General features: G+C 42.7%; 1 protein-coding gene across 2 annotated transcripts; it reads right to left on the bottom strand.

The window, feature by feature from the left end:
• Positions 1-30,744: 30,744 nt before the first annotated feature.
• ODAM (odontogenic, ameloblast associated) lies at positions 30,745-64,820 on the bottom strand. Of its 2 annotated transcripts, XM_029598131.1 has the most exons (12): positions 64,747-64,820; positions 60,396-60,466; positions 60,263-60,304; positions 58,500-58,559; positions 56,043-56,300; positions 53,978-54,025; positions 48,123-48,179; positions 39,270-39,311; positions 37,682-37,756; positions 35,939-36,100; positions 34,184-34,251; positions 30,745-31,096 (listed from the first exon to the last, which is right to left on the bottom strand). In XM_029598131.1, the coding sequence occupies exons 2-11, from the start codon at positions 60,447-60,449 to the stop codon at positions 34,222-34,224; spliced, it is 828 nt and encodes a 275-aa protein (XP_029453991.1). In that variant the 5' UTR covers positions 60,450-60,466; positions 64,747-64,820; the 3' UTR covers positions 30,745-31,096; positions 34,184-34,221. The 2 variants fall into 2 exon arrangements, with proteins under 2 accessions (XP_029453991.1, XP_029454001.1); XM_029598141.1 differs by lacking the exon at positions 48,123-48,179.
• Positions 64,821-72,089: the final 7,269 nt, after the last annotated feature.

Genomic DNA, 72,089 nt, shown 5'->3' with positions numbered 1-72,089 from the left:
GCTGAAAAAGTTTGCATAGTTTTGACTGAGGCCCTAGTGAACATCAACACAAATTTGATTCAATTTGAAAGAAGTCGAGTGTGGATGATTTTCTATATTGGTCTACTTGACATGGAATGACCCTATATAGACATCAGGCTGTCTCTTGGTATAGGACTTTAGCAGGATTTAACTATCAGGTAGCAGTCCAGAGCGCTAGAAAGCCCTTTCTTCTCTCTTTAACAGTTACTTTGTAGAGGCTTTAGAAAGGTATCTAAAGAATAGCTACCCCTTCAACCTCCCTCTCTCTAGGCAGCAAGCAAGACTTTTCAAGCTTCTAGTGCTGCTTACTTTATCTTATCTTTATCTTTATTAGGATTTATGAATCACCATGAATCGTCTATATCAGTATTCTGGGTAATGTACAAACAAAACAGTCACAAAATAATACAAATAAAGACAATCACAAAACAACTGATGTCTAGTCAAAAAAATTCACAGGGGTACCATAACAGTCCATAATCAAGAAAATGAATTATTCTAGCAAGTGTTCAAATTCCCAAAAAGGTTAATAGTAGGCTTGTTTAAATAGCCAAGTTTCAACAAAGTTTTGAAAGCCTTCACTCCATCTGCCAGGCGTAATGCCTCTGGAAAGGAGTTCCAGAGAGTAGGTGCTGCAACAGAGAAGGCACAGTCTCTAGTACTGCTTGGTCTAGCGTGGTGCAGAGATGGTACACACTACAGTCCTCTTTGTGATGATCACAATTGGCGAGTCAGACAATACATATGCAGCAAGGCATTGAACCATGGTGTGACTGAGGATGAGATCAATTTAAATACAGTAGCTGCCATCTTGTACTGGATGCATCCAGCAATTGGAATCCGATGAAGATCTATTAACACAGGTGTAATATGATCCCTTCTTTTTCACCTGAAATCAAATGAGCAGCTGTATTTAACAAAAGTTGTTGTAGTTTAATGCCCTAATTAGGAGAGTTTCTTCATCTGATGTTAATTACCTATCTTCTGTAGGCTTCATTGGATCACAGTGGGAAGGTTAGAAAATCTGACCTGGATTATTTTAGAGCCACAAACTTGCTTCCTGTTAAACAGTTCTTTCTCCTGGGGCCTGACTTCCCCTGGGAAGGGTTCAGGACTTCTGGGAAGAGGTCAAAAATATTAAAAGTGTTTTCTTCATTTTCAGTAAAGATCTATGTTTGGCATTTTGTTGGTCTTTGTGACTTTTTGGTAAGATTATTGGTGTGGGTGTCTGACTGCTGGGTGTGGGACCTACCCACACTGTGTACTAGTTAGGTCCCAACAATGTGCACGTGTAACTGATTAAGAGAAAGAGGAATCAATGGAGAACAAGGTGGCTGCCGAATGAGGTAGATGCGAAGGAGGCGCTCTTCGTTTCTGATACTCACTTACTCTACTTGTGCCATGGAATTATGCCACATACAAAGTGAAAGGATAAGGTAAGGGAGATTTCAACTTCATCTCCCTTACCAGAGACATTACAGCCTTGGATTTCGACATTGGACTTGTCGCCGGAAGAGAGGGCCACTGCAGACACTAAAGCAGAGCGGGAGTCGGCCCTGCTGGCCGAAGTAATATCCTTAAGCCCCGGCACTCTGTGTACTCCATCTCCACCCCAGCATTTGATGTCTTTACAAGATAAAGAGGAAAATGGTACGCATGATGTTAACATGTGGAAGCTTTGGACAAAAAGGGGATTCTAGCCCAGGTGAGGCCTACTCCCCCTTCAACATCCAGGGACTCTGGCAATTACCTGGGAATTAATACGGAGGGGTTGAGAGGTGGAATCCAGGCTATGGTGGGTGAAGAGGAGACCTGTGAGTTTTGTTGCTACCTTGAAATCTTCAGAGATTATTCTAGAATCACTGTGGACTGCAATTAAATCTTTGGAAAGCACAATAGTAAATTTGACAAAAATAACATTGGACTTAAACCAATGTTTCTCGAATATAGAAGGTTCAATCTCCATAAATAATACTAAGCTGGAGAATTTAGAAGCTCGGATGGTGAATTTGGAAACTTGGCAGCAAAAATTTGCATGAATGGATATAGTTAATGAAAAAAAGCTTGAAAGTATTGAAAACTCACTAAAATATCTAAACCTTAGGGGTAGATTTTCAAAGGGGTATGCGCGTAAGATACGCGCATACCCCCTGAAAACCTACCCCAAACCCCCCCTGCGTGCTCCGAGCCTATTTTGCATAGGCTCGGCGGCGAGCGCAAGCCCCGGGACGCGCGTAAGTCCCGGGACTTGCATGGGGGGTATGTCGGGGGGGGGGGGGGGGCGTATCGGGGGCGTGCCGGGAGTGAAATGCCGTTTCTGGGGGTGTCGCGAGAGACGCGACGTTTCGGGGGCGGTGCCGCAGGCGTGGTTTCAGCCCGGGGGCATTCCGGTGGCCGGAATGCCCAGCAGGCATAACTTTGCCGACAAAGGTGGGGGGGGGTTTAGATAGGGCCGGGGGGGGTGGGTTAGGTAGGGGAAGGGAAGTGAAGGAGCGGGGGTGTGGAAGGAAAGTTCCCTCCAAGGCCACTCCGATTTCAGAGCGGCCTTGGAGAGAACGGAGGCAGGCTGCGCGGCTCGGCGCGCGCAGGCTGCCAATTTTGGGCAGCCTTGCGCGTGCCGACCCCGGATTTTAATGGATACACGCGGCTACGCGCGTATCCATTAAAATCCAGCGTACTCTTGTTCGTGCCTGATGCGCGAACAAAAGTACGTGTGTGAGCAGATTTATAAAATCTGCCCCTAAGTATAGATCTAGTTGAAATTATAGTTTCCAGCGAAGATTAAATTACCTCCATCAGATTCAGAGACACCACTGCTGGCTTATTTCCACTAACATTATTTTGATTGATTTTTGAGGAAATGTAGTAAATCTTTGAAATAACAGGAAGTGCTTGCTGAAGTATTTTTAAGATCTGAGTAAGATATTCCTTAAACATGTCATAAGCAATTATCATTTTCGACTGAGGAAAATTAAGAACTCTAAGGGGTAGATTTTATAAATTTGCGCGAGCACGTACTTTTGTTCGCGCACCCGACCTGGTCCGGAGGCCTCGACCATGCCCCCGGGCCGGCACCACACCCCTGGTCCCACCCCAAACCGCCCCTGACCTCGGACACGCCCCAGACATGCCCCCTCCCCGCCCCTTTTACGAAGCCCCGGGACTTATGCTTGTCCCGGGGCTGTGCGCGCACCGGCAGCCTATGCAAAATAGGCGCGCCGGCGCGCGTAAATCCGGCCGGATTTACGCGCGCAGGGCTTTTAAAATCCGGCCCACAAAGTGTGAGGAAATTTTATGTGTGTTTGAGTCAGCACTGCTAATATGTGCCACTGCCTCCCTCTTTGTCCTGTTAGACATAGGGATACTTAATTATCATTTATTTTCTTGAGGCCACAGCTAGTATTAAGTGACACCAAGCTGGTGAGACAACACCTAGTATACACTTTAGTTTCCCTGTCCAGAAGACTTTATTGCATTAGTGTAGTTAGGAATCCTGTTTTTCCATTTATTTAAAGTACAGCTTATGAGAAGATCACACATTTTCATAAAAAGAGTTTCTGAAATAGAATCTGCCAGTGACTCTCAGCTAATCAAGCAGCAAATGCAAGCAGTGCCCCCTATCATCATCCCCCAGACTCATTGAAAGGACAAAGAACCAGCACACCCTAACACCAGTGTGTAGGGATGTGCAGAGCAAAAGTTTAAGTTCATATGTCCATATGTCCAAAGGGGGTCCCATTTGCGGTCAATATGGACATAAACAGAATTCAATGAGTTGAGTATATGTCCATATGTGCAAATAAAAATTTAAACCCCTCACCCTCCTTAATCCCCCCCCAAGACTTACCACAACTCCCTGGTGGTCCAGCGGGGTCAGGACGCCATTTCTGACCAACTTTGCAAGGAGCACGTGACGTCGGCGTCACGTTGGAGTGACGCGGCGTCACGTGATTCCCCGCGGGTTCGCGCCGAAACGCTCGTTTGGCCCAAAAGGAACTTTTGGCCAGCTTGGGGGGGCCTCCTGACACCCCCAAGCTGGCCAAAAGTTCCTTTTGGGCCGAACGAGGGTGCTGGAGGGAACTCGCGGGGAATCACGTGACGCCGCGTCACTGCGACGTGGCGCCGACGTCACGTGATTCCCCGCGGGGTCGCTTCTGGGATCCTCGTTCGGCCCAAAAGGAACTTTTGGCCAGCTTAGGGGGGCCTCCTGACCCCCCCAAGCTGGCCAAAAGTTCCTTTTGGGCCGAACGAGGATCCCGGAAGCGACCCCGCGGGGAATCACGTGACGTCGGCGTGACGCGGCGTCACGTGATTCCCCGTGAGTTCCCTCCGGCACCCTCGTTTGGCCCAAAAGGAACTTTTGGCCAGCTTGGGGGGCCTCCTGACCCCCCCAAGCTGGCCAAAAGTTCCTTTTGGGCCGAACGAGCGTTCCGGCGCGAACCCACGGGGAATCACGTGACGCCGCGTCACTCCGATGTGGCACTGACGTCACGTGCTCCTCGGAAAGGCTTTCAGAAATGGCGTCCTCACTCCTCGCTGGATCACCAGGGAGTTGTAAGTCTTTGGGGGGGGATTAAGGAAGGTGAGGGGTTTAAATTTTTATTTTGGATCAACAATCGCGATTTCCAACTTATTCAACATAGCTATGTTGAATAAGTTGGAAATCCGATCGTTTATGTCTTATCCCTTTTTTAAGTAAAAAAAAAAAATAAGTAGCGTTTTACATTTATGTTCAATAAGAATGCACACCCCTACCAGTGTGTCACACTCAAATTAGTCAAATAAGGACACAGATAAGTGTACATTGACTCCTCGGCCACCAGAAAATCTAGCTAGACCAACAGCCATTTATACCTACAGAGAGTTTAAAGAAAAGGAAAGGACAAACAAAAGGAAAGAATGAGAGAGAGAGAGAAAAAGAAGGAGATTAAAGAAACAAGATCAGATAGTGACAGAAAAAGTAAAAGGAGACAACAGGAGAAAAAGAGTCACAAATAGTAACTTACTGGAGCAACTTTCATCAGATGGTTCCTGTAACAACATCTGAAAAAGAGTTTACACAAAGAATCAGCTTCTTTAAACAACTATTAATTGAAATCTTCATCTTTTAAAATCATCACTGTTAAAGAAGAGAATTAACAGAGGACTAGGGGATAGTTATATTCAGAACCAGTTCTGTTATTTCCCAGAGCTAAGAAAAATAAGAAAGTGCTCTTACTAGTTAACATTTATATGAACATCTATTATACTGTTTTCTTTTTTAAGATATTCATTGAAGATACACATTGATAATTCTTGCTTGAAAATAAAATGAATCAGTTTTGAAAGTGTCTTGAATGCTCTAAGGGTTCCATCTGGTTCCATTTAAATTTTGCTTTTGTAATTTGGGTTCTGCCTTCCCCCTCTGCCCCTGAGGGATGTGCTGGGTGGGTTTTGCATCCATCTTTCCATTTTAAGGGAGACTCCGTTGGAAGGAGAATTCCCTTTCTGCCCTCCCCTTCTTGGTTTTCTTCATATGGTGACCCCTCTAATAACATCTGAAACCCCATTGTCATTATCGAACCTCAGCCACTGTAGCAGGAGGGTCACTATATTATGCCAAAAAGGGTGGGGGATTTGATTTTCATGTGCAGTGTTGGCGGCAGCAGCAGAAAGGTTGGTGGGGTTTCCAGGCCTTGTCAGGGAAAGTGGAAGATGATGTGCAGCAACAGTGATAGAAAGCCTGGTGAGGTTGCTTAGGCCTGCCAGAGGAGGCTGACCCACAGGACTGAATTAAACTGCTGACAGGGAGTCCAAGCACCATCAGCTGCAAAGGAGCCAGGTGGCCTGCGTCGCTGAAGACAGAGCCTAGCATGGAGGCCATGCCCTGGCAGCAGAAGATCAAGGAGATGTGAGGGATAGGTGAAAGCAGAGGGAAAGCAGTGAGAGTGAAGAAACAAGTGGTGGGTGAGAAAGAGAATGGAGAAGGGGTTGAGATAGTGAGATGGAAGGGAGGGGAGGAGGGAGAGGGGAAAGAAGTGAGAGGGAGAATAAGGAGAAGAGAGCGGGAGGAGAGGGAGAAGAAGGGGAAGAGAGAGAGTGAGAGGGGAAAAGAGTGGAAAAGAAGGAAGATGAGGGGTGAGAGAGGGAGGGAGGAGAGGAGAGAAAAAAGGAAATAAAACCAAGGATGGAGAGGAAGGAAAGAAGTGAGAAAGGCAGGAATGGGTAAACAGAGAGATGGGAGAGAGAAAGAGGAGGAAGGAGTGTATCACCCACCTTTTCATTTCAGGGAGCAAATTCAGGGGAAAGGGAAGGCAGGAGACAGAGTTCCCAGGGGTGTGGCAAGATTGACAATGTCTGAGAAATGTAAAATGATTAGCCCTCTTATTATCTGACAAACCTGTGGGAATCCTACCCCACCTACCCCCCCTTTCCCAGCATTTGAAATCATCGTAAGGGCCAGACAACACCCCTCTCCCCCTCCAGTGTTGGCCCTTTGTGATTTCAAATGTCCTATGTGGCCTTTCTTTGAAAGGTCTGGGGACCTCTGGATAGAGTATAAGAAAATACTGTGTCAGGAACCAGCTCCCATACTTTTCCCTAAGAGCAAAAGAAAATGTAAAATATATTTTTACTCCTGTAGGGTAGAATGGGAGCTATTCAGGAACATGGGAGTCTGACTGGATTGTGGATGGGGGGTGGGGGTGGGGGGAGGGATAAATTGCTAGTTGATAGCAGGGCAGGAATGGAGGTGGACCAGAGCCTGATAATGGAGATTTTAGGCAGTGTCCACCTCCTGCGTGCTGCACATATTCTTTTTTGGGAATCTTGGGAATATCTTCAGGAAAATTTCAAAACTTCCCAAACAGTATCCTCAAACTTGTATGATGCTGATATTTGGAAAATGCTACTCTTCAGCCACTATTTACGAAGTGGAGGCTCAAAACATTTGGGGAGGAGGTAAACTTGCTCCAAACGTGTCAAGGTTGTAACTTACATGTCATTGAATAACCTCTAATTGACCTCTGTGTAATCTATATCTTTTTTATTTTATTTCTGGTTTATGACTAACTTTGCAGTGTATTGGGAACCAAATCAATGCCTAAGCCTATTTCTTACAAGCCTAAATCAGATAAGCTTTTATGGCTTGCAGGGCTCTTTGCTATTGTTGATGTACAAATTACCCATCAGTTCTCAGCACGTCACTTAAGATGTGGAATTATATTGGATTTCTGTCACTGTCTGCTCTGCGCTCACGCCTCTTAGCTAATGCAGAATTATTGACTGTGCTATGTATATTGTGTAACTTTGTTCCCATCACCTTAAGAAAGTGATTTATTCAGGAAATATGTTCTATAACCCTTCCACTGCTCCCTAGAACGCAACGTCAAAGATTACATAGAAGCACACCCAACACAACCCAATGTGCAGGCAAATGTTCATGCATAACTTTACTTGTGTCAAAAGCTACAGTGTAAGTTCCATGTGTATTATTTGAGTATTTAAATTGTGCACGCACATTCAGAAGAGGGCCCTGTAAACTCTCCAGAATACCTTCTTTTGTCAACTAAATGTATGAACATTATGAACTTACACACACAGTTATAAGCGGATGAAAAATCCAATCAGTCATATTAGACTCTTACAGGCAGGTGATACTATCAGTTTTTTTTTTCCATCAGTTGCTGCTATCAGCCTACACTTGGCCCCTTTTTTGATACTTTTCACGTGTTCGCATAGTGAGAGAAAGTAAATGAGCATACTTGGGTAGCTTTTAAAACCCATTCTGCCTGTATCAGCCCAACATGTGCGTTTCTCCGGTTTGGGCAAGCAAAGTGCTAGTGTGTCACACACGAGATAAGCCATTCCATGATAAAAAAAAACTATCATGAGTTACGATTTTTAGCTACATGAAGCAGAATCTTGAAAATTTGCCTAAACATGCCCCTTTTTATTGCGGCCGGTAATGTGCCATATTCCTGCAATAAATATAGCAATTTGAAGAATCTAGGCCTAAGATCTTTACAAATGCTCGAGAACACCGCAGTTTCTATTCTGTCAGACACAAGAAAATATGATCACATAACACCTGTACTATGCCCATTATATTGGCTACCAATTCATTTTTGCATATATTAAAAAGTTCTGACATTAATCCACAAAGTCATTTCATATAAAGGTACTATTTGGTTTGACACAGCCCTTCATTTGTATGTATGACAGAGAACATTAAAATCAGCAAACAAAGGTCTATTAGTCGTTCCATCAATACATAGTGCTCATCTCAGTGAAGTTCAGGGCAATTTTGATAGTCGGCCCAAAGCTTTGGATTACCATGCCAGAATTACTAAGAACTCAAATAGACTTCAAGCCATTTAAGAAAGGCCTAAAAATGTGCCTCTTTACATCTGCATTTACGAATTGATTATCTCTTTGAGCTGTTACCTGCACTCTTTAATGTTTGTACAAATGTAATGTTATGTACATGCTGTGCATGTTTTTAACCTGTTATGTTAACCGTTCTATTGTGCAAGTATATACGGTAAATACTTGCAAATCAATAAATAAATATTTCACACATAAAATATGTGCTTGTGTGAAGCCCCTGCATTAAAAAATATATGCACACTGAAACATACATGTGTTCTTTCAGAGCAGAAAAATGCAGAGTTTTATAAACTGTGTTGCTCCTGCCATACATCACCACAACTAATTAGGGATGTGAATCGTGCATCTGACGATTGAAAATATCATACAAAATTGTTCGTGGGGTTCTCTTATCGTTTTGGGGGAGGGCGGGAAAAATGGCACACCAAAACAATCCCTAAACCCACCCCGACCCTTTAAAACTGATCCCTTACCTTCCCCCACCCTCCCGAACCCCCCCCCCCCCCAAAAAATGTTTTACAAGTATCTGGTGGTCCAGTGGGAGTCCTGGGAGTGATCTCCCACTCTCGGGCCATCGGCTGCCACTAATAAAAATGGCGCCGATGGCCCTTTGCCCTTACCATGTGACAGGGTATCCGTGCCATTGGCCGGCCTCTGTCACATGGTAGGAGTAATGGACGGCCGGCACCATCTTTAAAAATGGCAAGGCCCATCAAGGGATCAGTTTTAAAGGGTCGGGGTGGGTTTTTTTGTTTATTGGCTCGGGCGCAGCCGATAAACAAAAATGCGATCGGGCCGCACAAAAAAAATTAACGATGTGAATCGGAATTGGAACCAATTCCGGTTCCAATTCACATCTCTACCAGTAATTATCATTTCTGAAGTGCTGCTAAACACATGCAGTGCTTTACAGATACACATAACAGCTTGCAATCTAGTCAAGATAAACATGCATAACAAACAAGACTCTGTGGGATATGTATTTATTGTAGAAAAGTGCTTGGGGTTTAAAGCAGCTTGAAAAAGGTACGTTTTTAAACCAGATTTGAATATGGCAGACTCAGGAAGCCTTCTCCAGGCACACAGTTTATAATATATAGGCATAATTTTGTGTGCCCATACTTATATGTATATGTGTGACTTTCTGAATGGCGCGTCGCCGTCAGCGCGTCGCCAAAACCACGTGCCTAAGGGGCACGCGGCTTTGCCGGCTTCGCTGGAGAACGCCGGAGATCGCCGGAGCATAAGTGGAGGAGCCTCGAGGTCTCGAGGTAAAGCGAAAAATCTTCTTTTATTTATTTCTATACAGCAGCCATCGGAACCTGTCTAATATATAACTGTGTCTCCAAGGTTCCTAATTGACTTGTTGCTTTTTCTTTTTTCCTGCTTTTTCAAGAGCTGTGTTGCCCCTTCCTCATAGTGATGCCACATACTAAGAGGAAGGGGAAAATAATAACTTCAACACCAGTGGTTGATAGCAATCAACCCCGAATTCAGGATATTTTTGGAAGAACTATATCATTACCAGGTGCAGAAGTCGCTGGAGCTGAGGCTCAGGAGCAGGAACCCAACTCCCTGACTTGTGAAATATCATTAAGCCCTGGAGCTCCTTTAACACCTGAACCACCAACGGGAAGAGGAGGAGGTGAATTTACATTCGAGGATACCACCCAGACTTTGGTTTCTATATTATCTTCAGATAAGAGGGGAGTAGTGGGAATAGAATCCCCACAACAGACCCACGAGTCTCAGGTAGTGGTAAACCAAAATCAGGGAAGTAGTACCGTATTGGTGTCTAAGGTAAAAAAGATGGAAGGTGGACAGGGAGAAACGCTAGCTGATTTATCTGTTATTGTTCCCACAAAATTTACTATAGAAGAAACTGGTGGTATGATTCTCTCAATTCAAAAGTCCATTAATGACTTGACTAAGACAGTTCAACAAAGCTTAGATAATAATAAAACGTTGCAGATAAAAACTGAGAAGATAGAGAAATCAGTGATAAATTTAGAACATAAAATTGAAGAGGTAGAAAATGTTCAAGGGAACTTAATTAAATTAGAGAAACTTCAATCAAATGAAATTGAACAGATGGAAAATCAAATTAGAAGAGCTAATTTGAGAATTCTTAATTTTCCTAGGACTCATCTGTTGTCCCCTAGAGAATTATTTAAAAGTTATCTTTTAAAAGTATTGAAGTATGCGGAGAATACGCTTCCTATAATATCTAGGATATATTATATAACTCAAATAACAGAGGGTACAGATAGGCCAGATCAAACTCAAGGAAATTTAAATGAAGATACAAATTTGTTTGAGCTATTAGAAAAGTCATCAGATATGGAAATAAAAACCCGTGCTACTTTAATTGTGCAATGTGCAGATATCTCCCAAAGGGATTTAATACTTAGGTTATATTTCAGAAATCAAAATTCTCAGTTTCATGGGTTCCCAATAAGAATTTTCCCAGACGTTTCCTTAAGTACACAGTTGAGGAGGAAAGAATTTTTGACTATGAGAGAAAGGGTTATTCAAAAGGGAGCAAAATATGTATTGCGATTTCCTTGCAAATGTGTTTTGACATATCAAAATACGAGATACGTGTTTAATTATCCAGATCAGTTGCGAGCGTACCTAGATTCCTAATTCCATTATACCTTAGTAGTAAGGGAAGAAGTAATAAATATATAAGTTCTGACACAGTTTTGTTTTTTGGTAATTGCTGCAAAAAAAATCTGCTCTTTTTTTTCTTATTGGACAGGTTCTGTTATTTCTTTCTGTACCAGTCTTAGGTTTCACAGATAAATCAGTAAGTTGATTAGTAAACTAAATTCTTTATTTGAATATCTGTGTATTTATCTGTGTTTATCTTCTGGAATATTATATAAGTTTCAATAAAAATAAAATTTAAAAAAAAAAAGATTTTATAGATCTCAGTAATATCTCAACTCACCTGCCTTTTCTCCAAACTGAACAGAACAGCCCTAACTTCTTTAGTCTTTCCTCATAGGGGAGCCGTTCCATTCCCATTATCATTTTGGTCGCCCTTCTCTGTTCCTTTTCTAGTTCTGTTATATCTTTTTTCAGATGGGTCGATCAGAGCTGCACATAGTACACAAGATGTGGTCACTCTATCGATCAAAATGGCGCCGGCCGTACGTATGGCCAGCGCCATTTTGCATTACGGCAACATGATTCGAGTGCAGGAGGTCGTTCCTGGACCCCCGCTGGACTTTTGGCAAGTCTTGTGGGGGTCAGGAGGCCCCCCCAAGCTGGCCAAAAGTCCCTGGGGGTCCAGCGGGGGTCATGGAGTGATCTCCTACGCTCGCGACGTCGGGGGACAGGAACCAAAATGGCGCCGGCGCTACCTTTGCCCTGTCATATGACAGGGCAAAGGTAGTGCCGGCACCATTTCTATCAAATGCACCCATGGCCCAAGAGTGGAACATCACACAGGGACCACCCCACTGGACCCCAGGTAATTTAAGACATTTTGGGGGGATTCGGGAGGGTGGGGGATTTATTTTAAAGGGTCGGGGTGGGTTTTAGGGTTGTTTGAGTGAGCCGGTTTTCCCGCCCTCCCCCGATTTACGATTTACATGATATTTAAAAAAACAAAACTGCGGCGATCCGATTCCCTCCCCCCCCCAGCCAAAATCGATCGTTAAGACGATCGATCATACGATTCACATCTCTAATATCTAGCATAAAGTTATCCAGGTTAAATTATGCATGTAAATTTATCTGAGTATATTCAATAGCAGACTTAGGCCTGGATTCATCATTCTACCGCAGAATGATGAATCCAGCGAAAACGGGGGGCGGGCCTACAAAAGCCGGCAGCCTTCACACCACTGCGGTGTTTATGCTGCCGGCTTTCGCACCCAATAGCGCCACCGTGAAAGGTGGTGCTATTGAGCGCGTTACTGGCGACAATAACGTAGCGTACCTTATCACCGCCAGCGAAGACACCGCGGAATCTACCTCCTTGCCACCTCGACTCCTCCCCTCGCCATCCAACTCCACCCTGACTCCGCTCCTAGCATGCTATCGCATGCGATAAGCATTTGAAAATGACCCCCTTATTTGGATATCTCTGAATATCCAGATATAGTTACACACATAACTTTACCCATTAAAGTTACCAGCTGACCAGCTCTCTAAATATCAACCTCAAGTACTATAAGTAATTTAGGGTTTTTTTTGTTTTCAATTCATTATTTGAATATACCCAGTCAATGGACTTTTTAATATTATGATTTGGCTATAAAATGATATGCAATAGCACAGCAAATGAAAAAAACCTACAATTTATATCTGAAGAAGGCAATTTTATATGTCATTATCTACTTATATGCCTATTTCCCTGGGTAACTTAATATAGTAAAAAAAAACCCAAGAAAGGGCTAGTGAAAGAACTCAAATCTGCAAACTTCTTTCACTGAAATAGTTATATTAAAGAGAATATCTTGGATTCATATTATAATAATAATATGGAGGAGGAAAAGACCTCAGAGATCTGGCATACTGTGTCAGCCGACTTCAAAATGTTAGTGTTTTTCTAATCATCGGTCTAAAAACCTCCAATCAGCCAGTTTTTATTCAAATGTCAAAAAATGTTTTAATCAGTCCAAATGTTTTTTGATATTTTTCTAAATGAGATAAAAGAACTTATCTTGTAATGACAGTTCTTTCTGACGAGCCAGAAAAATCTCTGCAAAAGCTGCTGCCGACGTTGGCCAATCGTTTCGCCAGTAAGCTGCCTCAGGGCAGAAATCAAACTTTTTGCCGTTGATCCAAACCTTCTTCCAACAGGGAGCAATGCTCTCTGCCTCTAAAATAATAGTTTTTTGAGAGGAAGACCCATTCTACAGAATTTGAGAGACTGGCATTGTGGGGAGGTAGGCCCCCTATTATAATCTCAAAATAGTTATGAAGGTAATCGGCCTGTTCTTCTCTCCCACATTCTCTCTCAGCTTCCCTCTTGGTCCCTCCAATAAATCCAATCTGAGATGGTAGCAGGTTCTTTCTTTATCCCTTCCTGCTACAACTGGAGCAGCCACAGAACAATACATAAGCAAAAACAGAAATTCAAGTTAGAGTCCTCTCTGCATGTTTAGCGCTGGTCCTCAATTTTGGTGCTAGCAAATCCAGCTTTTTTCCCCATTTGCATCCTAGCTTGTCTGTTAGCCCTGAGCTGAAGTTCCCCCTTACCTTGCATCCCTTCTTGGTTGCCACTATGGCTTGAATGTACAAGGCATTTCTCTCTTTTAGGTTCCATTTTTTGGGCATGGCTTTCAGCCACTCTGATCCTCCTCTAGGCTGACCATGCTGACTGTTTTCAAAGTCTTCCCTTGGGTGGAGGTTAGAGCACACTATCTCCCTCTCTCAAGAGTTTTTCCACATACTCCCTCTGCCGACTCTCAGGTTTTTCTTGCTTTCTGTCCAACTTTATTCAGCATACTTTACCCCTGGGCTAGTTTTATTCAACCATATGTCTCTCTCCGCCTGACTCCTTTCTTGCTGATTTGCTTCAGTGTAGGGTATGAATACTCCATAATACTGACATAACTATTAATATCTGCCTTATTAATGCCATAAAAAATCTGTTTGGCCACTATAAAAAGGGACTTCAATACTGTGGCCTACTTAAAAATGTACTTTAGCTCCTGATCTTCCTTGATTCTCCTCTACCTTATCAATGTCCTTTTGTAGATGTGGTCTTCAGAGCCAAACAAGTAGTCAAGGTGGGATCTCACCAGAAGCCTGTACAGAGGTAACTTACTTCCCTCTTCCTACTTGTTATTCTGTAACTCTTTTTATACACCTTTGTATACAATTAACTTTTCCTTCTACTTTGTCATATTGTCTGGCTACAATAGCATAAGTCACACTAGGAACTGCAACAGAACCACCAAAAATTGTTCATATCTTCCTTTTCTGGAATACTTATAAATCATAAACATTTAATCTCATTAGAGTCATGGGTAATGATACTAAGCATAACCCTTTCCATCTGGCTTCTGGGCAATACAAGACGGCTTTTGTGATAGTGACTAATGGCCTCCTCATCTAAGGATTATGATTCACCCTCACGCCCAGATCTTAGAGATTAACGCAGCTGTGACTACAAAAAATGAACCACATCTAACCCACTCAGTTTAATCGTGACCCAGGTTAAAACTACATTGAATCACCAGTCCTTAAGAAGAGCACTATTTAATGGTATACCTTGAAAACCTGCTTTCCAAAAAAGGGCTCAGCACTTGATTTAAGGTACCTTAATTAGGAACCGTATTTAGGTTCCTATATTCAGTTGTTTAAGAAGGCTTAGCGTTACCTTAAAAGCTTTAACAGGTTTCGGGAGGACCTAAATTAAGTTGCCTTATTTAGGTACCCGAAAAACTGCCCGAACAGTATATCTCATTACATATAACCCACAACACCTTTCCATCTAAATTGGGATTAAATTTATTTGTAACAACCAGACCTCATATAATATACAGGAGAGTCTTCAAACAACTCATATAATTACTCTCACTAAGGAATTACCACATTTTGTATACTGTGGTTCTTCTGTTCTTTTAATCATCGGTCTTGGTTGTATTTTTTGAAAAATTCTTTTATATATAGTGAATGCCATTTATCTTTTATATTGAGTGACCAAAATGCTGGAGGAGTGATCAAATGCCCATTGAAACATGCTCAACGGACATTTGATCACTTCTCCAGCGTTTTGGTCACTCAATATAAAAGATAAGTGGCATTCACTATATATAAAAAAGTTTTTCAAAAAATACAACCAAGACCGATGATTAAAAGAACAGAAGAACCACAGTATACAAAATGTGGTAATTCTTTAGTGAGAGTAATTATATGAGTTGTTTGAAGACTCTCCTATATATTATATGAGGTCTGGTTGTTACAAATAAATTTAATACCAATTTAGAAGGAAAGATGTTGTGGGTTATATATATTATTTAGGTACCCAGCACTGAAGGTTAGCATTGAGCCCTTAAGCTCATTCTCCTGTCCTGGCCCTTTCTTTGGCCCCACATTTAAGGACCTTAAAATGCCTAAATTTAGGCATTGAGCCCTGGAAAAATGTTTATTCAAAGGGTTAGGTACCAAACTCTTAAAGTTAGTGGTCAATATTCAGATGGTTTGTCCGGCTAAGGCCTGGATTTATCAAAATGCACTATATATCGCCTGAAATAGGAAAAGGGGTGTGTTTTATGGTAATAGGCAGTTTATTGCAATTTGTGCTAATACCTATGTGAAGCGCTATCTTAGCACAAATTGTGATGTGTCAGAATTGTTGTATTTCCTACATATATCCACTGGGGGGACCAAGTTTTAAGCTCCTGGAGAGCTAGCCTAGCTATCTGGGCTGAGAGAGAGAGAGAGAGAGAGAGAGAGAGAGACTATAAGGTTGTCACAGTATTCAACTATTTATATAACTATAGGAGGGCCAGCTAATAACTCAAGGTGACGTGTTGGTGGTAATTTAGGGTTTAGGGGCAGTTTTACATGCAGAGTGAGGAGTATGAAATGCACAATATACCTCATTTAACATTTGACGTTATTTATTTATTTTTATATACCTATGTTCAATTAGACATATCACACTAGTTTACAGACTAACAGAAGATTCTATAAGAATTAGGCTTCTTATATCACATTGTAACTTCGTAACAACTGTAACAACATAACTTGTGGAGGAAAATAGGGAATGATATAGATTATGAAAAAATTATAACGAGACATGTCACATCGGTTTAAAGAGTAACAGACATATCACATTAGTTTAAAGAGTAACAGAGGATTCTATAAGGATTTAGGCATCTTATTTTACCTTGTAACAACATAACTTGTGGAGGAAAAATAGGCAACAATATAGATTATAATAAGAGAGGATCAAGTTTGATTGAACTGTATAACATTTGTTGAGTAAGATAGATTAGCTATATAATAAGGAATAACATAGTGTTGGACAGTCAATTGGGGTGAGGGGTTCTTCAGGAGGTGTGGTCAACAATATAGTATGAACTGAAGGAGGATCAACTTTGATTTAACTATAAGACACTAACTGAGTAACATAGGGATATTGATTTCAATGAATAATTTGTAGGAGTAGCATAGTATTGAAAATGCGGATATGGAGGAGGATTTATCTTAGTGCTATTGGGGGTGGGCATTAGGTGGTTGTTGGGAAGGCTTTTTTAAAGAGCCATGTTTTGAGGGTTGTTTTGAAGGATTGGGTCATGGGGTCCAGCATGATTTGTGGTGGTAAGCTGTTCCAGAGCGAGGGTTCTGCTACCGTTAGGGTGTGATCCCTTGTTGTGGTCAGGTAAGCATTTTTGGTGAGGGTATTGGAATGAGTCTGGTGTTAGAGGAGCGAAGTGTTCTTTGGGGGATGTGAAAGTGCAGGGCAGAGCTCAGCCAGTTAAACTTTTCATTGAATAGAGCTTTGTGGATGAGCATTAGGACTTTGTATTGTATTCTGTGTGGGATGGGAATTGGTGAGATATGCTCGGATCTTTTAGTGTTTGTGAGTGATCTTGCTGCTGCATTTTGGAGCAATTGCAGTGGTCTAAGGGAGTTGGATGGTAGGCCCAGGAGGAGGGAATTGCAATAGTCAAGTTTGGAAAATAGTAGTGCTTGGAGGACTATTCTGTAATCTTGTGTGTAGAGATGTGGTTTGACTTTTGTAAGAATCTGAAATTTAAAGAATCCATCTTTTATTATTGGAGTGAAGAAAGTCTCACAAAGATGAGATTTCTACTATGTTATCTCGCCCTCGCTTGATGGTACCCTGTTATAGAGTCCATCAAGCTAGGGCAAGAGAACATTGTAGAAATCTCATCTTTGTGAGACTTTCCTCTTCATCTTTTTAGCTACTAGAGATGGGCATTCAGAAAAAACAAAATAGGAAATGAGATGAAATTTCCTATTTCATTTCATTTCATTCTCAAAACAATTGATTGAAAATCCACTGAAATATCATTGGTTTTCATGTTTCAGTTTGAAACAATAACAAAGTGATCTGTCAAGCCTAGACCTAGGCCCAACCCTCGCCTAGAGAATAGGCTGAGACCCAAAGTAAGGGCATCAGCCTTCACCTGAGTGTAACACTGGGGATGGGACCTGGGCCTAGGACCAAGGCTGGGGTCTAACCTAGGTGTAGGCCGCAGCCTGACACAGGATCCATAGCCTAGGCCTGAGCACCACACTGGGATCCAAGACCTCAAAAATTGTCCATACTTACCTGCTCCATTAGGGATCCAGTGTCATGGCTCAGGTGCAGGCCCAGAATCGGGACCCAGTCCAGAAGCAGAGTCCCAAAGCAGGGGCCTCAGCCTGGATCCAGGCCTGAGGCTGGGCCCAGCCCAGAGGTTGGTTGCTGACACCAAGGCCAGATCCAGTCCAGAAGACAGGCTCTGAGACCATGGCACCAGCCTAGACCCAGGCCTGGGTCCCAACCCCTGGGCCTCAGCCCAATGCCAGGGCATAATCTGAAGTCCAAGCCTTAGCCCAGACCCATGCCTGATGCACGGACTGGCCTGGAGGCTGGTCTTGATGCTTGGGCCTCGGCCTAGCCAAGTTCTGGTCAGTGACCTTCGGGTTTTGGCCTAGGCCCAGACATCAGAAACTGGCCTCCGGACTGGGTCTTGGCATTGGGCCTGGGCTGAGGTCATGGCAACCTACCATGGACTAGGCCTGTGCAAAGCAACGGCTTTAGCCTGGGCCTAGGCCTCTTTGTTGGATACCCCAAGACTGGGTAAGTAGGAGACTGAGAAGGATCCTGGCCCTGGGATGTTTTTAGGTGGAAGGGATGGGTGGTGGCGATGGGAGGCCTTGGAAATCCCTGTCTTTTTTTTTTTTTTTTTAGGGTTTATTTTGTTTTGTTTAAACTAAATAAATAAAATAACCCTCTCCCAAAGTGAAACAAAAAACAAAACAAAATTTTTACTTTTTCTCACCCCTATCAGCTATATTAAGCAGAATACTTGATCAGCAGCACTTTGCTGAATATCCATGACAATTTATCCAGCTAATTTGCCAAAATGCTAAATATGGACCTCTTAGGCACCTGTCTTTTCAATACTGGGCTCCAAGGTTCTTGTCCTGGACCAATAATTTCTCTATTTACTTCCTTTCCCTTGAGTAATTCATTTCATCCTTCAGTTATAAGTGCCAGTTTGAATCTAATAACAATATCCTTCTTCTCATATATAAACTACATGTATCATACAAGACAACCCACAGCTTTATTTATGTTTGTTAAAAATGGATGAATCTAATGCTGATATCACTCATCAACTAAAATTCGCTACCCTCAGTCCCCCTACATGGTTGTTGAGTGTGACCTCACATTTGCTTCCTCTGTTATTTGTATTGATGTTCTTAAATTAGCATTTTGTATGCCTTTATAAATCTTTTCCTCCATTTTCTCCCTTCACCTTCTTCAAGATGAATATACAGGCAACACAGGTCCTAGTACATGTCAATGTCTGGAAGGAAAATATCCTCTCAGACTGAACTCTTCTGCATTACTCTTCAGCCAACAGGGTCACATTTGCAGTAAATGTCATCTTTCTTCAGTCCCCTACCCCAAGTGCATTAACTATATAACATATCTTGTGTTGTAAATATCAATGTCTCCCTTTCAGCATACATATAGTAATTCTCATACTCCCACTCCCTTTGTTTCTGCCTATATTTTTTTTCATACTTTCAAAATTTCACTTATTTATTACCTCATCTATTTTTCTTACAGCCTATCCAATTTGTAAATGTCTTGTCATCAGTGTGTCCAGAATACAGCAGTTCACCAACTCACTCTTGCAAAAAGTAGAATCCTCAAGGGAACTCTACTCAACCTTAGTCCCTTTGAGAGTTCAATTCAAAACAGGTCTTTTGATATATATATTTTTAAAATCCTCCATGGACTTGCTCTTATCTCGTTGGCCTTGCTTCTCTTTACCTTCTTTGCTTTCATAACTCTTCTCGCTTTCTAACACACAATATAGTCACAGTTGAAGACGTTTCTTATCTAATGTACTCTCCATCTGGAGTGAAATACTAGTCTATTTTCATCACTGAAACTCCCTCTATTCATATCTTGTATAAAGATTCACCTGCATTCCCCTGCCAGTAAGTATTAAATTTGCCAATATCTAGTCACCTGTAGCGATACTGTAATTTATTTTACAAAAATGACATTGAGAAATAAAGAAATCAGATTGACCAAATGCACTTGACCGTATTGTAAAATTCCTTACCTTGTAATATTTCGATCTTTTGACTCATTCATATTTCATATACACATAGTCTGGATTGGGGCAAAAATAGTAATATGGCAGCCAGAAGGTAACTGAGGAGGAAAAGACACAGCTCCTTCCTCTCTGAGAGTCACATCAGACATAGTGTAAGGGATTAGTCAAAAACTACTGAAGGGGTTAACTTTCTCTACCATATTTTTGAAAACATTTTGAAGCCACTTTTAACTTAATAATGGTTTCAAATTGTTTTGACAGCATAGTTGGAGACAGTTAATTTTGTAGTTAAATTTTGTAGTTAAATCTTCATGTCCATATTCAAAGGCTTTGTCTGGGTAACTTCAAGTCTCACCTCACCCTGCTCCCTGTCATTACCCACACAAAATTTACCCAATTAAAGAGGCAGTAAGGCAGGTGTTCCACAAGCATGGTTGAATTTTAGCCAGTGAGTGCTGATATTCAGAGCTATCTGGCTAAAGTTAGCCAGGGGAGTCTGATTGGGAAAATAGCTGTCCTAAAGCTACCTGGGTAACTTTAAACCGGGTATATTTAAAGGAACATTTACTCATGCAAATTCCACTGAATATCTGGGTAAAGTTATCTGGATAAAAGTTCCGCTCACTGTGTCATTCAATATCTTAGTTTTCAAATGTGTTTAGGGCTCAATTCACCCTGGAAAGGAGGCTGAGGTGAATAGCTATTTGGGAAGGCCACAAATAAAACAACTGCTTTCAAGTCTGGTGTACAGGCTGAACAGGAGAGCAAATAACAGCAAACTGAGTGATAATTTAATTTGGCATTTGTATTCTGCACCCACATTCAAGGCAGATAACATATACTGTAGATAACCACGCTCCTTTACAAGTTTAGAGTATCAGAACCCACCCATGGCCAGAATATCTCCAATTATAATCATTGCATATCACCTAAAATAAAACAAAATAAAGTAACATAAGAACTAAACAATAGCATAATTACAAAGCAGCTCATTATTTAAGCCATAAAAAACCAAAATTACCACCATACAAATTAAAATAACTTAAATAAAGGAAGGTTTATATCCGTATTAATAAAAGCAAAATAAAACACCCCATCCACGATTATCTAAAACTGTAAATCTTTCCTCTGTGATGACTGTTAATAGCAAAAAGTCCCCCAAACTCTCAAGTCCTTTCCTCTATGATAACACTAAAAGTAACAAACTGATTTTCTGCCTCCCTCCCCCCCCTCCCCACCCCCTTCACCACCACCATGGGCCAATAAGATAGATATATAAACTAAACTTCAGAAATCTGTGCAAATAATCAGATTTTCAAGTTCTTACAAAATGTGAGATAGCTAATCTCAGATTTCACAGCTGTGGAGTCTTCCCTGAAAATGATCTATTTTGCATAGTGGATAATCTTTTATCCTTTACTAAGGGCAGCAACAATTGAATATCTTGGCCTGAGCATAAAGATCAAGTGGGCACATATTGCTTAATTTGATGAACTAGGTAACTTGGGCCCAGTCCCCACAGAACTCTGAAGCTGAAGGTGATGCTAAGGATTTTGAAGTAAATGCACATGCTGAAAGGCAGCCAGTGGAGAGCTATGAGCAGGCTTGTGGCCCTATCCCATAGTTTTAGCAGTGGTATTCTGCAATGAATTGTGGGGACCCCTTAGTTTCCCCATTAAATAAATATGCTCCCATTACAGGACATATTTTGGTAGTAAGTTGATAGTATGTTCCCTATCAACGTATGCCATAATCCATTGTGCTTTCAAAGGTATATAGAGATCCCTAGTATTCTAGAAAGTTCAGTATCTCTATCTCTCAGTGACCAGAGTATTCTGATGGAGCCACATGGACATACTGACATTGTTGTGTGCAGGGAACAGCTACAGACTCAGAACCTGGGGTCTGTGAGCTCTATCCCTTTTTCAACAATTTAAGGAAGGCAAATCTAAAGCTTTCTATTCCCAAGTTATTTGATAGGTCCCAAGGTCAAGGACCGGTAGAAGTGAGAGTTCTCCAGAAGCTGCTCTTAAATCAGAAATTCTCAGGAAAGGAGAGAGTCCTGCTTCTGAGTTCAAAACCAATTTTGGGTTGTCCAGAAAGAGTCTGGAATTCACACAGACATCCAATATGATTCTTCAGAAAGAAGAAGTTCTATGCTCACCAATCCAATGTAAGTGTTAAAAAGATTGTACTGGGCCAAACCTTGGAGCCTGGATGGTCTGAAGCACTGGTATTTTTTCTCTTGAGCCATGGGTTGTCACTGTGGAGAGAGACAGAAACTGAACTCCCTAGAACACTGAGGTAACAGTACATCTACATACTTCTCCCAGCAGCTTTGGTGATCAACTTTGAGGTCACCACAACCCATTTTGGGCATGGGCTGCTGCCACACTGCACTCCTTGAGCAGCCAGTCAGGTATTGGGAGGTTGCAGTACATCTGCATACAGTTGCCTTGGTGGAGTCCAGCAGATACCACAGCCCACTTGAACTTCCATCAGTTGGCCAGGTCTGTGGAATTCGTCCCCCCTCTTTGGGTCAGTTTACTAAAGTGTGGTACAGTTACCGTAGGGAAAACGATCATGGGATTAACTAAACTGTGGTACTGAGTATCACAATTTACTAAATACCATGGTAGTTTTCCATGCATTGCTGTGGTCAGGAACTTTGTATATTCCCAGCTTTGGCACTGTGCTATGGTGATCCCAAATCCTAGGGCATCATCATTTAAAGAAGACATCTAGGCTCAGAAACCTTCCTCCCTCAGATCTGATTAAAACAATCTTTGAGAGTCTAGTGGGACTTCCCTTAGCCACATCCCTCACCTCAGGTTGAGTTATAAACTGAAAATAAATGTGAGGCCTTCTTAATGCCCATACCTCAGGGAAGTTTCCACTCCTTGCCCAACCCCCTTCCCTGGACCTTTTCCATTCTATCCTATCCTTCAGCATATCCCAAAGCTTATGTGAAATCCATGGGTAGAGGAGGGGAAGGAGAAATGCTCATTTTCTTCTGTCCTGCTGGTGCCATTTTGCAAAATGGCCTCAGTTGACCTCTGACACTCCTTTGCCTATCTACATGGGGGGAGGTCAAGTAGCATCAGGTGTCAACCTATGCCATTTTGCAAAATGGCACCGGAGGAGCAGAAGCAAAGATGAGAGTAAAATGTACCTATCCTCACTCCAAATCACATCAAATCTTCACTGATGTCTACTGTGCTGTTCGTACTTCTGATTGTGCATGTAAAACTGTCCCCAAACCCTAGACCAGCGGTTCTCAACCGGTGTGTCACGACACACAAGTGTGTTGCCAAGCACCAGTAGGTGTGTCGCGGCTCCCAGTGTTCCACTGCCTCACTTGTGCTTCCCTTCTTCCTGGGGGTGGGGCTGAAGAGCGGAGAAACAATGCATGCCACTGCTGGAGGCCAGGCTAGCGGGGCCGAAGAGTAGAGAGACATGTGCACTACTGCCGGCGGGGCCGAAGAATGAAGATATGCTGCGCACTGCCACCGGTGGTTGAAGAGTGGAGAGACCTGCGCATGGGGCCGAAGGGTAGAGAGACCTGTGCGCCACTGCTGGCAGGGCCAAAGAATGAAGAGATGCTGCGCGCTGCCGCCGGCGGCTGAAGAGTAGAGAGACCTATGCACCGGAGGCCAGGCTGACGGGGCCGAATAGCAGAGAGACCCTGTGCACTGCGGGAGGTGGCTGGAGAGATGTTGCATGCCGCTGGAGATCAGGCTTATTGGGCCAGACAATGAGAAGAGGCTCCATGTCAGCCTGTGTATGTGTGTGGTAGAATGGGTGCCTGGGTGCATGAGTGGCAGCTTTGTGTGTGTGTGTGGATGTGAGTGTTAGAATGGGTACCTGGGTGCGTGAGTGGCAGCTTTGTGTGTGTGTGTTAGAATGCATGCCTGGGTACGTGAGTGGCAGCTTTGTGTGTGTGTGGTAGAATGGGTGCCTATGTGCATGAGTGAGAGCTTGTGTGTGTGTGGTATAGTGGGTGCATGAGTGGCAGTGTGTGTGGTATAATGGGTGCCTGGGTGCATGAGTGGAAGTGTGTGTGTGTGTGTGTGTGTGGTAGAATAGGTGCCTGGGTGCATGAGTGAGAGCTTGTGTGTGTGTGGTACAATAGGTGCATAAGTGGCAGTGTGTGTGTGTGTGTGGTTGTAAGTGACAGAGTATGTGTGAGCTTGTATGTAAGTGACAGAGCATGTGTGTGATTGAGAGAGACTGGTCAGGGAGGTGACTGGGGTGTGTGAGACAGAGAATGGTCACCAAGGTGACTGGTGTCTGTGTGAGAGAGACAAAGACTGGTCAGGGAGGTGACTGGTGTGTGTGTGTGTGTGTGTGTGTGTGTATGTGTGAGTGAGACAGAGACTGGTCATGGAGGTGACTGGTGTGTGTGTGTGTGAGACAGAGAATGGTCACCGAGGTGACTGGTGTCTGTGTGAGAGAGACAAAAACTGGTCAGGGAGGTAACTGGTGTGTATGTGTGAGACACAGAGACTGGTCAGGGAGGTGACTGGTATGTGTGTGTGTGTGTTTGTGTATGTGTGTGTGTGTGTGTGTGTGAGTGAGACAGAGACTGGTCATGGAGGTGACTGGTTTGTGTGTGTGTGTGTGTGTGAGAGAGAGAGAGAGAGAGACAGAAACTGGTCAGGGAGGTGACTGGTGTCTGTGTGAGAGAGACAGAGACTGTTCAGAGAGGTGACTTGTATGTGTGTGAGAGAGAGAGACAGAGACTGGTCAGGGAGGTGACTGGTGAGTGAGTATGTGTGTGTGAGAGACAGAGTCTGGTCTGGTCAGGGAGGTGTGTGTGTGGGGAGGAGAGACAGAGACTGGTCATGGAGGTGACTGGTCTGTGTGAGACAGAGACTGGTTGTGACTGGTTGTGGGCCCTAAGGAAGAGGACTGTGAGGACAGAGCTTCAGCAGCCACTGCTGCTTCTGGTGAGTGCTATTGGCCTGGAAGAGAAAGGAGTGGGAGAGTTTCTGGAGAGGGTAAGTAAAGGTGGCTTTTTAAGTTTATTTTTCTTGATTGACTGCCATTTTAATTATTGGGTATTATGTGATGTGTCTGCTGTTTTGAAATATTTTACTGATATTTGGACAATTTTTAATAATTTTTTATGAGTTTTAAATGTTGGATGTTATTCTGTTCATCAGCTGTTTTGTAACATTTATTAGTATAGTTTTACAATTATTACTAAGTGGGTATCTATAGCAGCTTGGCTTGCTCTGTTTTCCTAATAGGAGATGTATTAGTGTTTAGGACCTGGTTAAATATTTTTAGTGGTAAATTACTGTCTTTTCATAAGGAGGGGTACTGTGCCTGCCAGTAAAGAGAGTTTGTTTTGCTTTTACTGAGATGTCATCAGATCCAGAATATCTTTTTTTTGTATGGTGAGTTGTACGGGTAATGTCCTAGTTCTGCTCTGCACCCATTTTTGGAGGTCGAGAGGGTCCTGAGGATGCAGAATGTATATTTATATTTTGCCCTGTGACGGGCACATGGTCAGTGTGTCATGCATGTGAGAACCATCTGTCAGGTGTGTCCCGGCCAAAAAAAAGGTTGAGAACCACTGCCCTAGACCACTATCTAAACCTCACCTCGAGTTACTACAGTGGTATAAATACTTGACTTATATGAGAGCCTTACTAAGGCTCTCTCTCTTTCTCGCTCTCTCTTTCTCTTGACGTGTGGTGGTAAAATACCTATGTGAAGCACTAAAATAGGGCATGTTGTAGTAGCTGAAAAATTGCCCTAACCATGCCTCTTTTTTTTTTTATTGCAGGCGCTATTCTGCATGAATTGCACTGCCTTAAGCAAAGCCATAGCTAGGGGTGGTGCAGAGGATGTGGTTGCACAGGGCACATTTTTGAAAAGGGAATATACAGAGGCTAGTGAGAGGAAGGGACACTACATTTTCTATCTATGGCACCAGCCTCAAGATATATATTGCAGGCAGGAATATGACCTTGCAGTATACATGTTCACTCTTGAGACCATGATAAAGGCTGCAGACTCTGGGTCTTGTAGGAAATGGATTGTCATGTGGCTCCTGTTTTTTTTTTCCCCATCTGTCCTGGTCAGGACCACCTCTTCTTCCAGCTATCATAGGTCCTTTTCATATAGTTTTCCTGTTCTGAAAGAAATCCCAGAAGGAGGTGGGGCCACTGCAAGATCTTCATACCTATACTGCCTCACAAGTCTATTTTCACTGTCTGCTGCTGCCATTAGCAACACTGCCCCCTTCTGGCTAGCCAAGTGAATTGGGAGGGAGTGGAGATCAATGGGGAAAGGGGGTTGGAGGTTTAGGGAAGAGCAAGTAGAAACAGAGTTCCACAGAAGTGGAGATGAATGGAAAGCAAAGCAGGAGAAAGTCTGGGACTGACAGAGAGGAGGAGTGGGGTGACAGGAAGATGGAGTGGGAATGGAGGTATTGGTGAGCAGAAGGCAGGGAATAGAAGTCCACAGGGTGGAGAGAGGGAACAAGATTGACTGTGGGGACAGGAAGCAGGAGTGGAGGTCCACAGGGAAAAAGGGAGTTTCAGAAAAGGAGGAGGAGTGAGGTGGTGGGGAATGGAATGGGATGGCATGGTTTGGGTATGGTGGAGGTTCAAATCAATTTCCCAGTTTTCCCTAAAAATAATGGGGGTAATTTTCTAGGTCATTTACCTATATGACTAAAATTCATGTTCTACATGTTCTACAATTGACCTGGGTTCAGTGCACATAAAATTACTAGTGCTTTAGGGAGTCTCTCCTGTCAGGCTGTGTTAGCGCTCACCCCTCCAGGAGGGTGGAGTTAGCGATCTGTTATCAATCAGCTCCTCCCAAGGGGAGGAGTTAGCGATCTGATAGGCTTGGCTCCTGTAGGAGGAGGAATTAGCAATCTTGTTAGTTCTCTGCTCCCCCAGAGGGGAGAAGTTGGCATAGTGTTATGCTTCTTTCCTGTAAGGGGAGGAGCCAGCAACCTATATGATCCTCACGGGGAGTTAGCTGTCTGATATGGATCAGCTTCCGCAGAGAGAGGAGTAATGGTCTGATGTGGGTTGGCTCCCACAGAGTGGCAGATGATGATACCACTCTATTAGTGTAAGGAGTAACACTTAGTAGAAATAGTGAATCCCTGGGCCGATGGCAGATGACAGCGCCCTCAAGTGGAGATCCTGAGAGGGACCACCGGCTAGGCTGGAGTATTGAGACAAACAGTTCTTTATTAGACTGGAAGTAGAACCACCAGAGGTGGCAGTAGTGAGCTGATGTGCCCGGCAGGGCTGAAGTCCCTCTGATACTGGAATTACGATCTCTGAGTTGCTGATCTGTAAGGAGAGACTATAGGTAGTGAGTAGACAGGTTATGCTGGACATATAACCAGTGGTAGATGATACACTCACACTTGTAGATATCTGTAATGTCTTCCTATGCAACAGAGAGTCTTCAGTATTCAGGAACAGGAGCCGCAAGCGAATACTGGTACTAAAGGCAGTCTGAAATAGAACTCACAATAACTGTATATGGGATGGCTTCTGGAATAGAAGAGAGGTTAGGAGAGATTTAGGAACATAGACCCTGCCACTAATAAAAATGGCGCCGATGGCCCTTTGCCCTTACCATGTGACGGTCCCTGTCACATGGTAGGAGCACTGGATGGCCAGCACTGGATGGCCACCGCCATCTTTAAAAATGGCGCCGGCCATCCAGTGCTCCTACCATGTGACAGGCGCCGGCCAATGGCACGGATACCCTGTCACATGGTATGGGCAAAGGGCTATCGGCGCCATTTTTATTAGTGGCAGCCGACAGCCCGAGAGCGGGAGATCGCTCCCGGGACCACCACTGGACCACCAGGTAATTTTAAAACGTTTTGGGGGGATCGGGGGGGGGTAGGGGAAGCTAAGGGGGTGGTTTTAAAGGGTCGGGGTGGGTTTAGGGGTTGTTTTAGTGTGCCGTTTTTCCCGCCCTCCTCCCAAAATGATAAGAGAACCCCACGAACAATTTTGTGGGGTTTTCCTATCGGTTTTGGGGAGCCCCCGATTTCTGACGATTTTGAAAATATCGTACGATATTTTCAGTCATCAGAAATACAATTCACATCCCTAATATCTTCTGAGGAGGAAGAAGAGAGTCTGAGAAAGGTATTAGGAAATAGGCCCTCGTGGAGCAAGTACCGGTTCCTATTCTGCAATCTGCAATGGTAACTCATGATCTCCGTACCTGCGATAACATCTTAGACTGAAGGGAGTCTTAGAGATTAGGAAAATGGGCCCTCGTGGAGTGAGTACCAGTTCCTGTCTGTAATAGGACTCACTGTGTTCACGTCTGTGATCACCTCCAGGCAATAGGAGTCTTTGGGAACATAGGCCCTCGAGGAGCGAGTACCGGATCCCGTCCAACAATCTGAAATCAAGAAGAGAGAGAGCGGGGCCCCCGAGGAGCGGGTACCCCTGGGTGAGTTTGTAGAGGCAGAGCAGCAGAGAAAGAATTCCCCGAGAATTGCGAGGAAGGGGTTCCTACCCTTGCCCTTGCTAACTCGATTCGTAGTAGCAATCAAAGACCTTTTATGTTGGAAGCGGATGACCCCCGAGGTTCGCGCCCTTGCTGGTACAAAGTCTGGAGTGCGCGCGCACACGCACCCTTACGTCATCAGGAACATGGCGGATCCATAGCGTCAGGCAGGCCCGGGGATTCCAGGAAGAAAATGGCGAGAAGAAGCCGCGGCAGCATCTGTTCATCAGACCCGAAGGGAGTCGCCACTAGGTAGAGAGGGTGGAACGAGGGCGAGAACAGGCATGAATGCAACAGGCTGTTATATCCAAGTTATTTTCCTATGGGTAAAAACAGGAAAGATGTATTTGAACTGGTTCATCAGGGTCTGTCTCTTCTTCCCACTTGACTTTTGGAGGGATTGGGAATGAACACGATGGTTGTGGATCTGCTCTGAGGGATTGTAATCTTACTCAGTCCTGACAGCTGTACATCCCAAGGGCTTGGAGGGGAGGTTGCTGCGGGACTTCCAACAACTATTGTAGTACCCGATGTTGTTACTAGCCCTGTCTTGTGTGACAGAATTCTGTGGAACCATCAATATTTTGCTTAGAAGAAGGTGTTTCAGTACCCATCCAGAATGCAAAGACCATAAATTAAGACCCATCCAGTGAAAATTTCAGTAGTGATCCTGGACACCTTATGGACAACTATTGTCAGTACAGAGAAAGCCATGACTTTTAGTATCATTTAGTGAATTGCACAGTCAAGTTAATACCCAGGCACAGGTGACTGGATTGAAATTGGTGCATCTTGAAAATCTGTATAAGAAGACACAGGGATGTGAAAAAACATGGTCCATCATAAATCAGAGCATTTTGAAATTCAATGTCAGAGGTTCAACCTGCGGTTGATTAATTTTCCAAGGTCACCTCTGATTGCCAGATATGTTGCCACCTAGATATGTTGAAGAAGTTTTGTCAAGAAATTGTCCCCTTGGATGTCATGCCTCCAGTTGGCAGGGTATTTTAATTTGCCTACTGGCCTAGAGCATAGACTCTATTAGATAGAGAGCTCAGGTCCACCTAATCTATGGCTAGCTTGGGTCTTACTGGTTTTTTATAGAATTGTTAATCACAGGCTATCTCCAAGGCTGCACTATTAGCTGTTTTTGCTCTTGAATCAGATAAAAATTGGACTTTGAAAATGTTTTTAATGTTAAGCAGAATATGTTCTTAGGCCAGAGAATGGTAATGTTTGTTTCCTGATAAATCTAACTCTACTCAACAGAGGAGGAAATGTTTTTTAAGCATAAAGCAGGAGGAGCCACCTTTGTGCTTAGATTTCCTTGTAAATACGAAATAAGATTAAAGCAAATAAAATATGTGTTCTATGAGCCTGGTCATTTAAATTCTTTACTGCAGAACAGGCCTAAGCTAACAAATTGTCTGATACTATGGAAGGTAATTAATCTTCGGCTATAATTTTTATTGCCTTGAATCAGTTTGTATAATCGATCGCTTTTTGGTATATTATTTAGTTTCCTGCATTTGCCCCTTCAACTGAGGTCTAATTAACATAGCAGGGAATCATATTTTGGTTGCATTGTTTTTTCTACATTTTCTGTGTTTTCCTATTCCTCTATTCTATGGTGTCTCCTTTAAGACAGTTTTGATTTGTATATTGAGTATATTTATAAATGTTAAAAAAATGAAAAATGGTAACATTGTTAACTAGCCAGTATGCTGTATGTTAAAATGAATTTCCCTCTTTCCAGTATTATAATTCAACAATATTATGAAAAGGTTTTATTTGATCAATTTTATTTCCTAGCTTTGGAAACTATCAGAACTAAACTTTTCATGGTTAGTGATGTCAAAAGTGATGACACTGCTCTCAATTTTTTTTTCTTGCAATCTGATTGTTTTGCAAGAAGAGAAGTATATTCCAGATACCACCTCCAGTCTTGGAAGTGACCAGTAGCAACATGGTCTCTCCATGTTCCCATGACTAGTGAGATGGACTCCACCAAAAACAAGAGGAGAGATGGTGGCAACCGGTGGAACAGTGCACTGGACATCAATGATTGGCATGGGCAGAGATAGGGCAGAGATGCCGTAGAGACTAATTTTTTCAGCTGGAACAATGCCTTCAAATATTTTTATTTTATTTTAATTAAACACGAATAAGCCTATGTTAGACACATAAAATAATACAATCTGAGCACTTCTTTTTACAGAGTGTACTATGAGTTATGGACTTTGACTCTTTTTGCTCTTCCTCACATTTGACCTGCAGGGAATAACTGCAACCATATCAGTAGATCATGGACTCCTATGTATGGATCTGTGGCAGAGGCGGAGAAAGGGTGGCTGAACATGATTTTTGGATTCTCTTATGAACTTTTGTAAATTAAAGCAGTCGAATTTGGAACTCAGTACCAGCGTGACTTGCAGTTGTCTAAGGAGTGTATAACTTAAACTTAACCTTTTTGCCACCGCTGGTTCCTTTTCCCAAGTGTATGACCAGTTCACATCGAAACTGCACAGCCATTATTTCAATCACTAAGGAACAAGGCTAAATTTTGTTTTAATAATCATTTATTGGACATTGCACAAAGTAAGAAACTCATTTGTACAAATTACTCAATTTGTCCTTTCATACAGGGCAATAAATTCAAATTATCTTTTAACAACTATTATTTTGTTATACTAGTTATATAAAGGCATACACATAGGATACTGTAATCTCACTAATTCTTCTAACCTTTAATTGTAAAGCATATTACTTCAGTAAGACAAAAGCTCTAAGCTAATGAATACAACTGCTTTGAAGTGTCAGTAGAAAATTAGTGACCTATATTTCTAACTTTAAATAGCTTGAGTAGTGGCTGAAGTTGGTATAAAAGAAACTTTCATGAGCACTTGAGAATCTTCTCCCTAAAACAAAAAGGAAGAAAATGTATTGTTAGCTATAATTTCTTTCATCTTAGTCATTCGTATTGATAATACCAGTGCAGCAGAAATTCGTTTCTATTTCCTCTTCACCAAACATTTCTTTAAAGGGCATTTACTTTCAAAGTCTATCATCTTCATCAACTCTGTGTACTATCAAACGCTGTCAACCCTTTTGAGCATTTATTCCACCAATATATGGGGTTCGTTTACTAAGAGGTTGATTCACCCAAGTTTAAGCTGGAAAGGAGACTTATGTGGATAGCTATCCAAGGGCCTGATTTATTTACTAAGGCTTTTCTCCCATTCTGTGTCTCTGGGAAAAATGTTTAGTCAACGAGGCCCCAAGAAAGCCATTACATAAATTATATGCCCTTCAAAGCCAGAGCAGTCACTCTGTGGGAGGCTATGTATGTAGTGGTAAATTGAGCATTAATTAGCTTATAATGAATCATTTCTTGCCTGCCTGATTATCCTTTTTCGAAAATGCAAAGTTATTCTCAGGTTCTTGGTTCCCTAGAAAAATGCAGACCAACCACATAAAGCATGTAGGTGCTGTGATGTCAGTGCATCAAAGGGCAAGGAGCCAAAAACACTTCACACACTTCCACAGTCTCTCCTTTGCATACCATCTGACTCATTTATTTAGAATTATTGGAATCAATGAGAAAACCCCCACATATGCCAATATCGCTTATCGCAATCTCAAAACAAACCGCCAATGGCTTAGTAAACTGCAGAGGAGAAACTGCTGACATGAAGACTAGCATGTGTCGAAATAAAAAAAAAACAACTTGTTCCTTCTACACATTTTTTATTCTCCATGTTTCCCTCATAACCGCTCTCTCCATGAAGGGACACCACTGGCAGAGTACTAGTCACACACCTTTTTCTTACTCACACTAGGCAATCCTCAACCTCTACATAGCTGTTATTGCCTTACTAGCTCCCAGTCTTCTTCCATGCAGGCTACCAAGCTGAAGGGCACTAGCTATTGAAACCTTATCAAAGGACACACACAAGGCTATATCCCTGCATCTCCAGAAGTTCTGCCTTAATAGAGGAGGGGGTTCTGCCTTCATACTTCCCACTGCTAACTTTTACAACACAGCAATATACACATTGGGGCTGATTTTCAAAGAAGCGCATGGCCGTCCATGTGCGCACAGTTTCCGGCGCGTGTACATGGACGCGACGATTTTATCCTCCCCAGTTCCCTAACCCCCTGCCTGACCTTCTTTCCCTTTCCCCTCTCCTCCCCACCCCCTAAACCTAACCTATCTTTCCCAAAATATTTTTGTTTTATTACTTACTGCTCTTCTGGAGCAGCATATGTCTCCACATGCCAGCCGGCTGCCAGCACGTGCTTCCCTGGAACAGTGGCTTATGGCTGTTGCCCCGGAAGGCCTCCATCCCGCCCCACCCCACCCAGAACCTGCCCCCATCCCGCCCCTTTGGAGATGCCCGGCAAAAAAATGCTCAATTTTATATTGTGTGTGCAAGTACCATTTAAAATATCCCTACTACGCACAAGGATATAGATCCTTGCAACACCGCCCCCCCAAAAACAAACTCTGATTTGAAAATGCCCCCCTTACAGTGGGATATATATGTAGTGTCAGATTGGCCCTTTAAAAAAAGTTTGTTCTCTCTCTCTCTCTCCTGACTTGTACCTCCTCAGGACCAGTAGTAAAGTTACCTGCATAACTTGGTACATACATGTTGCCATGGTTAGCCTTGCAAAATTCAGGGGTTATGTGTGTACATCTTGGCCCCACCTTGGAAGCCCATTCCACACATGCTTCCTGGCTTCTTAAAATTCACATTGCTTATGCATGCATGGGGCTGTTTTTGCATGAGCAACACTTTTAAAATCTACCTGTATCCTTATCACTTCTTAGTAAATATGCCCCATAGATTGTAAGCCTTCTGGGGATAGGGAAAATATTTATGGTACTTGAATGCAACTTGTCTTGAGAAACCAATAGCAAGACATGAGCTAAATAGCAATTAAATACTATGCACAGAGGAGCAGTTTTCAATAGAATGAGAACTGATTTATTAAAGTTGTGTTCCAGCACAACAAAATCTGCAACACATTTATCAACAAAAAAGAATCCTATTATGGTAAAACACTGGAGGAAATATGGGATAATTTACCTACTGTTTGGAAGGTCTGCTCTCAGTGTCTCCTCCACTACAACTGCATATAGCAGTCAAAGGCAAATTATGGAGCCAGAACTTGTAGCATTTTTAATGGATTAAGGAATACAGACACTATATTAGAGATGTGAATCGTGTGCCCGATCATCTTAACGATCGGGTTTGGCTGGAGGGAGAAAAAAATCTGATCGCTGGAGATGTGAATCGGGATCGGTTCCGATTCACATCGTTAATTTTTTTTTAGTGAGGCCCGACCCTTTAAAATTGACCCCTTACCTTCCCCCCCCAACCCCCCCCAAAACTCTTTACGAGTACCTGGTGGTCCAGTGGGGGCACGGGGACCGATCTCCCGCTCTCGGGCCAATGGCGCCATTTTGACTGCCACTCAAAAATGGCGCCGATGGCCAGATTAAAAAAAAACCCACCCGACCCTTTAAAGATGACCCCTTAGCTTCTCCCACCCTCCCGATCCCCCCAAAACATTTTTAAATTACCTGGTGCTCTAGTGGTGGTCCCGGGAGCGATCTCCCGTTCTTGGGCCATCGGCTGCCACTCATAAAGATGGCGCCGATGGCCCTTTGCCCTTACCATGTGACAGGGTATCTGTGCCATTGGCCGGCCCCTGTCACATGGTAGGAGCACTGGATGGTGGGGGAAGGTAAGGGATTAGTTTTATAGGGTCGGGGTGGGTTTAGGGGTTGTTTTGGTGTGCCGGTTTTCCCGCCCTCCCCTCAAATAACTCCCGTTAGTGGACACTAACGGGAGTAACGATTTTTCACGATAAATCGTGAAAATTTCTATTGTATCGCGCACTGTACCGATTTTTGACGATTTAAAAAATATCGGACAATTTTTTTAAATCGTCAGAAAATGATTCACATCCCTACACTATATTACTAGGATACTTACTGGGAGATTGCAGATTTCCATGCTTCTGCTTAATATCTTCATGGCTCATTTATGAGATTGATATTGGTCTAATGCAGAAATTCCAAAAGAAAAACACAAAGCATTTGTCTTTAGCACTTATAGACAAATTTCATTCACTTTCAGATGTCTCACTTTTTGTATACAGTACAATAAAACTGGTAGAGCTTGAATAATACAGCACAGCATATATCTTTAGGCTATGTGATGCTGACAAATGTACCAGAAAGGGTATCAGGTCTACCATAACTGAATTTTAGCACCTATTAGTAACAAAACTGAGAGTGCATAAATAACATGTGCCACTTTTCATGATTGCAGCTAACACATAATGGGGTGTATTTTAAAAAACAGCGCGCGCGTGTACTTTTGTTCGCGCACCACGCGTGAACGAAAGTACACTGGATTTTATAAGATACGCATATAGCCGCGCCTATCTTATAAAATCCTGGGTCGGCGGGCGCAAGGGGGTGCACATTTGTGCAACCTGCGCGTGCCGAGCCCGGCGCATGCTGCCTATTCCTTCCGAGGCCGCTCCGAAATCGGAGCGGCCTCGGAGGGAACTTTCCTTCCGCCTCCCCTCACCTTCCCCTCCCTTCCCCTACCTAACGCACCCCCCGGCCCTATCTAAACCCCCCCTACCATTGTCGGCAGATTTTCGCCTGCCGAAGGCAAGTGTAAATCTGCGCGCACCAGCAGGCTGCTGGCGTGCCATCACCGGACCCGGGGGCTGGTCCGGAGGCCTCAACCACACCCCGGGCCGGCGTCACGCCCCCGACACGCCTCCTGTCCTGCCCCAAAATTTGCACCGCCCATCCGACACGCCCCCGACACGCCCCCTTTGCAAAGCCCCGGGACTTACGCGCATCCCGGGGCTTGCGCACGCTGCCGAGCCTATGCAAAATAGGCTTGGCGCGTGCAGGGGCCTTTTAAGAGGGTTACGCGCATAACTTATGCGCGTTTCAATGAGACATCTGAGCTCTTTAGTGCTTTTATGTATTCATTTGTCCCCTGAATGTTTTTCATGCTGGGTTACTGAAACACTCCCACAGCAAAACTGTAAATAATTATAAATATACAAATCAACCTCCAACACAAAAGCAAAATATACAAAATACATGAGAACAAAAGAAAATTGACTTGAAGATCCCATACATAGGAACGAACTGAGATGTTGAGAAAGAAGGAGCAACTAAACATGGCAACTGCTTTCTCCACACCTTCTAAAACCCATAAAACATTGAGACCAAATGTTAAGTAGAGGCCTGAATGAACACATGGACCTTTAGGGCTTATCAGTAGAGGAGTAGACTTGGATTTTTACATATCAAGCTAATTTACTAGAGCAGTAATCACAATACAAATCTACATGCTTTCATAATTAGAGATGTGGAAACAGTTCCCCCAAATGAAGCACATGCAATAATTTTAGCAGTTAAGCTTTGAATCACTTAACTAGAAAGATCACTTTCAGTGTGTTTGCAAAATTCAGTGCAATGTATTACAAACCAGTCTAATTTAATGATATTCAGTTTTATTGTGATTTAGCTAACATTCATAAACAAATTTCATAGAATTATTTATGTGAGCCATTTCCAAAGTCGAGTTCTTTTCTGCTATTAAAAAACCATTGAATTATTTAAATTTGCACATATTCATATAATGATATTGTCACTGCACATGCCCTGCACAAATTCCTTTCACAAAATGAAACATCGCTATGAAGAACTAAGTTACCTTGTCGTCAATGAGCGAGGGGTCAATAGTAGCATCTGTGGTGGAAGTCAATGCATCGGGAGTGGTGGGCGTGTGAGAGGGCATGAGCATTAAGCCTCCGGGATTAGCATTTCCAAAATTCATCATTTCACCTGCAAACTGTGGCTCAACATTTCCAGCTGGCTGTGAGGACAGCAGAAATAAAGCAAGATTAATCAAGCATTACAAGTTTCTTGTGAATGTTAAGGGATCACATCAGAGTGAAATGCAGTAAATGAAGATTTTGATCAAACGAAGGTAACTATAGCTTTGAGGTAAACATTCAGAGCTAGTATGTTTTCTCCTCCTTTTAACAAGTGGACCCTGCAATGAAATTAATGGGCAATTACCATGTTTTTTTTATGTTTGTTTGTTGAAAATGTTACTATAAATGAACTTTGTAATCACTTACCACAGGAATCTGTGGATTTGGAAACAGCATCAGTTTCACAAATCAGTTCTCCCTTTTTTCTCGTATTGATTAACACGGTGCTTTGTAATGGATTCTAATGGTACTGTGTCAATTAGAATTAAGCTTCTGATGTCACTGCAGGCATGCACTTCCATATATGGACATGCAGTGATTTCACTGCTGGAACTAGATGCCTGCAGTAATATCAAAAATAAAATTCCTACTATTGTAGTACCTGTTTTGTACTCTTTTTTTTTTTTTTTTTTTTTTTAAATAACTGAATCTACTTCTGAAATCATGTTAAGTGATTATAACATGTATCATTTTAATAATGTTTTTTTTAAAACAAGGCTTTTTGACTTTAGAATATATTAGGTTCTATATTGTATATTAATCATTTTTTTTGTTTCATGACCAGGAAAATGATTAACAGCAATAAACTCATTTGCCTTGCACATTATATTAATGTGACTAAAAAGTATCATAAACAGATACAATATTATTCTTGCCAAATGTTTATATAGGTCTGAAATCTTATTCTTGAATGGTGTATGTGCACATTTAATCCTTGTGTTAATAATAATAATAATAATAATAATAATAATAATAATAATAATAAACGATCCCACAGAATGCCCTACCATCATAAGTAAGTGAAATTTTCATAGCAATTTGAAATCTTATCAAGCTGCTAGAGCTCTGAGTATCTTAGTAAATCATACATCCAAAGTGAACGAGTGTGATAACCAGTAACACTTGGTGATATTAACCTGGTATCAGGAAAATAGTGTTGCGTGTTGTATTAATCTCTTTGTCTCTTGCCCGCAATGGGCTTCAGGCAAATTCAAAGTACCATGCTGTTTCAAATCATTTACCAGGATAATTTCCCTAAATCTGTTTAAAGTTAAGATGAATATCAATGATCTCAATACAATTTATTTTACTTAACCTTCGAGTTTCATCATTGAAATGCTTATTGAATGTTAACAAAAGCTCTGCCGCTCACTCAGATGCTCGTAAGTTCCAACAATTAGGGCCCCGACACAAACTATGTTTCGACAGATTGACTGTCTTCCTCAGGAGTTCATTGTAATGTGATTTTTCTCAAGCACTTCAAAATATTAATACCACATGCAACACTGTTTACTGACACCAGGTTAATATCACCAAGTGTTACTTGGTTATTTTGAATAGTGATTTTCTTTGCACCTCTTTTTTTTTTTTTTATAAAAGATTTTAATGATGAGTGTATATGAGCAGAAATATCTAAGAATACCAGAGGTTAATTCATGATGAGCTAATGGTGAACTTACCATGTTGTGTGTTGCAGGAGCACCTCCTGTTAAAGGTTCATTTGGCATTGGCTGTTGCTGCCCTCCAGGCAATACCTAATTCATGCAGGAAGCAATGAAGAATTGTACATATCCATGAGTTACAGAACAGGACTGAGAAGTTACATCTTTTGTCTTATTAACCACTCTGTTCTACATTGTTCTTTCTTTACTACAGGCAAATAGGCCTCTGCATAGTGAAATTCATAGGTAATCCAAAAAATCCAAGGCCGATTTCGGAGCAGCCTCGGAGGGAACTTTCCTTCCACCCCCCATCTTCCCCTCCCTTCCCCTATCTAACCTGCCCCCCCAGCCCTATCTAAATCCCCCCCCCACCTTTAGTTTTTTATTTACGCCTGCTTCTGGGCAGGCATAGGTTGCACACACCAGTTGAGTACCAGCGCGCAATCCCCCGGCACAGTCGCTGTGCCGGAGGCTTTCAGTCCCGCCCCCACCTCGCCCACTCCCCGCCCCTTTTTTCAAGCCCCGGACATACGCGCGTCCCGGGGCTTGCGCGTGTCACCAGGCCTGTGCAAAATAGGCTCGGCGTGCGCAGGAGAGGGTTTTAAAGGGTTACGCACACATATGCACGCCAGGGCCATTTTATAACATATGCGTGTATGTGCATGCATATTATAAAACTGCAAAAAAAGAAAAAGCAAAAACACCTCTCTAGTCAATATCACACACCAAAAAGAGAGGGAAAAGGATAAACTATCCAATTCTATAACTCTACCCCAACATATAAATTATATAAAAACCACTTTTTATATGAAAGCAAATGACAATATCATAAATGATCGCTTTACAATTTCAGTCTGCAGCCTCTCGCCGCACAATGGGCCGCAAGCCGTGATCAGCCTCTAAAGCGGTGTGTTATATTTAATCATTTATTGTCATATTGCTATATTTTTCTTTTATCTCAAAAAAGCTTTTTATAACCAATTGTTAACCAATTATTTCAACCACCAAAAGATTTTTTTCAAAACTAACTCTTGAAAAAGTGCTATAATTCCCACCTTAAAACTACCTCAAAACCATTAAAATTACCACATTGAAAAATGTTGGAAAAACGAATACTTAGCCGCTTAGTAAGATATGGCCAAGAAGGCTCATGGAATACAGTTCAAACTTTGCATTTCAAGATGAGATAAAAGAAAAATATAGCAATATGACAATAAATGATTAAATATAACACACCGTATTATAAAACTGCTACATATCTGGGTGTGCGTGCACACACCCATGCATATATGTGCGCCCACATGCCCATTTTAAAGTTGCCATCCCTGTGTCCATGGGACAGTCAAATATTCCCTGCAAAACAAGAAAATAGTCTAGTCTCTGGTCCAAATCTTTTCAGATAGTTGGCTGATCATGAGGTTTAGGGATTTTGTAGAATTGAGGACACACTGATTACTTTTCTTTTGCATTTTAACATTTCAACTTTGTATAGCATTGATTTGTTCTTGTCATAAGCAGAGCTACCATAAACTTTAAAGCAAGTTTCCATTATGCATAAGAAAGGAAATGAAAAGAAATATTTGCATATTTTCAATTTTCTACTTACAAATTGTCCTGTCTGAGGATAATATGCAAAATAGGGCAAATTCTGTAAAAAAAAAATCAAAAGTTTATACATGTTTTCTAGGGATGTGAATCGTTTTTTGACGATTTAAAATATTGTCCGATATATTTTAAATTGTCAAAAATCGTTAGAGGCGATTCCCCCGATTAGGAATTCCCCCGATTTATCGTCAAAAATCGTAAATCGGGGGAAGGGGGAGGGGAAGGGGGAGGGTGGGAAAACCGGCACACTAAAACAACCCTAAAACCCACCCCGACCCTTTAAAATAAATCCCCCACCCTCCCGAACCCCCCCAAAATGCCTTAAATTACCTGGGGTCCAGAGGAAGGGTCCCGGTGTGATCTTTTACTCTCTGGCCTCCGGTGCGTTGTAGAAATGGTGCCGGCGCTACCTTTGCCCTGTCATATGACAGGGCAAAGGTAGCGCCGGCGCCATTTTGTTTTTTGTCCCTCGACGTCAGGAGCGTAGGAGATCGCTCCCGGACCCCCGCTGGACCCCCAGGAACTTTTGGCCAGCTTGGGGGGGCCTCCTGACCCCCACAAGACTTGCCAAAAGTCCAGCGGGGGTCCGGGAGCGACTTCATGCACGCAAAATGACGTCAGGAGCGTAGGAGATCGCTCTCGGACCCCGCTGGACCCCCAGGGACATTTGGCCAGCTTGGGGGTCCAGCGGGCGCCATTTTGCAAAATATGGCGCCGGCCATATTGCCGTACGGCAAAATGGTGCCGGCCGTACGGCAACACGATTCGAGTGCAGGAGGTCATTCCTGGACCCCCGCTGGACTTTTGGCAAGTCTTGTGGGGATCAGGAGGCCCCCCCCAAGCTGGCCAAAAGTCCCTGGGGGTCCATCAGAGGTCCGGGAGCGATCTCCTACGCTCCTGACGTCGGGGGACAAAAAACAAAATGGTGCCGGCGCTACCTTTGCCCTGTCATATGACAGGGCAAAGGTAGCGCCGGCGCCATTTCTACAACGCACTGGAGGACCGAGAGTAAAAGATCACACCGGGACCCCCCTTCTGGACCCAAGGTAATTTAAGGCATTTTGGGGGGGTTCGGGAGGATGGGGGATTTATTTTAAAGGGTCGGGGTGGGTTTTAGGGATGTTTTAGTGTGCCGGTTTTCCCGCCCTCCCCCGATTTACGATTTACACGATATTTAAAAAAACAAAACCGCGACAATCCGATTCCCTGCCCCCCCCCCCCCCGGCCGAAATCGATCGTTAAGACGATCGATCACACGATTCACATCTCTAATGTTTTCTATTTTACTATTACACAGCAATTTTTCATAATGCCCAAAAACCAAATTATGGTTATTTCATGATTAATAAATACATCTTTAAAATAATGATTATAATAACAAATAGATTGCACCAATATCTGCACATTGAGCCTTCATTGTCTAAACATATATAACATATCCTTTCTTCCTCATTGTTTAATGGAGTTTATGACTGGCTGCTGTTTGACAAAACTGCTGTTAGCGGCGTCGGCCGTGGCAGACCGCGACCGGGACCAGGTGTCATGGCCGCCGGCCCCGGTCGGCCGCGACTGAGGCAAGGCCGACGGGCGCAGCTAAACTAACTCACCCGGATCGCCGGGTATGGTTGAGGGTGCCTGCGAGGGCAGGCAGCCCTTCTTCTTTTCCCTCTCTTGGCCGCTGCCATCACTTAGTCGGCAGCGTGGTTCCGATGATCCGGCTCCTCCTCCTCTGCCCTTAGGGCCACGCGCGCGGCTTAAGATAATTCTTAAAGGAGCCATGACAGGAATTGTCATGGCTCCCCCTGAAGCTCCTCCCCCGGCTTCCTGTACTTAAGGCAAGGGCTGAGCATTCAGCCCTTGCCTTGGTATTGAGGTTCCTGCCTGAGTGTGTTCCTGGCTCCTGGTTCTTGGTTCTTCGTCCCGCTCTTCTTCTCTGCTCTGTGGATTGATTCTTGGCTTCTGACCTCTGGACTGGTGGACGTGTCTTCTCCTGGCTTGACCCTGGTACGGCGTTGGACCCTTCTCCTGGCTTGACCCCGGTATGGCGTTGGACCCTTCTCCTGGCTTGACCTTGGACTGGACTCGGACCCCGCTGGTATATTGATTCTTGAACCGGCTTTGGACTTGTTCTCGACTCCGTCCTCAGACTGTCTCGACCTGCTGGAGGCGCCAGCCATCTGGAACCCACAACCTGCAGGAGGCACCTGCATCCAGACCTTCTACAGTCTTCAGAGGAGTCACCTAAGTCCCAGCGGCCGGACCCCTACGGGCTCCTCCTGGGGGGGTCGCGTGCTTCCAGGGTGAAGTCTTCTAGCAAGTCTCTACAGCCCTCGAGACCTCGCCCTTCGACGGTAGCCATCTACCTCGAGACAAGAGTCCACTTTCATAACAACTGCTTTGTCAAGAATTTGCTGTCCTCCATAAATGATCAGTCGGAAAATAAATTTAAGGCAGAGAAAATCAAATATACTGAATTGTATAAATAAAATAATTGTACTATATAATTTAATCTTTTTTTTTCAAAATAAATTTAGTGGTTGCTACATCTGAAATGTTATGTTGAAACTATGACTATATTCCAGAATTGTTCTAAGATATTTAAATATTAATACTGTATTTAAGAATCATTTTAAGGGGCACATGTTTAATAACTAACAATTGATCGAATATCCGGACACTGGGGCCTCTGTGTCACATTACAAACCAAATGCACACACACATTTTGCTGAGTTATTTTCTAACCTATTTCTGCACCTATTTTTAATAAAGTGCAAAGTTTCTAATTTCAGATAGCAGCAAACAGTAACAAATTACAAACTTGGTAGCAGGTAGTTTCATAAGTGGCAATGATAAATGCACTGTTCACCGCATGAGCATTTGTTTTGCTCATGGTTGAACATAAGCCCTGGAAATATGTGCATTTTGCAGTGCATTTACTGTAGTATGGCATTATAGAGAAAAATGGAATCTCTGTAGGTTGGGATACAGTAGGAGTAAACATGTATGAAATACAACTGTCAGACACAAGACATGGCAATGGCAGAGAGGGCATTCGTTGGTTTAAAACTGGTGAGATAGTTGAAATCTTTTTTTGAAAATGGAGGCTTTGGAGAAGGTCACTTATGCCTTAGTTATGTCCCAGTTTGACTATTGTAATGCACTATATCTGGGGTGCCAGGCAAAGCTTTTCATAGATTGCAGATTATAAAGAATGTGGATGTTAATTGGCCCTCAACGCACGCTTTCCATTGCTATTACAATTACACTGGCTTCCAATTTCTTCATGTTGCCAGTTTCAATACTTTCTTTTGGTGTTCAAAATTCTGAGGTAATTGCCCCCCCCCCTCTTGCCCCCATTTGAGAGGTAAGATAGAGTGGTATGAGAGTAGGTGGGTCATTAGGTCTAATCATAAATCTATGTTATAGCTAGGGGTGTGCATTCGTTTTGAACGCATATGTAAAACGCAACTTATTATTTTTTTAACTTAAAAAAAGTGATGATGCGCAACGCATCACATTTTCAACTTATTCAACATAGCTACATTGAATACGTTGAACCTAAATAAACACTTAAACCCCCACCCTCCTCACGTCGGAGTGATGCGGACGTCACGTGTTTCTCCGTGCCTCCGCTCCGGGACCCCCGTTGGACCCAACGGGGGTCCCGGAGCTTTTGGCCAGCTTGGGGGGGTCAGGAGGCCCCCCCAAGCTGGCCAAAAGTTCCGGTTGGGTCCAACGGGGGTCCCGGAGCGGAGGCGCGGAGAAACACGTGACGTCCGCGTCACTCCGACGTGACGCCGACATCACGTGCTCCTCGCAAAGGAAAACAGCGATGGCTTCCTGACTCCCTGCTGGACCACCAGGGAGTTTTGGTAAGTCTTGGGGGGAGATTAAGGAGGGTGAGGGGTTTAAATTTTTATTTAGGGAACCGGTGAACGTATGGACAGACCCTCAACTTATGGGATTCTCCATTGTCCATATTGAACAAAATCGACCCTCACCTTCAACTTATCAACTTATGAACGCAAACTTTTTGTCTGCACATCCCTAGTTATAGCTTCCAGCAGCAAAAGCCTTTTGTCATGTGTGGCTCCAAAATAGAGCCTTCTCAGCTGCCTTGCCTTGGTTATGGAATTCTTTTCCATCTTCACTATGAGAGGAAAACAGTATTTTGGGATTTAGAAAAAGGGCTTAAAACATGGTTAATGTCCTCTAAAAGTGATTGAGAATGATAGAAGTGGAACAGGATATAAGATATTTAGTCCTTGGTAGGGCAGGTTGTAATGTTGAATTGGGTTTTTTTAGAATTTTTTATGCTTTACTTTTATTTATTTTTGTTATTTATTTTATGATTGCATTTTAATGCATATGTGTTTTATTTTACATCATTCCATATATGTTATGCCTGTACATTGCTTATCTGGAAAGCGATTTATAAATGGAATAAAATGAAATGAAATGAAATTAGGTAACCTCCAGTATAGAACAATGAATGCTGTAGTCTAAGCTCTACACAGAAATGCCTTCCTGTGCATCCTAAGAATAAGGATTGTCTTTCACCAAATCATCTAATCTCTCACTCTGGCTGGGAGCCAAGGATTAGGATGCCCCTTTAATGGTCTTTGACTTCTGTCTCTTATATTTTAGTCCTGCAACAACTGTTCTTTCTTTAGCTGGTTAAGTTATACTCTCTGGTTGTAGAACCAGGAAAGCCATATAAGGCTAATTAACTGCACAACACCATATTGCTCAGGGATAAGAATTTTTTTGTCTTTGTTTGTCAACATATGTTGCTTGGTCATGACAAACAGATGTGCGGGCACACACATCTTTACCTGGCTATGTATCCCTTCTCAGTTCTGCTATCTCCTTTGCAGATGAAATAATTTTCCTATGGTTCATGCGCAAAACTTTATAAGGAATGGGTGCAAAGGCTGCAGAGAGTCAGGTTGCTCTTATCAGAGCCTTGTACAACACGAAATAAGAGTCTCTATTGGCAGACATCTTATTGTGGATTGGTAATTGGTTAAAAGACAGGAAACTGAGAGTAGGACTAAATGGTCAATTTTCCAAATAGAAAAAGGTTGTTAGTGAGTGCCCCAGGGGTCTGTAGTGGGACCTTTTCTGTGCAGTGTATTCATAAATAATCTGGAGAAAGGAACAGCAAGTAAGGTGATCAAATTTGAGGATGACAGAAAATTGTTTTGAGTCATTAAAACAGCAGCAGATTATGAATAACTGCAGAAGGACTGTAATTGATTAGGAGACTGGGCATCTAAATGGCAAATGCAATTTAGTGTGGACAATTGCAAAGTAATGCACGTTGGGAAAAATAATACCAACATCAAATACATGTTGCTGGGTTCTGTGTTAGGAGTGGCAATATGATATAGGTGTTTAAAATCATGAGAGGTCTAGAATGGGTAGATGTGAATCGGTTTTTTACTCTTTCGGATAATAGAAAGACTAAGGGGCACTCCATGAAGTTAGCATGTGGCACATTTAAAACTAATCGGAGAAAGTTCTTTTTCACTCAATGCACAATTAAACTCTGGAATCTGTTGCCAGAAGATGTGGTTAGTGCAGTTAGTATAGCTGTGTTTAAAAAAGGATTGGATAAGTTCTTGGAGGAGAAGTCCATTAACTGCTATTAAGTTGACTTAGATAATAACCACCGTACTAGCAACGGTAACATGGAATAGACTTAGTTTTTGGGTACTTGCCAGGTTCTTATGACCTGGATTGGCCACTGTTGGAAACAGGATGCTGGGCTTGATGGACCCTTGGTCTGACCCAGTATGGCATGTTCTTATGTTCTTATGAGTCACCACCCAGGAAAAAGACATCAAAACATTGTGGACAATACCTTTAAATCTTCAGCTCAGTTTGTGGCAATGGTTAAAAAAGCTAATAGAATGTTAGGAATTATTTGGAAAGAAATAGAGAACAACAGTGAGAATATCATAATACCTTCAGTATTCTGTGCAATTGTGGTGCCCCATCTCAATAATGATATAGCGGACATAGAAAAGGTACAGTGAAGGATGACAAAAATGATAAAGGAGGTGATAAATCTATTCCTTATAGAGAAAATCTAAACTGAGAAGGGATATGATTAAAATTTATAAAAACTTGAGTGGGGTGGAACAGGTAAATAGAGAATGATTATTTACATTTTCAAATAACACTAGGACTATGGGACACTCCATGAAACTAGCAACTGGCAGGACAAATCATAGGAGATATCTTTGTAATGGTGCAAAATCAAGCTATGGAATTTGTTGCCAGAGGTGGTCAAGACAACTAATATAGTGGGGTTCAAAAGAGGGTTGGACAAGCTCCTGAAGGAAAAGTCCATAAACAGATATTAGCCAGGAAAACTTGGGAAAGCCAGCGCTTATTCTCAGAAGTGAAATACAAAAAATAGATCAATTATTGGAAGTCTGCTGGGTACTCGTGCCCTAGACTGGCCACTGTTGGAGACAACTGTTGGGCTTGATGGGCCTGGTCTGAGCTAGCATAGCACTCATGGAGGAGTTGCCTACTAGTTAGAGCAATGGGCTTGTATCCCTCTGCTGCTCCTTGTGACCGTGGATAAAACACTTTACCCTTCATTGTCTCAGGTACAAAACTTAGGGGGTTCGTTTACTAAGTATACATTTACTATGCATTTGTCACATAAATACAGAATATTTCATAAATATAGGCTTTAGATTGTGAACCCACAGGGCAAGAAAAGTGAAATATAAATCTAATAAATAATTTTGTTCTGCAGAAGGGGGGGCTTTTTGTCACAGAGCATGAGATTGTGCTAACCTGGCTAGGGCTGACTGATGCTAAGCTACTTGTAAGCTGTAATGGCCACCCCAAACACTATCCTGAAGGGCCAATCTAACTATAATAAAAAGGAAAGTTGCTGTGCTGGAGCTGCTGCAAATAGATAAATTGGAGTTGGTTGTGGGATGTGGGGAGGCAAGACTGAAGCTTGGCCTAGGGTGCCAAATACTCTTGCACCGGCCTTGCATCCAACATTCACACATGCTTTTACATCTGCTGATCAAGTCACAGATACTAAATTTGACTTTTCTTTTGTCTGCAGTTTTTGGGTGGGAGGTCTAGAGCAATTGGTGGAGAGTGTGTGAACTGGTGAGGATTGGGTCAAATGGTGGAAGTCTCAGTGCACTGGTGCTTGGAAGTGCATGCACAAATAAATATTTTTGTATGCAAGATGCATGCATATATCAGCCAACTTTATAAAATATCTACCTTCATGTATAAACTTATTTATTTATTTAAAATTTTTATATACCGACGTTCATCAGGGATATCACATCGGTTTACAGTGTAACTGAAACAGGCGCCTGGGATGGCGATTTACATCGAACAGATATAATGAATTAACATATGAACAAATGAGGAGGGGAGATAAAGGCGGGAAATAATCAAACAAAACGTTATGAGCAAAATTTACAAATATATATATAGAGTATCAATATATACAAAGTATTCATAAAAATAGCAATGCCATAGAAAGACAATTGTGTAGAGTTAGAAGAGAGAGGAGGGGGGACGGGGTTATTACTGCACAGGCTACAATTATTTAGTGTGTAAAATATCTGCATACGCTTTTCTAAAATAGATGTAGAAACTATATGAATCTCTGCATTTAAAAAATATGCATGTACTGAAATATGTGCTCCCGCTACACAGTTTCTAAAACACGGGCATAAATTTAGGCACTCCAACTGCACACTGTTGAAAAGTACCTTCAATATATACTGCATGTGATGTGCTTTTCTGTTCTATGTACAAAAATGTATCATTCTCTTACATTCTGTAGTACTTAGGATGGGTATTTATTGCATCACAAAGTTCCTGATTTGTGACAGAAAGTATAAAAATCCATGATTTGGTAGTGGTTAAAAATTATTGTGTAGACGCCTTTGCTAATGAAGTATAATTATACAGATATTATTTTTGATTTCAGAAATGAATCATGTTAAATTATAAACACCGTGAGCCCAAATTTAAAACATAGGGCTGAAGCCCACACGTTCAAAGTACACGCTAACCTCAGCCATAATTTTCAAAACAGATTTATGTATGTAAGCCGCTTTGAAAATGAACGAGTATGTGCGGACCCTTACATGGCATAAGTGCACACATTTATGCCTGCATTGGGAGCAATGTTCACATGTGCATTTATGTGCGCACTTTTGACTTTAGAAAGTACACATTTAAATGGCTTCCATCTCCCTAACTCTGCCCCTGGAATGCCTCTTTCAAGTATGTGTGAAACTATGATTGGAATTGCTTCTATGCATACAATCCCTGGGGCGATTTTCAAAAAGCCTATGTAATGCAAATGAGAAATATGCATTCCTATTTTAAACGAGTAACAGAGTTGTCCGTTGACAAGCGGCTCACTCTGCCAGTCACTTCTGTCTATTTTGACACCACGGAAGCTGCCCGACCTTCAGCTATCTCCCTCGTTCCCTTACCGTCGCCTTCTGCATCTGTCCCATGCATGCTTGAAATCTGTCCCTGTTGTGGGGACTGCCATGTGATTCCAGGCTCACCCTTCTGCCTCTGCAAAGACATTTCTCCTCACAGTTCCTCTAAGCCCTCCTTTCTTTCCAGCTTCGTATCATGACCCCTACCCCTGAGCTCCTTTTTCTGTGAGAAGTATTATTTTTTGCACTTTCCTTTTATATATATTTGAATGTTGTAAGAAAGACCTTCTGAGTAAAGAAGTTAGTAAGTTTCCAACCGATCGCAATACCTACAGAAATACATTGCTGCCTTGCTTTCTGATATATTGAAAGGGAAAAATAACGGATGTGCTTTTATGTACCTGGGGCTGCTGCTGTCCTGGTTGTGGGTTCATTAATGATGGGTAATACTGTAACATCTGTTCACAAGAGATAATAAGAAGGCAATATTTTAAATGCTGCTGAAGTTGAGTGAATCTGCATTCAAAGTATGCAGGCTCCATTTGAGCCATGTATGTTATGCTTTTTTGCTTAGGCCAAAGGAATGTGCATTAATTTGCAAGTGAAAGAAAAAAAAAATGCAAGCCCACCCCCATGAAATGAAATTCTGCTGGAAAACTCCCTGAAATAAAAAAGAAATTAAAGTTTTCAGCCTGCACGCTTCTAAAAGGTTAAGATATTTCCAAACTGCAAGGGACTTGTTTGCTGTCACTTTTCAGCGATGTAATATAATAAAAGAAAAACAATGTCCTTTTTTTTTTTAGGACGTGGCAAGAATGTACAATGAAGTACAGCAGATTAGTCTAAGAGACAGAAGGAAAAGTTATATAATAAGAAAGCTGAGCCTTCGTTGTTTCATTGATGCAGTCTTGACTGCTCTAGCACATCATGAGGCGGCTGTAATATTAATGCAGTGCTGTTTAGCATTAATCCAGAACTAATACAGTGTTATTGTGATTCAGAATCTCTTAAGTATGTATATTATTAGAAGCAAGTTATATATTGTTATTCACTGAGCAATAACACCTTAAACATTTCTAGTCTGCTTAATAATCTGACATGCATGCATTAATTTTCTGTGTCAAATGCATTCAGCCATTGGTTTAAATTATGCAGATTCCTTTTGGCGAGGCAAGTAGTTGGTAAAAAATAAACTTGAATAATAGCTGAGGTAAAAGCAGGTACTGAGGAGACATCTAGCAAACAAAATGAAAAAATATTCATCCTGGACTGAAAAACAGCTATTTGGAAACAAAAGTAGGTAAAGGAGCCAACACAGAGACTCCATTAATGTCCTCCACTCCCTTCTCAGACACATACACAAACATTCATTCATCCAAATATACACACGCACCTTAGATTCACTATCGATAGCCCTCAGATGCAAATATATTTATTCTGGCATTAAACTGGCCTAACTCCTGCAGAAACATGGTCCCACATCTCCATTCCCATTTTATGCTGAGTGGGATTTTTTTTTTTAAACACTTGTAAATCTCCATGCTGATTTTTCACCAATAGCTGCAATAGTTCTTCATTGCAGTATTTTCTTAATTTATACAAAACGGAAGTCTTGAAACTGTTGTTACTTTCCAGGCTTCCTTTCTAACATGCTCTGAGTCATCTTTCTGGGTTGATAATATTGTTCCAGTGTGTTCTTCCAGCCAGAAGAGCATCACATGATCAATTCTCCTTATTATGCCAAAAAGTACAATGATCAGCTGCATACAGCATCCTGCTCACTGCCTGAAGTGCAAACCTGTGAAAAACCAGAATCGCATGCATGCACAAAAGACGCCGCCCATACTCTTTCAAACAGGGTTTAAATGTGTCAGATCTGTGACAACCATCCATTTCTACTCATCCTTAAAGCTCTGGGCTACAAATATTTCCTTGCCCTTTATTCCTACTATTTATAATTGAAAAGAGCTTTAACATAAACTCAGTCCAGGTAAACTGCAAGGAAGTTGTCTTGATGAGCTAAAGCCAGCTTTGATCATCACCAAAATCTTTTTAGATCAAACACTATACAGGTCTTCACTATGCTTGTGGTTCTTTTCCAGTGGTGCAAAACTCTTTATAATAAAGGATGAAGAATAAATTAGTTTCAGGACAGCACTTAGCAATTATGATAAAAGCCTGCAAAGTATTATATTGGATGGAGGAGTGGGAACTTCAGGTAGTGAGGTGATAAAAAGAGTAAAGGGAGTAAGAAAAAATGATTTATCTAAGGGCAAGTGAGTCTCTCTCTTCTCCGCCACATCTCCAGAATCTCTGCCTTGGCTCTCAGCGGTGACCATCGGTGAACATGTGACCTGTGGAGCAGCTCCATCTGGGTCACCAATTTGAATATAAAGGTAGATGATATCTACAAGAAAGTAGTGCTATAAGCTAGGCACATCTCAGCTTTTCTGGTCATAAATGATTGTAATAGCATGGGGTGGCCTTTGGCTTCATGGAAGGTGCCAGAGGACAGAAAAACATAAAAGAAATATTTTATTATTTACAAGCAGAAAATAACAGCCTGCTTACCACAGCAGTTTCTGTCTCAAAAGTAACGTGTTCAGAAATACACTGTCTTAGCAAACAATCTACTGCTTTCTTCTGTCCTAGGGCTCCCTATTCCTCTCTGTACCTAGCGATTTATTCCTCTGGCCTGGGGAATGCCCTGTGGGCTGTTTCTACTTTGGCTGGGATGTCTGGTCCTGGTCTTTTAAAGTGTTTTGGGACTTTAAAATGTATACCCTTTTGTAATGATAATATACAACAATCTTTTATTAAACATCATGTGCCTCTTTACATTACTAGCATGAATCTAGTGTGCTTGGATCTAGCTTCAAATGTATTACCCACAATCCTTCTCTGTCTATCTGGAATTCTTGCTACACCTGCAGTGTGTTCTATCGTCCCCTGGGGAGTGATGAATGTGATATAGATGAAGAACTGGAGATTAGAATGGGTTTGTGGGGTTTTTTTTTCCATGGGGGCAGTAGACATACAGAAAAAGATAAAATTACATTAGCATTATTTATGACAAATCTGAACATAAATCAAATGTTTTACACTAAAGTTAATTCCTATCACTTTCTATATGTAGAGCATGGCATATCTGATACTATGCCAAATACAATATAATATAGTCAGTCCTTCAGACTTGAACAATGTAGGGTTATATGTAGCCTTTGTGTGAATCTTAAAAATAATTGTTATGATAAAACTATGCATTGCTTTGTAAGCTCTATATCTTACCAGCATAAGACCTGAATCTTGCTTCCATCCCCAGGACAGTTTTTTTTAGCAATAGTGTTGGAAATTGGCTTTCTCTTCCAGGAGAGTGAATTGTTTCAGGATGGGTCATCTAGTGCCTTTGAAATGGTGGATCATCCTGGCTACTCTATGGGCCTGTGACCTTATATTTCTCCTTACGCTTGAATTCTTCAGTGTGTACTATTGTAATGCTATTGACAGTAATCTGGTTCTGATAATAAATCTGCTGCTTTTTAGCATTGCCATTGGTCCTAGAGTGCTCTCTATGAAGTTGTGGTAAATGTGAGGCTATCTCATGGGCCAAGACCTCCACTTTTATGGGATGAAAGATGACATCCTGGGCCTTATTTTTCTATTTTTTCTGGTCCATTCTCCAAACCTATGGGCATTAAAAGGAGTTAATAAATCAATATTAAAGTGTTGGGCACTTAATAATAATTTTTTTACTCCATCACTTTTTGCTGATTGGTCCCTTTACTGACACATATCAGTGAAAGGACCAATCACCTTTCAGAAGGCTATCCTGAAAGGGGATTGGTCCTTTTACTGACAAATGTCAGTGAAAAGGACCAATGGGCATTAAGTGAAGGAGTGAATAAATTAATATTAAGTGCCCGACAGTGCTAAGCACACTGTGTTGCATCGGCCCCACAGAAAGTATAGATTAGTGGGGGTGGTGGTGGGTGGAAGAGAGAAAGCTGTTGTGCATTCCAAGCCCTCCCACTTCCCTGCTAATAAAAGGAATCTCAGAGTAAATACAACACAAAGTTCCCAGGTATACTTGTTGACTATTCCTTTAGAAATATCTGAGCACAATTATAGAATTATCTAAGAAGAATTATAGAATAAAGATGTTCCTTTTCAAGTAGTATGCTTTTCTCAAATTTGATTTGTATTTTCTTGAAATCTGAAGATACAGTAAACTCGATTGCAGTCTTGATAGGTGTTTATAATGTTTTTCAATAGCAGCTTGAGAATGCTTACTGTGAAGATGAGGATATTAAATGAGGCAGTGTTGTGTCTGCAGTATTGTCAAGCATTTTTGTCTTTTTGCATTTAGTATGAGTTGGCATTGCAATGGGAATGTGTGCTGTGTGTTTCCTCTATCCATTGCCACTGTCAGATAAGTGACTCCATTTACTGGAAAAGGAATTTTGAGGGGCATGCATAATGTCATGAAATTGATAATGAATTACCTAATTCCGAGGACTGGTCTAAAATGCTACATAAACAGGATTTATTCAGTTTTCCTGAGAAAACTGGGACTTAGAATTGGAAATTGTTCTAAGTCTCCAATTTGTGTGGATCAAGGCCTCTATTTATAGCACCTGTGTACTGATATTATGGTGTTTGTCAAGGAATATATTCTGTTCTTATTTCAGAGCTAGCTATTATTTGCTGGAAGATAGAGTTCATCAGTAAAACTGAATAATTTTATTCTGTCACACAGGTTATTTAAGTTTGAGAATACACTTAGATCCCTTAATCCAAAGGGAGTAGCCATTTTAAATATAGAGCCCTTAAAGTGCTTAGTTATCAGTTACTAAAAAGAAAAGAATAAAGGTATCCAAGAGTACATTTTTACTAAGTAGATAGCAGTAAGTAGAATGGATGGGGAAAGGTTACTGAATATTTCGGAAGGAAACCAGAATTCTGTGCAAAATCAAATGGGCAACTTTTGCAATGAAATCCATGAAAAAATGTTGATTCTCTTCTTTCTCAAATGTACTCTTTTGGTTTTCTTATTCTGATTTTCATCATTTAAAGACCTATATGCTTCGCTTAACTGTACTGGAATTTGCAGAGAGCTCACAACTCAAAATTTTCCATTTGTCTAAAAGCTTCGGTGTCATACAACTACTGAGAATAGTTTTGCAAGGCAGATGCAAAAAAAGTAATTATTTTTTCAATCATTAAGTTGCGTTCTTTGCTGTCAAGAAATATTGGGCCCGTTTTTAAAAAGGTTACGCGCGCCGGGCCTATTTTAAAAAGGCCCGTCGACGTACATAAGTCCCAGGGCTTTACTAAAGGGGCGGTATGGGGGGCAGGGTGGGGCAGTACTGGGTGGGGGTGGGGCCAGAGGCCTGCAACACAGAGGCCATTGCTGCTGTGTCGAAGGATCGCGTGCCGGCAGCAAAAGGTAAAATAAAAATTTTGGAGGGTTAGAGTAGGGCTAAGGGGAGGAAAGGTTAAGGGAAGGGGTGGGAAAGTCAGGTTAGGGAGAAGGGAAGTTCCCTTCCAGGCCGCTCCGATTTCGGAGAGGCCTGGGAGGGAACGGGGGAAGGCAACGCGGCTCGGCGTGCGGAAGGTGCACAATTGTGCACCTCCTTGCGCGCTCAAGTTATAGAATCAGGTGTACATGTGCGCGTGCCGGGTAGCGCGCATATGTACGCCTGCGCGCATTTTTTAAAAATCTACCCCATTACTTTCTAGCCTTCAAGTATGTAAATGTTTGATTTCTTCCACTCTCTCTCTCTCTCTCTGGAGGCAGTAGACTGCTTTTCTATAATTTTATTAATAACACCCATTTATATGCATGACTAGGCCTAGACAAGTTCTAAGCTTCCTTCTTTAATTTTCAGATTATTTAATATACTACATACTCTGAATTGCAAAAACAGACAGACCATCATTCATGATTTAGAGATAAGGAGAGAGACAAGTTTAGTCAGGTGAGAAAAGGACGTAAATTCAGACAAGCAGAGACAGAAAATTAATACTGGCCTCCTATAGAAATGCATGTGCTACATATGTGTGGCCTGCACACCATATACTCCACAAGAATGCAGCCACCTACCAACTGCAAATGTACTCCTGGATTTCTGTGAAGGATGGTCTGAATCATAGCAAAAAGGAATCCTGTAGAGTATATAACATGATCCCTTGAACTATGAGGTGAAAGATACAATTATGAAAATGTTAAAATTGAAAAAAATAATTCTGAAGTTACCTGTCCTTGTGTCTGTGGCATTCCATTTGAGAAAAAGTATGGCATCATCTATTAAAAGAACATTCAGCAATTAGACAGTATTGACTATGAATGCTAAAGAGCAGAAACATACTTTAACTTCTATTCTACACTGCTTGGCGTTGATTCTTATCTTAATTTAGAAACAAAGGGCTTGAGATTCAAAGAAATCCATCTAAGTTAACCGGATCAGACTCTCCTGGTTAAACTACAAGGAATATTTAGCATCACGGCTATGCTGCTGAATACCCCCAAGGAAATTGCTATTTAGCAAGATAAATCTTATCCAGCTAACTTTAGAAATGCTATTGAGCAGGTCTAACTTATCTAGTTAACTTACAGCCCGATCCAGTAAAGTCCGTGGGAGAGCAGACGAACGCCCGCTCTCCCGGCGCGCGCACCGGCCCCTCGCCGGTGTGAGCGATCCAGTATTTAAATGAGGCGACGCAGTGCAAACGAGGAAAAGGAGGCGCTAGGGACACTAGCGCGTCCCTAGCGCCTCCTTTTGGCCTGGAGCGGCGGCTGTCAGCGGGTTTGACAGCCGACGCTCAATTTTGCCGGCGTCGGTTCTCGAGCCCGCTGACAGCCACGGGCTCGGAAACCGGACGCCGGCAAAATTGAGCGTCCGGTTTTCGGCCCGACAGCCGCGGGCCGAATTCAAAAATTTTTTTTTTTTTTTTTTTTTTTTACTTTTTTTACTTTTGGGGACCTCCGACTTAATATCGCCATGATATTAAGTCGGTGGGTGCACAGAAAAGCAGTTTTTACTGCTTTTCTGTGCACTTCCCTGGCGCCGGAAGAAATTAGCGCCGACCTTTGGGCGGCGCTAATTTCTTAGAGTAAAATGTGCGGCTTGGCTGCACATTTTACTTACTGGGCATACCTAATAGGGCCCTCAACATGCATTTGCATGTTGAGGGCCCTATTAGGTGCCGCGGGTGGGCCGCGTGTTTTCCTCCCTTTACTGAATAAGGGGTAAGGGAAAACACGCGTCCAGAGCAGGGTGACAGTGCGCTCCGACGGAGCACACTTTACTGTATCGACCTGTTAATCAGATAAGACTGAATATCAGCACTTATCCAGCCAGCTAGGTTAACTCAATAAGTAACTCTTCCCTGATACATGCATTTCTCACCCATCACTTAGCCAGATAAGTACTTGTCAAGTTAAGTACTTATCTGGCTAAGTATCAACTGTTGAATGGAGCTGGGTATTTAGTCACTGCCACTTAGCCAGATAAGTCGCTTTGAAAATCTACCCCTTAGGTATTAGCCACTGATTGGGATCTATTTAATGTTTGGGTACTTGCCATGTACTTGTAGCATGGATTGGCCTCTGTTGGAAACAGGATGCTAGGATTGATGGATCCTTGGTCTGACCCAGTATGAAAATTTCTTAAGTTATGTTCACTGGTTGTGAACAGACTATCCTGGGCTAAAATATGACCCAGAGCTGGTGCCAAAGTGGATCTGGAGCCTAGACCTTGCCCTGAGGCCTGATCCTGGTACTGAGGCCCAGGCCCAAACTTCCCATTCTCTTCATCTGTCCTGCTGCTTCAAAAATTATGCTGCCTGCTTGGAGGACGGCACAGGAGTGCTGTCACTGCTGTGCCTTTCTCTAGAGTGGACGGTACCGTTATGATGCACAGTTATAGAAATGTATGGCCGTACATCACAATAGTGCCATCTACTTTGGAGGAAGGCACTACAATGGCATCACTCCAGTGCAATCCTTCAAGCAGACAGCATCATTTTTGAAGTGCCAGGGCAGAAGAAATGGGGAGTCCCGGTCCTAGGCCTTAAGGCCAGGCCCCAGCACTGGACCTAGGACTCAGTGTCAGGACCAGGTCTCAGATCCAGGCTTCGGCACTGGCCCTCCTTCTCAGCTATGGGACCAGGCCTTAGGGTCTGAATGCAGCACAGAAATTTGAATCTCTCACGTATATATATTTTGATCTAGTACAGTGATTCACGGATGTTTTTTTATTATTTTCAGTTCAGCTAGACCATTAGGAACCTCTTGAACTTCTGAATATGGTTTACAGTACCTGGTTAGGCTGCTGCTGGTTCTGCTGAGGCATGTGAGGCTGCATGGGGTCCTGCTGGCCTAACTGGGTTCCCTGAGCGGCAAGTGGAAATTGACCCTGTCCTGGGAAAGCCATCTGTCCTGGAAATCCATTCTGATTTGTGAGTCGAGCAACAAGAGGGACTCGTGCTGGAAAGGGGAACTGGGGAAGACCTGGATTCTGTGACTGCTGCTGAAGGATTCCAGGAAGCTGGGGGATTAATGGGTTCAATGCACCTCCCTATAAAAGTAGAAAAAGCAAAGATATTTATCGATGTATCACAATGCAGTGTGATGTATATATCATCTAGGTGAAAACTTGCAAGATTTGCCATACGTGCACAATGTATTTTCATGTGAAATTTCTATGGTTCATACAGTAATGCATTTTTCACCTGCATATTATTAATACAGGTAACACATAAATACATTAATATGCGACATATATTAGATATGTGATTGTATGTATTGTGGGGCGGATTTTCAGAGCCCTGCTCGCCTAAATCCGCCCAAAACCGGGCGGATTTAGGCGAGCAGGGCCCTGCGTGCCGGGAAGCCTATTTTACATAGGCCTACCGGCGCGCGCAGAGCCCCAGGACTCCGAGGGGGGCGTGTCGGGGGCGGTCCCGGTCATCGTGACGTTTTCGGGGCGTGTCGGCAGTGTTTTGGGGGTGGGTACGGGGGCGTGGCTACGGCCCGGGGCGGTCCGGGAGCGTGGCCGCGCCCTCCGTACCCACCCCCAGGTCGCGGCCCGGCGCGCAGGAGGCCCGCTGGCGCGCGGGGATTTACGCCTCCCTCTGGGAGGCGTAAATCCCCCAACAAAGGTAAGGGGGGGGTGTAGACAGGGCCGGGCGGGTGGGTTAGGTAGAGGAAGGGAGGGGAAGGTGAGGAGAGGGCGTTAGAGGATTCCCTCCGAGGCCGCTCCGATTTCGGAGCGGCCTTGGAGGGAACGGGGGTAGGCTGCGCGGCTCGGCGCGCGCCGGCTATACAAAATCCATAGCCTTGCGCGCGCCGATCCAGGTTTTTAGCAGATACGTGCGGCTCCGCGCGTATCTACTAAAATCCAGCGTACTTTTGTTTGCGCCTGGAGCGCAAACAAAAGTAGGCTATTCGCGCTCCTTTTAAAATCCGCCCCTGTGCGTAAAAGGACACTGTTGGCAGGCTAAATTAGTCACCTGGATCCCTCATGTTTGTTTTACTTAAAGTAAATCATTTTTTACTTTTCTCAACATTTTGCTATAAAACATTAAAAACACATTTTGAATACATTTTAATAAATCTATATCTTGATATTAAACATATGTTCTATACCTTGATATTGAATGATGCAATGCTATTTGCTTCTTTATTTATATTATATAAACAGAATATGAAGATTTATTCCTTTCACCATCCCATCTCTCTTCCTCCTCTATTTCTTTTGTTTGCTACACCCCATATCCTCAAATCTATTAAATTAAAACTATCCAGTTTTGGATAATAAAATCTTTTCTTTTTTTTTGCCTCCAATTTCCCACATCCAGCTGGTAGACACCAGGGTTACTATATGACTCCACGTCTCCTGGGTAGTCTGAATCTGATTTGATTTTGCTACCTCTCATCTGTGAATTTATTTATAGTTCTAATTTCTCTAAGACAAGTAGGACTAGATCCATAAATACAACCCATTTCTCAGTACACACCTAGCCAGTCAGGATATCTACAATGAATATGCATGAGATAGATTTGCATATGCATATTCATAGTGGGCCGGGTTTTAAAAGGTTTACGCGCATAAGGTACGCACGTAACCCTTTTAAATCCCCCCTGCGCGCGCCGAGCCTATTTTGCATAGGCTCGGGGGCGCGCACATGCCCCGGGACGTGCGTAAGTCCCGGGGCTTGCAAAAAGGGGCGGTCGGGGGTGTGGCCAGGGGGGCACGGTTTTGGATCGGGGGCGTGTGGGCGTTCTGGGGCGTGGCCGAGTACCCCGACACAGCGGCCTGTATCGGGGCCTGCCACATCGGCGCATGTAACTTACTACTCACCGGAGGCAGTAGTAACTTTTCTGATAAAGGTGGGGGGGGGGGGGGGGGTCCAGATAGGGCCGGGAGGGTGGGTTAGGTAGGGGAAGGGAGGGGAAGGTGTGGGGGGATGGAGGGAATGGGCGGCGCACGCAGGGCTCAGCGCGCACAAGTTGCACAAATGTTCTCCCCCTTGTGCGCGCCGACCCCGGATTTTATAAGATACGCGCGGCTATGCTCGTATCTTATAAAATCCAGCGTACTTTTGTTCGCGCCTGATGCGCAAACAAAAGTACGCGCGCGCGCGCTCTTTTTTAAAATGTACCCCAGTGGCTTTCCTGAAAAGTTGACTGGCTAGGTGTATGCTAAGGACTAGGTTGAGAGGCACTGCTCTACTGTATAGATTAAAGACATGATACTTATTTTGTATAACTGTACCTGAGTCTGTAGTGGCAGCAGGCCACCAGCTCCCAACCCTAGGCTCATTCCTAAAAGCAACTGTGAAAAGGAGTTAGGGAGAAATTAAAACAAATACAAATTTTGCTTAAAACTTGAATTTTTTTAAAACAAATCTATATCCATGATTTCTGATTTCATTAATTTAGTGACAAAATATATTGTACATATGTATATAACCATATCATCTTGAACTCTGATCCCATATGATTTATATAGGGGTTTAGTCTATTCTTGGAAATGAGACCTCCACGGAACATTGGTTGTAGCAGAAAGTATTGGCTTGATAGTGGGCACTCCTTTCAGTTAGTGACCCAACATGATGTTGAGAGGCCCTATGCTGGCAAGATTGCTGACTTTTGGATGAGAGGTTAAACTCTGGTCCTTTTTACTCTATGGCGGCATTAAAGATTTTTATGGTACTATATCCGATAACAAGGATAAATCCTGGTGTGAAATGAGTGATGAATTGTATTGTATTATAATATCTGACTGCATGTTCTATGATATAAAAATGGCTGAAGAAACCTGTCATAGTGAAAAAGCTTTAAGTGGAAAAAAATTGTGATATTGTGACCCTTCCTCCCCCCTTCCCCACCTAATTGCTGAAGCCAGCTTGATCAAAGTAACTGCTTCAAAAGTCAGACAAAGCTGATTCAATTAACCACACACAAAGGCTGGACAATGAATACCTCAAAAGATAGACAGGACTGATTTAAATGAATACAAATCTAAAGTCTGATTCAGTCATTTCAATCAATAGTTAGGTGAAGAAGTCATTATACTACAGGTGACCAACATTGCTGCAGCCCTACAAGACACTATAAGAAGATTTACAGGAACACACGCATGCACACACACACGCACACACATATACACGCACACGTGCACGCACGCACACACAGAATAGAAGAACAGAGTGACTTCAGAAAGCTGCAGAAGATTCTCTCACACACAGAGACCCAGAAGAACAGAATGAGAAGAAGAGAATGAAGACCAGAGGCTACCACTTAGAAGTCAGAGGCCAGAGATTTTGGTCCTGCCTATTTATACAGACGGAGACCAAAACCAGCAAAGGGGCTGAACAGAGACCAACACAGAGAGGCCAGAAGCCAGAAGGAAGAAAGAAGTTTAGGAAGGAGATATTCTGCAAAGCCATACAGAAGGATTCCTGCTGCTAAAATCTACAACATAGCCTGGCCATCTGCTATCAAATCTCTGGAACATATGAGTTGAATATATGATTTTAAACTCAGAGATAATCTAGCATAAAAACTTCACACTCTGAAACATATTTTCTCCTGCAGGTCCTGAGAGAAAGCGCAGGTATATGGATAGCAATAGTTTGCAATCTATGATATTGTTGTAATGAATACAATAACTCATTTATAATCTGCCATAAATAAAACTTCATTTTAGTAATTTAGCTAGCACAAGACAAGCAATTGAAAACCTTTTGGCAACCTCTTGTGATCATAAAAGGCTATTGTATATAATTTGTAATCTTGTTATCTATAGTTCTTTGCTAAAGATTTATTAGAGAACAAGGTGTAGTTTTCCTATGTTTTTATTTACCTAGGCTTTGAAAACTATGTTTTCTAAGTGAATGTACAATTCTATTAACGCCTTTGGGCTCAGACAGCCTTTAAATAAGCAAGCTTTTTACTATAAGAGAAGAGTTTTCAATTCTAAACATTTAGATTTCAATTTGAAAATACAAGACTGTAGAAAGATATTAGGCAGACCTCATTGCTGGCACTTGCAGACACAAGGCGTTGTGGAATAAGCTGAAAAGAACATAGAAAGGATATTAAAAATCATGTTTACTCTTCACCAGATTACATATGCAACCTATCTTGGTTTGAGAAAGATACTTACTGGGATTGCAAATGCTGTTCCAAATAAGCAGGCAAAAAGAGCCACAATCTTCATTTTTCAACCAAAAAATGCTGAAAAAAAAAAGTTTTGTAAATGTGTTTTAGTATCATTTGTCTTTTTTTGCAGTTAAATTAATCCTGTTGTCCAAATACATCCACCAAAGTTTGAGTTAATAAAATACACTATTTCTTTCTTATGCTCATCCATATTCTATAAACTCAAATTTTATGTCACTTCTTTGATCTGAATTTCTGGAATGAAAATCTGAAAATCAGCAAAATCTACTTTTGTCTTTGAATAATTGTTTTCTCAATTATTAGAACTTGCGTGTTCTTTTTTGAAAATGTTTTAAAATAGGTTTAGTGCTCATGAAATATGACTGATTTTAGAAGCAATTGTGAACAAAAGCTAACATGTAGCCACAGATGCGGCAGAGAGTAATCCAGGCAAAAACAGCAAAAGGTTCCTCTCACTACTCATACAAGGGTCTCAAGATTGTTCTTCAAAAATAATAACTGAGGATGAGAGAATAATTAATCTTGTATGCTCATTCAGACCGTAGCCTCCATGCCAAGATGTCCAACAAAGATATAGGGCAAACTCAATAGGAGATGGGGGAGGCATAAACGAAGTAACAAGCCTGGAATGAGCACAGAGGATCCTTATGTGCCAGGAAGTGAGGGGTAAGGTCCTGGAGTCCCCGGTATTACATCAGGAGGTGAATCGGGCAGAGTCTTATGATCCTTATCTGTCGCCATATTCTATGTGGATCACCCACCCCCCCACCCCCTGCTTTGACCGGTGTTTACCAGCCCCAGAGAGCACTGGATTCACACAACTGGGGTGGGGGAATAAAATCTCTGGGGGCAAGCTCTCCTGCAAGGCCATCTGGGCAGGGGTTACCTCACACTGAAAAAACTCAGTCCACACATCATCCGGTCCATGGTAAAACAGTAGAGAATAGTAGAAAAAATTCCAAGGTCACAAATAAAATCCCAAACTCTTTCAAGTTAGTCTCTAAATGCCATACATGGTAATGGAATTCAAAAGGGTATGGGATAAACAGAGAGGATCCCTCATGGCCAGAGAATAGAAACAAAGAAAAACGGTAACCTAACCTTTGCCTAACTTTAGATGTAACATTTCTGTTGTGCTTGTACATAAGTTGCTGGCATTGGATGCATTGCCATGGATTAACACTTCAACATGTGTTAATGTTTTTTTTGGGGTTTTTTTTAAACTCAGACTTTAGCCCAAATTTTCAAAGCGGATTTACGTATGTAAGTCTGCTTTTCTAATTAGCAGCTGGACGTGTACCCCTGCGTGGCCTTCATGCACACACATACCTGCTAGGGAGCAGATGCATATCCATACATGTGCATTTATGTGCATATTTTCAGAAACAGTAAGCATGTGTGTAAATGTTTTCCCTGCCCTCAGAACACCTCTTTGAAACGTATGGGAAAGTAGATGCGGACTTCCTTCGGCATGCACTTTTATATAGACAAATCCCCAGACAATTGTCAAAAGCCAATTTGTGCACATAAGCCCAGATTTTGTGCACATAAATGCTTTGGAAATTTCAGCTCTACATTTAAAAAAAAAAAACCAGACAGAATCAAAAAATAAAAAGAAACAGTCCCTCCAGTCCCTCCAGCTAGACCACACTCACCCCTTCTTCAGGAGTCTCTGATGTAAAATGGTGCCGGAGAAAGCACCAGTTACTCCAGCCCCGCAGGTTCCTGGTTTGAAAATAACACCGGCCAGCCCTGAGGCGAGAGTCATTTTGTACCCTACCGGTAAATGGCCACACAACAAAATAAAGTTGGCTTACGGCCAGTCAACACCAGTTTTGAACCAGGAGCCATTGGGGCAGGACTAGGTTTGCCAACTGTCCAGTTTTGGACTGCACAGCCAGGTTTTCAGGCATTCTGTACAGTGTCCAGTCAGAAGTACTGACCGGCCAGTAAAGGGCTGGTTTTGCAGGTGGATCCTCCTTTTTCCCCACAGCCTCTTAGTTAGAGGAAGAGAAAGGCAGGTTGGAGCCTATCGGAGGAGAGCTGTGCTGTATCCCTGCCTCCATTCCCATGCTGTGATTGGACAGCATAGGGAGAGGAGGTGGTGCACAGCACAACCCTCAGCTCCAGTGGTTCTGTGGATACATAGATACACTGGTTAGGCAGCTCACTGGCAGGGTCTAAAATGTTTGCAAATGAAGGGGTACCATTCCCCTACCCCCCCCCCCCTCCCCGGTCCTCAAATGTCTAGTCCTGGTCTATGGAAAAGTTGGAAGCCCTAGGCAGGAGCAACTGGGAATTATTCCTGCTCCTTTCTACATCAGAGATCCCTGTGAAAGGGTGAAGTGTGGTTCTGAGTCAGGGGATAGGGAGGCTAAGAGTAAGGTGGGAGGAGGTAATTTTGTGACTTTTAGGGGGGGTTCTTTGACTTTCTTGGGAAAAAATTAACAAAATTTAATTTCTGGGATGATTTTCTTTTCTTTTTGAAATGAAATGTGAATTTTTGCTGCATTTTTCATTTTGTTTAAAGACAAATGCAGACCCCTGTGAATTATCTATACCAGGTTATGTGAGATTGCTTTGGTTTTACTGCATTACCCTCATGTTGTGCGGTTTGCATTTTTAACTTCCCTCGGGGCAGATTTTCTCTGGCATCACCAGTCACAGCTACAAGCTAACTCAAGTGCATACTTTAAGAGATTCTATGTGACTGAATAATTGCCGCTGGCATGCTTGAACTAAAACAGGGATGTGAGGAAATGCAGAGGGCAGATTCTTTGTGGGTGTAAATGAATACCCATGCTACCCTGGCTTCAAACTGCACTGCATTCACCTTGCCAGTCAGCGAGGTTGGTGCAGGTCCTCACTGGGCTGGAAGCCCAACTGCTGGAGGAGCCTGGGTAGCTGAACCAAATAAGATAATTTAAAAAGTTGAAGTCAGACAACAAAACAATTACATCACTAGCTGGAAAAAACATATCTCATAGAAAGTTGTTTGGACTTGCTCACTGATGTAATTAAAGTACAAGATTACTTGACGCAACTGACCTAGAGCAAGCGATATCTTACTTTGCTAGTGGATCTTGCAGGATAATGCGGAGATGGGAGCAAGTGCTTATTATCTTTGCTTTTATATCAGATGAAATGACTTTTGCACCATCTGGAATTTATCTGTGACTGCACAAATTCTATAAACTTATTCTTAGAAATTAATCACATTTAGATTAATTCAGCTTTCTCCTTCTTAAAGTTATTTCTGCAAATCATTGGACAAAGCTTCAGATACAATGTTAATTTATCAATTTACATATATTTTCTGCTTTTTAATGAAATAAATTACAGTTAGCTATCAATTGCTTTCATTTCTGTAGTATACCATGAATCACCTTGTAGAATTTTAATTTTTGATTTACAGTAATGTATCCTCTCCTATATACTGTTAAAAACCTTGACCTTAGCTTTCCTTTTCTCTTATTTTTGCTTTATTATTGTTTTGGGTCCTGTACTAGTTTCTCCTTTTTCTTCCAACTCAGTCAGAACCAGTGCTGGGATGCTGGCACCACGAGCTTTCATTTGCAATTACCAGGAATTTGTCTGTTATTTTAATAGACCCTCCTGCTGGTCCTAGTCTGATCACCGCAGCAGTGGGCTTGAGGCTGGGAGTCATGCACCAAGCCTCCTTCCAGAACCCTGGAACATTCCATTCGCCAGGTGTCACCTTTAACAATGACCATGACTCCCTCCCCTGGGATGGGGAATGCTGCTTCCACAGCATCCTCAACCCCCAGTCAACCTGGGGTGCAGAAAACCCAACTCAGGGATTAAACCAGGGACTTTCCACATGGAAGTGCACAGCATTGCCACTGAACCGCAGGGCAAGCCCATATTATTTTAACATTGTGCATATTTACAGATAAAATAATCTACACTGAAATCAGCTTAAAGGTTTTTTTGCTATGTGTTGTCAAAAATAAAATTGAAAATCATATTTGTACTTATATAAGGTAGAGAGGCCAATGGCTCTACCTGGAGGAAAAGGTATCATTTTCAAGTTGATACCTTTAATTTCATGAACCTAAGATAGTGTTGTACAAGAACTTTTCAGGACCTGTAGAGTCCCAAAAGTTTATAAATATCATTGTACAAGGCCTAATTCTCTCAGGACCTTTTCCATATAAAGGCTTTTTTTCAAAAAGGACCGTTACCCATTCTGTGCCCATGAGAAAGAAACAATCTTTGTTAAATAAGGCCCAAAATGAGGAAGACTTTGGTAGACTGTAGCAAAGAGACATGTATGCACAAACACATTATTAGTTTGTATTTTAAGTCCTTACCTTGATTTTTCCTCACAATGAGACAAAATGGGCCACGCTTCCTTTCTGCAAGTTTTGGCTCTGTTTGCTCATTTTTCTCCTGTGCATTTTAAACCCTGTCTCTACTTCCAAAGAACCAATCATTATTCAAAGAGCAAAATGACTCAATGTCAAGCAATTATTTAGCTAACCACTCCTTCCATAATCATTGAGGTATTATGTTGATTCCCACTCTTCAGCAAAATTATCACTAACGCATTTAGATATCCCATCAGTAATTTGCACCTACCCTAACTACTTTGGTAGAGTCATTCCTAGCCAAGAAAAAAATTAATCCAGTCAGTATTTTTTCTAATATGGTTACTTTTCACCTCTTGACTTTAGCAGAATTTTTATGTAAACCAGCACAAAGAGTGGTGACCCCAGAGATAGTTCAATTTACAGCATACAATGCAATAAGCCTTTCAAAATGTGCATGGAAATGCTTTATATTTATATTGTTTATTTATATGTGTGTATTTATATATCTCCATCTATCTCTATCTCTTTGTATATTCACAGAGATAGAGATCAGGACCTCCGAAACCTTTCCTGGTTCCTCCACAGTCAGTCAGATTTCAGGATATCCATAATTAATTTGCAGATGATAAATTTGCAAATACAGGGTTTTCAATATAAGCAAATCTGTAGGCTGCCTATTCATGTGGATATTGTAAAACCCAACTGCTGTGGAATCATCAAGAGAAATTTTGGGAAGCCCTAATTTATATGTATATATAGATGCACTATACATATATATAGTGCGTAGTATATAATTATGATGCATTGTAGATAGATGGGAGTCAGACAGAGGGTAAAGACTTCAACAATATCGAAAGTGATGATTTCTATTTGAAATGGAGTATATACCTTCTTGTTGGAAGGCATGCACCACCAGTTTGGCAATACTGCATTCAATGTATAAAAAAGAAGAATGAGTGTTTGTAATTTTATTAAAAGGGCACAACAATTCAAAGTAACATCTAAGGATTTGTAGTTTTGCAAACAATCCACACATTTTGCATATTAATGAAACTATTCAGCACAGATTTTAATAGAAACCTTTCCACACAGGAAGGTATGAAATGGCAAAATTCACCAGTTTTGCAGCATTTGGACAACACAAGAAAAGAAAGCAAACGAAAGGGGTGTGAGAACGTATCAAAATATCAGGCTGATACAGTACAGTGCGCTCCGGTGGAGCGCACTCTTAACCCGCATTAGGACGTACGTTTTCAACGAGCTAGCTTTACCCCTTATTCAGTAAGGGGTAATAGTGCATCAAAAACACGCATCTAACCCCCCCCCGAAACTAATAGCGCCCACAACATGCAAATGCATGTTGATGGCTCTATTAGTTATTACCACATGATACAGAAAGTAAAATGTGCAGCCAAGTCTCACATTTTACTTTCAGAAATTAACGCCTGCCCAAAGGCTGCTTTTCTGTGCACCCTCTGACTTAATATCATGGCGATATTAAGTTGGAGGCCCCAAAAGTAAAAAAAAAGTAAAAATTAAAAAATTAAAAATCGGCCCGCGACCCGCAAGACGGACGCTCAATAATGTCGGCATCCATTTTCTGAACCAGTGGCTGTCAGCAGGTTTGAGAACCGAAGCCGGCAAAATTGAGCGTCGGCTTCAAACCCTCTGACAGCCGCCGCTCCTGTCAAAAAGGAGGCACTAGGGACGCGCTAGTGTCCCTAGTGCCTCCTTTTACTGCGGGCCCTAATTTGCATAGGCCACCCTCCTGAATCGCGCACCCAGGAGAATGGCCTGTGCGCGCGCCGGGAGAGCGGGCGCTCGCCAGCTCTCCCGCGCGTTTTTCTGAATCGGCCTGTATGTGAATTTTGCAAGTTTTTGACTATAGGGATGTGCACTAATGTTTTTTGGGTTTTTTTTCATTTTATTGAATGAAACAATAAAATAAATTGAAACAATAAAAATGAAGAAAAAATGAAAAAATCAGGCCCTTGTGAGAAGAAATTAATCCTCCCAGATTTCTCTATGTACCCCGATTCCCCCCCCCCACACCTTTCCCCAAACCCTCTTACCCATATTTTAGTTTTTCAGGGGGGGGGGGGCAGGAGTGATCTATGTTGCTCTTGCTCCGCTGGAGATGTGCTTAGGAATGGCTCTGGCAGACTGAGGCTGGCTCCATTGCTAATTTCATCCATTTGAAATGCTCAAGCCAGGGTCAGGGCTTGACCTGCAATATATTGTAGGGATGGAGATAACAATGGTACTAGCCTCAGTCTGCTGGTGTCATTTCTACCATTGACTGGGTGAGCGAGAATAAAATTACTGGTGCCCTGTGAAGAAACTGAAATATGTTAAGAGGGTGAAGTGGATTGAAAGGGGAGGCCCAGGTTTTTGGGGGTTTTTTTGTTGGCAGAGGCATTTTGAAACAAAAAAGAAAAGAGGTACAATTCTGTTCATTTTTTCCCCCTTTTATTTAATTTTAAAAGTAAATTGAAATGAAATGGAGACATTTTGTAAACATTTCCCCATTCAGTTCAGACAAATACACGTCTCTATCAAAAAGTCCTCTCTCAAATTCTCTGACAAACAAATCGGCAGACGTAGACATTTTTTCATGAATTTTTCAGTCAAGGCTGCATTCAGGTAGTCATATTAATCCTGGAGAAAACTGGGCTTTTCATATATTGCGATGCCTTTTATGTTTAAACGATTTTATTAAATTTTTCTGAAAACAGAACAACAATACATTGTTGACTGGGCGCGGTTTGTTCTGCCACCGCCCCCAGCAATACAGACAACAATCAGAACAATATCAACCTACGCACCCTGAATCCCACCTCCCCCCACCCGCTAACCACCGTCGATCCAGTCCAAGAAAGTCCATCACAGGAGTCCTGACCAGCGCATATCCAGTCCAGGTGCAGCAGGAAAAGTGAAGCAACAGGAAATTTCAGCAGGTCGAGTTAGCTTACTTCAGTCGTTAAGAACTCGGCTTCGAGCCCGGTGCGGGAGCGATTGTATATATGGTTCCCAAACGGCCAAGAACCGCTTACGCAGTTGTGGAGGTCCCCTAGACGAGAGAGATTCCATATACATCATATTAAACAAGAGATTTCGCCACACCCAAAAGGAGGGTGGATCCACCTCTCGCCATTGCCCCAGAACAACCTTCTTCCCCACCATGCTCGCCTTTTGTATAAAAAGGCGAGTACCCAAATCACGGAGGCGCAGCTCCGGGATAACTCCAAACAGCAACCACCGGGGCTCTATTGGGATAGAAACCCCCAAAATGCCTGCTATATATTTGGCAATACGTGACCAAAACCGCAAAACCGCAGGACAAGACCAAAAAGCATGGGTCAGCGTTCCTGTGCAGCCCGGGCATCGAAGACAGCACGCTGAAATCGCAATATGCTGTTGAAATGCCCGCTGGGGTGAAATATACGCCCGGCCCAAAAATTTAAACAGCAGTTCACGATATGCACTGTTGTTCGTGATCTGGGAAATCCCCCGATAACAGGTTCGTAATACAGTGGCTGACATCTGGAACTCCCCATCTGCAGTCCAACGGGCGGCCATGATCTCAAAAAAATCCAAACTATCAAGCTTAGTTAAACATTTATAATACATAGAAAGGGATGGGGCTTTAAGCTGGGACAGGTGCAGAAACTCCTCCACCCGCTGAAAGACCCGTAATTGTAGAAAAGCTGGCGGCATAGATTTAATGTAGTGGTCTAATTGCATATAGGAAAAAACATCATTACTCGCCATACCATATAATTCCCGGAATTCCGGCCAGGTAAATCGACGCCCTTCAGAATGATAAAGGTGCCCCAAGTAGGTGACCCCCATCCTATACCATCTCCTGAAAGCTCTTGATTGAGTGCCCGGAGAGAAGTCGGGATTCCCCACAACAGATATTAAATAAGCACACATTCGGGGTAGATGTAATTTTTTAGTAAGTGTCTCCCACGTTTGTCGAAGGGGCGCAACCAAAACGGAGTTGGTGAACACATATGGTAAACTACGCCGCTCCAACTGCAATGCACAAGGGAGGGCAATAGGGTAAGTACTAGCCCTGTCTGCCTCCAATGATGTAAAAACCGTCTCATCTAGCAGCCAGTCCCGGAGAATACGGGCGTTACATGCCAGATTGTAGAGCTGCAAGTCTGGGACCCCTAACCCCCCATCCCCCCAACGCCTCTTCAGCCACGCTAAGGGCAGGCGAGCCCTACCTCCCTTCCAAAGAAAACGTCCTAGGGCTCTATCCAACGCTCTCCTATCCAAACGAGCGAGATGGACCGGCAGATTTTGCAAAACGTAGAGCCACTTGGGTAAAATCACCATTTTATATAGATTTACCCGGCCAATAAGAGACAAAGGCAACTGCCCCCAACGTTGCAATAGATCCGACGTCATCTGAATGAGCGGGGGGATATTATCCGAATAAACAGTGACTGGGTTCGCCGATATAGTAAGACCCAAGTATCGAAGCGTATGGGAAGCCCATTGCAAAGGAAACGAACCAGGCCAGGTCTCTCGCACCGACCCCGGGCCAGCAAGCGCCATGGACTTCCCCCAATTAATACGCAGTCCTGAAAATTCCCCAAAGTTTCCCATGACGTCCAATAATAGGGAAAGCGAGGCCTGAGGGTCCGTTAAGTACACCAACAGGTCGTCGGCAAACGCCACACATTTAAAGATGGTATTATGGAGCCGAACCCCACGGATCCCCCTCGTATTTTGAATGGTTAACAGGAGGGGCTCCAATTGCAGCACATATAACATGGGGGAAAGGGGACACCCCTGACGCGTTCCCCGCCTAATAGGGAAAGTATCCGAACATCCCCCATTAGCCAATATGGAAGCCTGAGGATCTGTATAGAGCAACTGCACTGCCCGGAGAAAGAACCCGTCAAATCCCATACGGCGGAGAACATAAAACAGGTATGGCCACTCCACCCGATCAAATGCCTTTTCCGCGTCGAAGCTGATCGTAATGGACGGGGTCTGCAAGTGATGTCCCAGTTCAAGGGCCGCAAGAATTTTCCGAACATTAGAAAGAATGTAGCGTTTTCGTACGAACCCCACCTGATGGTTCCCTACCAAATCTGGGAGGACGCCTGCCAGTCTATCTGCCAAAATCTTAGCCAACAACTTCTGATCATAATTGATGAGGGAGATCGGCCGATACGACTCAACTCGCTGGGGATCCCTCCCTGGCTTTGCAATCATTGTGATATGTGCCTTGTTCATCTGCGGTGGGTATCCACCTTTTGTAATGATATCCATAAAGAAAGCCTTCATAGGGCCGCTAACTTTATCAATCACACAACGATAAAATTCAGCCGTAAAGCCATCCGGTCCGGGGGCTTTCAAACGTTTGGAATGCAGGATACCTCCCCTAATTTCCATATCCGTGATAGGGGCATTAAGCATCTGCCTCTGCTCTTGAGTAAGCTCCGGAAGGGCTACAGCTTCACAGAACCTGGAGCATTTGTCCTCATTCCAGTCCCCCGCACTATACAACTGAATATAGTAATCCCGAAAAAGAGTTAAAATAGTCGGAGTACGGCTTTCAACCTGACCGGACGCAGTCTTCAAACCCGCCACATATCGCGCCCCCTTAGATGTTCTGATCAGATTAGACATCAGTTTTCCGGCCTTATTCCCATATCTGTATAATTGAAATTGATAGTACAAGATACTCCGTTTAGCCCGAGAGTGTAAAACACTATTCAACTTACATTGCAAAGAGTAGTAGTGTTCACGAAGGGGACCGGTATTATTACCCAAGAGTTGAGTTTTTACCCGGCTTAATTGTGCGGTCAGTTGTAAGACCTGCGCATTGATAGATCTCCGCCTATGCGCCACATAGGATATAATATCCCCACGGAGGACGGCCTTGGCCGTATACCAAAACAAAGATGGATCTTCCTCATGCGCTTTATTCAGGAGTATATAATCAGACCATTTGTCCAGGAGATAACTCTGAAATTTGGGATCACCAGCTAGGAAATAGGGGAATCTCCAAGTCCTCCCCCCCGGAGGGCTGGGTACAAACTGGAGGTCCACCCATATCGGGGCGTGATCAGAAATGACAATAGTTTCGATACCGGCCTCCCCCACCAATGGAAAGGCTTGGCCGCTCAATAAGAGATAATCAATACGGGCATAAGTCGCGTGCACCCGCGATAAATGGGTAAACTCTTTAACCCCCGGATTAAGTGTCCTCCACACATCTACCAACTGTAAGGAAGATTCCAACAACTCGATACCTTTCCCCATCCCCACCTCCCGTCGAGTTACTTGCGAGGCATCTACTTGAGGATCTCTTACCGTATTGAAGTCCCCTCCTACGATAATAGTATCTGTCAGATAGGGGAGAAGCAGCCTATTGAGCTTCCGGAAGAACTTAGCGTTGTAGGTATTTGGTGCGTAGACATTACAGAACACCACTTGCCTCTGATAAATCTCGGTCACCACTATAAGAAAACGCCCCTCCGGGTCTTTAATTTCCTCACTAATCCGCAGCGGCAACGTCTTATGAAACAAGATAGCTACTCCTGCCGACCGGGTCGTCGCCGAGGCGTATGAAACCTGTCCCACCCAATGTTTGCGTAGCTTCAGATGCTCGCCATCAGTGAGATGAGTTTCCTGTAGAAAACCTACATGGGCTCCCTTCCTATTAAGATGAGATAAGATTTTAGTACGTTTAACAGGAGAGTTTATGCCGCAGACATTCCAGGACACGACACGAGTGGAATGACTAGAGGCTCAAACCATAAGGTGATATACAAAACAGAGTATAAATTGAACACCTCACCTGGACCCTCCCAGCCGGAGCCCAGGCACCAACCACTTCCACTGAAGACAAAAGACTTGGACCTTGACCATATAATTCAAAAAGTGTTTCCCACAAAATACAATCGACGGCGGTCCCCCCCCTCCCCCCCCCCACCCTCCCCCCCCCATCCCCCCCCCCCACATATCTCCCCAAGCCACCCAGCACCAAGCCAACCATAAGCCCGTGCCGTATGGGTGGAGATCACGTAGCCTTTCCCTACACGGGTGGGCTCCCAACATGCCGTCCCCCCTCCCCCCCCCCAACCCCGCCCCACAATTTCCCACTGCTTACATAACCAGGCCCCATCAAGATCATCACGTAGGAACAGCCCTCTCGGCACATGGTAACTTAATAAAGAAAAATAATAAGAAGAAAAGGAAAAAGGAGAGAGAAAAAAGAAAGAGAAAAAAAAAACCAGATAAACCCAGAAAACAGTCCCCTTACTGTAAAACATAGTATTCACATAACAATCGTAGGCCATAACCGCCGGATGCGC

Source organism: Rhinatrema bivittatum, chromosome 1, assembly GCF_901001135.1.
Source record: "Rhinatrema bivittatum chromosome 1, aRhiBiv1.1, whole genome shotgun sequence".
In the NCBI taxonomy this organism is placed as follows: domain Eukaryota; kingdom Metazoa; phylum Chordata; class Amphibia; order Gymnophiona; family Rhinatrematidae; genus Rhinatrema; species Rhinatrema bivittatum.
This window is presented reverse-complemented; position numbering and strand designations above follow the sequence as displayed.

What these genes read in the sequence shown, in the direction of transcription:
- ODAM (XM_029598131.1), bottom strand. Translation starts at nt 60,449, where the DNA reads ATGAAGATTGTGGCTCTTTTTGCCTGCTTATTTGGAACAGCATTTGCA. An exon ending in TGCCACAGACACAAGGACAG is followed by an intron (nt 48,180 to 53,977) that starts GTAACTTCAGAA and finishes TCTTGTGAACAG; the next exon opens with ATGTTACAGTATTACCCATC. An exon ending in CAGGACAGCAGCAGCCCCAG is followed by an intron (nt 39,312 to 48,122) that starts GTACATAAAAGC and finishes TTTTTTTTACAG; the next exon opens with AATTTGCCCTATTTTGCATA.